The sequence below is a fragment of the Desmodus rotundus genome, chromosome 6 (assembly GCF_022682495.2).
Source record: "Desmodus rotundus isolate HL8 chromosome 6, HLdesRot8A.1, whole genome shotgun sequence".
Lineage (NCBI taxonomy): Eukaryota > Metazoa > Chordata > Mammalia > Chiroptera > Phyllostomidae > Desmodus > Desmodus rotundus.
In genome coordinates this window covers 74904715-74973750 of record NC_071392.1, presented here as the reverse complement: position 1 = coordinate 74973750, position 69036 = coordinate 74904715, and the positions used below count along the sequence as shown (strand labels likewise).

General features: G+C 53.0%; 2 protein-coding genes and 1 pseudogene across 16 annotated transcripts; all 3 read left to right on the top strand.

The window, feature by feature from the left end:
- The first annotated feature begins 17106 nt into the window (after nt 1–17106).
- On the top strand, nt 17107–19996 carry LOC123479202 (latexin pseudogene; annotated as a pseudogene).
- A 3102-nt stretch (nt 19997–23098) lies between these two features.
- Nucleotides 23099–39334, top strand: IMPDH1 (inosine monophosphate dehydrogenase 1). Of its 14 annotated transcripts, none has more exons than XM_053926694.2 (16): nt 23099–23316; nt 27704–27802; nt 30127–30175; nt 31865–32056; nt 32204–32278; nt 32568–32774; nt 32910–32997; nt 33766–33965; nt 34567–34657; nt 34905–35000; nt 36334–36477; nt 36581–36725; nt 37045–37188; nt 37319–37402; nt 37946–37962; nt 38596–39334. In XM_053926694.2, exons 1-16 carry the CDS (start codon nt 23147–23149, stop codon nt 38694–38696), a joined length of 1902 nt encoding a protein of 633 aa, XP_053782669.1. In that variant the 5' UTR covers nt 23099–23146; the 3' UTR covers nt 38697–39334. The 14 variants fall into 14 exon arrangements, with proteins under 14 accessions (XP_053782669.1, XP_053782668.1, XP_053782672.1 ...); XM_053926693.2 differs by having other exon boundaries at nt 27701–27802; XM_053926696.2 differs by having other exon boundaries at nt 23102–23316; nt 31955–32056.
- An 18560-nt stretch (nt 39335–57894) lies between these two features.
- Nucleotides 57895–67790, top strand: PRRT4 (proline rich transmembrane protein 4). 2 transcript variants are annotated; one of them, XM_024555059.4, is made up of 6 exons: nt 57895–58057; nt 59244–59963; nt 60048–60152; nt 60510–60629; nt 65448–65674; nt 66709–66901. In XM_024555059.4, exons 2-6 carry the CDS (start codon nt 59312–59314, stop codon nt 66823–66825), a joined length of 1221 nt encoding a protein of 406 aa, XP_024410827.1. In that variant the 5' UTR covers nt 57895–58057; nt 59244–59311; the 3' UTR covers nt 66826–66901. The 2 variants fall into 2 exon arrangements, with proteins under 2 accessions (XP_024410827.1, XP_053782633.1); XM_053926658.2 differs by having other exon boundaries at nt 65448–67790.
- The last annotated feature ends 1246 nt before the right edge of the window (nt 67791–69036 follow it).

Sequence of the window (69036 nt, the reverse complement as noted above, 5' to 3'; positions counted from 1 at the left end):
AAGAAAGAAAAAAAATAAAAAGAGGCAATATTCTAAGAGATAGTAGCTGAGAATTTTTTTTAAAGACTATTTATTTATTTATTTTTAAAGAGATGGGAAGGGAAGGAGAAAAACATCAATGTGAGAGAGATACATTGATTGGTTGCCTCTCACACACCCCCCAACCTGGCCTGCAGCCCAGGCATGTACCCTGACTGGGAATCAAACCAGCGACCCCACGGTTTGCAGGCTGGTGCTCAATCCACTGAGCCGCACATGCCAGGGCTAAGAATTGTTCAGAAGCAATGAATGACATGAATCCTCACCTTCTATCACTAAAGTAAGCCAGATATCAAAGGAGTAATATTTTTAAGTGTCTAAGAGCAAATTAATAACAAAGTAGAATTTGTACTCAGCCAAACTAGCATTTAAAACTTAGAGCACTCATGTAATGGGAGAAAATATTTGCAAACCATACAGCTGGTGTAGGACTTGTATGTAGAATACATAAAAAGACAAATAACCCAATTCAAAATCGGGCAAAGGAGCCCTGACCCGCAGGGCTCCGTCGGCTGAGTGGCGGCCCACAAAGTGAAAGGCACCGGTTCCACTGTGCCTGGGCTGCGGCCAAATCCCTGGTTGGGGCGTGTGCGGGAGGCAACTGATCAGTGTTTCTTTCACACAGCGTGTTTCTCTCCCTCTCTTCTTCCTCCCTTCCCTCTCTCTAAAAAAATAAGTAAATAAAGTCTTTTTAAAAATGGGCAAAGCTGTTAAACAGACATTTCTTTAAAAAGATATACAAATAAAAAAATATATACAAATAGCCAATAATGCATGAAAATATGCTCAATATCATTAGTCATTAGGAAATACAAATCAAAACCACAATGAAATATTATTTCACAACCACTAGGATAGTGGAAAAATTAGAGCCCTTCCATTGCTAGTGGGATTCGAAACTGATGGGGCCACTTTGGAAAAAGAGTTGGGCTCTTCCTTGAAATATTGAACATAGTTACTAGCCTGGCTGGGTGGCTCAGTTGGTTATAGTGGCCTGATACGCCAAGGTTGTGGGTCTGATCTCTGGGCAGGACACATAAAGCAATCAACCAATGAGTGCATCAGTAAGCGCAACAGCAAATCAGGGCTTCTCTCCCCCATCCTCTCTCTCTCCAAAATCAACCAATCAATCAAATAAACACAGTTAGCATACAACCCAGCAAGTCCACTCTTAAGTGCCTAATATGTTTGTATAAAAACCTGTGCACGAATATTTACACCTGCACTATTCGCAGTAGCCAAAGCGAGGAAACAACCCAAATGTCCATCCGCTGACGCGTGGATGAATAGAATGTAGTCTATCTATACAATGGACATAAAAAGAAATGCAATTATGATCTATGGTACAACGTGGATGAACCTTGAAAACATTATGCTGAGTGAGAGAGCCAAGCAGAGGAGGCCATATACAGGAGGGGTGAATGTAGGTTTACAGTTGTTCCTATGGAAAATAATACAATAATTAATTAATAATGTCACAAGAATTCACTGTTTTGTGTACTTACAACTGTAAACCTACTTTTGACCCATCCTGTATTGCACAGTTAATTTATGAGATGTCCAGAATGATATTCCTTTGCATGAAATTTTTAAGTTGCACAAAAGATAATAGCTATGTATGTATATACCTATAGATATGCAGCTTTTCTTCAGAAAGATGCACCAGGAACAGTTACAAGCGGAAGCTGTTGGAGATGGCTATCAGAAAGATGTTGGATAGAGCACAGAGATGGGTCGAAGACATTCTTTTTTATTTTTATTGAGATACAATTCACATACAATAAAATTCACTCTTTTAGTGTACAATTGCTGGGTCATATAGTAACTCTGTGCTTAATTCCTTGAGGAACTAGCAAACCTTTTTCCAAAGAAGAGGCATCATTTATGTTCCCACCAGCCATTTATGGAGGTTCCACTTTCTACACGTCCTTGCCAACCCTTGTTATCCTCTATTTCTGTTTTGTTTTGTTTTGTTTTCTTATTGCTCCCGGGTCTGACAGTCTATGTGAAGTGACATTAAAGCTTGCTTTTATTTTATTTGCACTGTAGGGTCCACAGGGGTAGAAAACAAAAGACCTTGTTCTCTGCTCACCCTGCTGAATTAGGGAATCAGCTTTATCCACGCTAAAAAGGTCCCCAGAGCTATTCTCAATATTTCAAAAAGCCTGATGCGTACTCTTCCTCTCAAGTACAGTTGCTAGGCCAACTGAAATGTCAAGTGATTTAACTTTGACTAGAATTATTTAAATTAAGTGTAGGCTGCTTAAGAGTAGAGAATGCAATTCCTTCAGGTCTCATCACCACCCAGTAGCACAAATTTGGCATACAGTAAATGTTGAAGTGAACGAATAAATAATTATTGGTTCTTACTTGTTAATCAGAATCTCTTCATAGGCAAAACTTTTTGGAGACAAAATCAAAAGGTGGATTCATGGATGCAGGCGAATTAATGAAGTCCTTGGTGTCAGGAGTGAGAACCTCTGCCTTTGGGGAACCCAGAAGTGTGGCCTGTCCCCAAAGTTGCTTCCTGGGCAATACTGATGGGAAAGCTTCTCTTCTAAGGCCTCTGCCTTCCCCTGGACCTCTGTTCCCAGCTCCGCCCTGGTCTGGCCCCAGATGGCGTCAACCCTTAGAATACCAGTGTCTCATAGCACTATCCCTTCCCACCAGTGCCTTGTTCCCACCCCCTTCCCCATGATCCAACAGAGCTTTCTGGGATCCTAATATCAGTTAATCTGACATACTCCTGCAAATGTGTAAATAATGTCAACTCGTGTTGGAATCCTTCTCGTTCCTATCTATACACTGCTCCACTCCATTGGTATTAGTTTCCTAGGGCTGCCATAACAAGAACCACAGACGGGGTGACTTACACAACAGAAGTTTATTCTCTCATAGTTCTGGAGGCCCAAGTCCAAAGATGTTGGCAGGGCTGTGCTCTCTCTGAGGGTCCTAGGGGAGAATCCTTCCTTGCCTCTTCCAGCTTCTGGGGGTCCATGCCTTCCTTGGCTTGTGGCAGCATACCTCCAATCTCTGCCTCTGTCTTCACATGGCCATGAGTCTTCCCACATTTGTTTGTTGCCGCCATAGATTTCCCTTTCTTTTTTTTCCTTCAAGCTGTGCTATGCATTCAAAAAATGTTTTTTGTTATGTTTTTTAAAAAGGTATTTTGTAAAAATTGGGAAGATTGTTGCATGGTCTAGTTCTTATAGCATCTGAAATAGAACTCCCAGGGGGAAAATGCACGAACAATCACACAACCGTCAGTGCTGACAGATCCACTGATGCCCTTTATGGGTCCCGGAAGGTGAGTTGAGCAGATAATGGAATTCCTACTACTGTTAGATAGCAGATCTACTCCGGGTAACCTAGCACCTTGACAATCAGAATGCATCACCCTTTACAGGCATTTGACGAAGTGAAATTGAGATAGGTAAAATAAAACAAATTGTTCCACCAGGTTAAGCCCAGCCAGAACTAAGGCAGTTATCAACAGGCAGTTATAAAACGATGGACCAGGAGTTACCTTTTAAGTTTGCTTTGCAGATCTAAAGCCAAGTCATCAATCACAGGGACCAACTCAATACCTGGTTGGGAAAGTCCCTTCCTGCATCCCGTAATAAGGGCTGCGCAGTTCCAGGATGCTTCGCTAGCATCTGAGCATACCCGGACATCGATGTTCCAAAAAAGAAAAAGCCCGCTAACCCACCCCCTGGTTGGATAACCACAGCAACTTCCGTGTCCCCAAGCCACAAAACCCATAAGCCCTGCAGCTGGGATGCACAACCTGGGAACCTATCTCAGGGATGTTGCCCTCTGCAGAACCTCAATAAATCTGCCTTTGCTTTTATCAGTGTCCCTGGTCTAAATTCTTTTACATCAGGAGACAAGAATCCAAACCTGTTCATAAGAACATCAGTGTTAAATCAGTCAAGTAGTCAAGAAGAGAGATATGAGAGACAAAGGTTGGTCTTTCTGAGACCTCTAAATCAGTCACCCTTCCTCCAATTCTCCCATAACGTGGGGCTCTAGGGGAAGGCTTGTGAAACAAGGTGCTTAGCACATAGTAAGTGCTCAGTACATATTTGCTGACTAAATGTTGACTGTACTAACTGAGTCATTGGGTCACAAGACACCTCCTTGATTTGCTGCAGTAAATGTCTGTCTCTGTTGATGTGACCCACCCCAGGCCAGTGTTGGAGGAGTTTGTTAAAACATCGATACGGAGAAATGAAGTGCATTGGGGTTGTGTGCAACAGTCATTTCAGGGTAATAAACGGAAGCTTCTTGTGGAGGGTGGACTTGGGGTTGAATGGTGGAAGAAAAAAAGCGGCTGCTCCAAAGCTTACATATGGCTTGTAAATAGAAATATCCAGGAGCATTTGAGATCTTGCTTCCCTGCAATTGTCATCAGTTTTGGTTCAAATAAACTCATATAAATTCAAAAAATATATCTAATGTTTATGGAACACTTACTATGTACCATTATTGTTCTACGATCTCGTTGTATGTCAATTTATTGAATCCTCCTAACAACTCTAGGAGGTGGGCATTTTCATGATTTTACTTTATAGATGAAGAATGGAGGCACAGAGAAATTCAGTAACTTTCTAATAAGCGATAGAGCTGGATTCAAACCCACCTAGTGTATGCCTGCCGTGGGGGCTCAGTCTTTGGACCCTAACTGCTTGTGATGGATACTGGCTTTGACTTCCTGCTTTTCCTTAGACACCAAGCTCACCGGGACCATTCACCCTGCCCCAAATGATGGACCCGCCTCTCTCCCAGGACATGTAACTGCTCAGCATCTATTCCAACACTTTTTGTTCAGTTCTGGCCTCCAAAGTGGTTTAGAAGTCTGAGGCTTCCTCTGGCAACCCAGATATGTGCGAAATTGCCTTTTTAAAAGATGTCTTTAATTTTTTGAAATTGCCTTTTAAATTAAGATTCATCTACAACAATGCTGAATTTACTTTCACTAGTTTTTTTTCTGAAATCAAGTATTTAAAAAAGCAGCAGGTTTTATGTTATTTCATAAATGTGTGTCCATTTGGCCTATAGAAAACATAGTGATTAAAGAAAAACTGCAGTATTAAAAAAATAATAATCAGGCCACATAGCCCGTGAGTTCATGTGCTAAGCTACTGTGCCATAGGGCCTCAGCTGGGACCTCGGTTCCTCCACGCAGAGCTGCAGGTCCGTCCCACAGAACGTGTCTTGTGACGCGGCTGAGCCTTGCCTGCGCTCCTCTCAGTACCTGAAATGACCGATGCTTTGTTTACCCGTGAACTTTTATTCATCGTTTCAGACTCAGCTGAGATGTTTGGTGCCTCCAGAAACTGACTCTAGTTTGGACAAAGGCATCAAGGACAAAGAGGAGGGAAAGAATCTATACTCTATGACTGAAAAAAAATCAATAGAGTTGATTACATCAAGCTGACAAGGAGACATCCAGGCTGCCTCTTGGCCTGCGGCCCTGAGGTCCGGGATCAAACCTGGAGTGTGTGTGTGTGTGTGGTGGGGGGGTGCACAGATGGGAGTGTGGAGGTGAGTCATGCTTTGGGAGTTTTAGGAAGCATTCTTCGAATCCTGATTCCAGCTTGCCTTCTAGTGGGACTGTTTTATCCAGAAGGGAAACAAATAATTGGGGGGAAGCCAGCGAGGCCTACTCAGTATGATCTGGGTGGCGATACAGACTCCGCCCACCCAGAGGTATTTTCCTTTTTGGGTGAAATTCCTAGCTTTCGGGATAAAGCGTTGTCCCCTGACATGCACATTTTACAACCAAGCACTGAGTACAAGCTGTGTGCCGATCCCGTGCTACACATGTTCCGTGTTTTGTCTTAATCTTCACGTCAATCCTAAGAAACAGGTGCAATAGTAATTATTATACATTTTACAGATGAGGAGACCGGCCTCTGACAAGCAACAGGAACACAGCTCGAAATGAAGGCATGACGAAACCCAGCAAATCGGGCCTCAAACCCGTGCTCTTACAGATTCCTCACCCTGCCTCTCACACTTGGGCCTCGCTTGTACACATCCTTCCCCAGTGCCTCTAGAGCTGGAAGGGGCCGTCAGGAGAGATGATTCCTCTCCCAGCTGCAGGAGTTACTTCCCTAGGGAAGGTGTGAGCGGGGGAGGAAGCGCTCTGTAATACACGCAAGTTCCCCGAGGATACTAACTTTGTCCCGCGAGGGAAGGGGAATCCACGCCAGGCCCCCCGACTTGCTGGGGTCAGGGAGTCACCGCGCGGGAGGCCGAGGATGGGAGCGCAGGGCTGCGCGCCCGCCGCTCCCCGCTCCTCTCCCGCCGGCGCCCCGCGGCCGGACTCCCGGCCTCCGGGCCTTCGGGCCACCCATCACGAGAGCACTGCCGCCCGGGGCTGCCCTGCGTGGGAGGAAGTGCGCGGCACCTCCCTGCGGTCGAGCCTGACCCCGCTGCCCGAGCCGCGCTCCCCCACTGGGCTGACTCAGCCGGAAATGGCCCCGGTGCCGCCGGTAACGGGCAGGGAGGGGCCTGTCCTCGCCTTGACCCTGGAACCGAGGCGAGGAGGCTGGGGCAGCCCGGCAGACCGACCGCACATACCAGCATCCCTGCTGGCCCTGAGGTGTGGAGGTGATGGGAAGCGCCAGGCCCCTTAGACCGCAGGGCCCGCCACCTCCGACACCGCCTCTGAGTGCCCCCGGGGCCTGACTTAGACTGTCCATCACGCGGAGGGGCCTCTGGAAGGCGATGGGCCCCGCACTCAGTGAGGCAGCCGCTTCCCCTCCCCGAGGATTACCACGCAGCAGCCTGAGGGGGAACCCTAGGGAGCCCCCAAAGCCTGGGCCAGAATCGTCAGAGTGCAGTCCCACTCCGGCTTCCACCACCAGAGGTGTCAGGGACGTGCAGGGAAGTGAGCGAGCAGGAAGGGGGTGAAAGGTCCCTGTCCAGCTAAGCCTCCACTCACCTGCGCCTGTGAGGTCAGCAAACCTGGGCTGGGCGGGGAGGGCCAGAGTGACTGAGTCTTTACCCAAACTGGGAGGGGCACAGGTCTTGCCCTGGTCACAAGCAGGTCAAGAGCTGAGCAGCCAGCTTGAAGCCTTCACTGGCTTCTCAGAAGCACTGTCTCCTTGGGGATACTTCTGTCCTGGCTAATGTTGCTTATGGTAGTTTTTTAAAGAGATGGTGGGGTGGTGAGGTTGGTGTTTTAGGTAACTCTGAATCCCAGGGTGGGGATGGGTGTGAGCATCAGGACTGGCCTGGACTGTCATGCTCAGGAGCCACCGCGAGAGAAGTGGTAATGGAAAAAATGCAATAAAAGAGAATGTAAAATAATAAATAATAAATAATAATACTAATAAAAGAGGCCACCGCGGGCGTATGAGAGGGCAAGCGCGTTGAGACTGGCTGCTGTGACACCACCCAGCCCAACCTCAGTCTTGCACAACCTGGGAGCTCCAAAGACTTAAACGGTAAGCTGATCATCTCCTCAACCGTGGACAGAATTCTGGTGTCCAGCCCCAGCTATGAAGTAAATACCACGTTTGCCACCTTTCTCTGTGCTGAAGTTTCTGAGAGGGAGCAATGAGTCATCTCCAGGTCTCTCGAACACATGTGGAAGTAAGCATGTCCAAAACTGTAGGGAATTTTTATAAAAATTTATTTGACACAAACAGAGAATACCCTGGAAGCACCATCTATCTCAACAGACAGAAAAATGTTTCCAAGAAATGCAGTTCGCAGATTCTGGGATGCTTTTGGCGTTGAGGAGGGAACTAAGCAAGTAGGGATCGGGTTACAGGACAGGTAAGATCGTGCGCTCTCTTGGGGGGGGGGGTCATGCTTTAGAAGGGGCCTGAAAGAGGGCATGTCAGACGTGTGTTAAACTAGATGCACAGAAAAACAATGAACAGGGCCTGCTTAAGGCAAAGGTAAACTTTTTACTAAAGAGCGCTAGGACTAGGGTGATAAAAACTTGCTCACCAGGACCTGCCCAGTTAAGAATTAATGATGGGATAAAACTCTGAGGTTATGTACTGTAGAACCCCTTTTCCGTCCACATTCAGGATGGGTGTAGCGCCACCTTGCAGTCACCTCACTTCTGACCGACTGCCCCTGGTGGCTGAGAGGTTAATACAAGTACCATGTAAGACCAGAACATTCTCATTGGGGCTGCTGAAATGCACAGCATGGGGGGTGGGGGGGTGGGGAAGAATCAAACCAGGCCTGCCACCTAGGTAGGCCCTGCCATCTAGGTGTGTGTGGTGTGCAGGCACCCACACACACAGGCAGCAACGGCTCGTTATACGTGTAGGAGTTCAGTAAGTAGTTTTTAAATGAAAAAATTTGACGAGGTTGTGGATCTAAAAGCAGTCATAAGTGTGCCCCAGCCCCTTCGCACAGTCGTGAAGTACGCCTAATTCTCAGAGATTTGGTTTTCCACGCCTGGACCTGTTCCTGTGCTGTCCTGTTTCTCACCGAGAACGCTCCCTGCCTTCTTCACTAGGCTGATTCCTTTCCATCGTCCTTTACATTTCAGCCTAGGCGTCACTTCTTCCAGGAAGTCTTCTTTGACCCTCTGAGTCTGGATGCTGTGCCCCTCTGAGGTGCTCCCATAATGCCTGTACTTCCTTCCCGCATCGGCACCTATCACATGGGACTTGTAATTGCCTGTGTCCTCCATTAGGCCAGAACCCCTGAGGGCAGCGGCTACATTTCATGCATGTCCATGCCTTTGTGCCTAGCCCACAGAGGAGGCTCACTAGATATTTATGACATGAACGTGTAAGGGACACCGTTGCTTCTTTCACTTCCTCCCCGGAAGCTGACCTTGAGTTCAATCACCTGCCAGGTGAGACATAGAGTCACCTCTTGCAGAAAGAGGTCTATTTTATAAAAGCCTTCAAGATGCCAAACTCACATCTGAAGATGAAAACTCAGGCACCTCAGCTGGTGGAGGGCCTTCCTCCTGCAGATGACACCTGGGGCAGGTAGTTATCTGTTCTGGGGCTGATGTTGCTAAGAATCAAGGGTGGGAGTGTGTGTGTGTGTGTGTGGAGAGAGGAAATGGAGGACATTTTTCAGGTCCTTTCATCCCTTTGTCCAGCAGCACTAGGTACAGTGATACAACGAGCCCCTGGAAGGGAGGGGTATGACTGTGGAGTCTGCGCAGTACCGCGGGGCCTCAATAGCAGCAATGCGAGCGGGATAGGTGGAGAGAGGAGAGTGAGTTCAAGACTTTATTTTATTTGCCTCGTCGTCGTCTCATTTTATTTTATGCTGATTTAATCAACCAAGATGCTGAAATTATAGGTAGCCAGGAAGGTATAAATAAGGTGCTTGAGGTTGAAGACTGGGCATAAACAGATGGTTGGATTGTGTGTGTATGTGTGTGTGTGTGTTTCACACCTCCGTGGACAGTTGTGTGTCCCTGCGCCTTCAGGTCTGTCATGGAAGTGAGGAGGGGAGACAGGGAAAGACAAACACTCAGTGCAGATTTTACAACTTTTATCTTGTGTAACAGCTCTGTAGTACAGACTTTACTATCCCTGTTGTACAGATGAGGAAACTGAGACTCAGGGACCATGTATAACTTGCTAAAGCACATCATAACAGTGTGTGGTCCGACAGTAAAGTCCACGCTATGTCTGCTCTATCAGTGCTGGTTGACCCCTAAGTCGATGTTTAGGGTTTAGCATTGATGACCCAGAAGAAAAGCCCCGGCTGATCCCAGTTAAGAGGGATGGTTTCAGGCTCCAGCTTAGGTCAGACTGACCAGATTCAAACCCTCCTGCTTTTGCTTTCTGTGTGACCTTGGCATTAGGGTGGTGCCCTTAGTGCTTCAGTGCCTCCCCCCCCCAAAATGCCATAAACTTCCCTTTATTAAGTAACCTGGTCCAGACAACTTAACAGGTATTTATGTCCTAGCAACACAGCCATTTGTAAAAACAACACACATAAACTGAAAGAAAAAATATTTTAATTCAATTTAAGTTACCACAGTTAAGTTACCACAATTAGATCACCACAGTAATTAATGGGATATCTGTAACCTTTGGGCACTGCATTACTTTTCTAACTCTGGAATCAGATCGAACACCACCACACGCATTTCCTCTTCCACCGGCATCGGTGGTGGAAAAACCCAGTTTTGCTAAGTCATGACATCACTGGTGGGACTGCAGCACCATCTACTGTACAAATGGGGAACTGCCTTGAGCGCGCTGCTCATAATGTCTATTGTCTGTTTCCCTGAAAACGTACAAATACACTGCGGACCCCCACGGTGGCAGCTCGGAACATCTTGGTGCACAGTTTGGGTATCAGTTGGGAAATGTACTTACCCTTCCTGCACCTTGGTTTCCTCACCTGAGACATGGGGATAATGCTACCTAGCTGATGATGGGATGGTGATGAAGTTTAAATGAGGTGTTTATAAAGCACCCACACAATAGCCCTTGATACTGTATATTAGAATCCCCTGGGAGAGTTAATAAAAACCACAAATGCCTAAAACCCTACCTACAGATTCCCATGTAATTGGTTTAGGTGGGGCTCCAGCACGGGAGTTACTTTTTTAAGTACCCCAGGGGATTTTAATGCGTTGCCAGGGCTGAAAATCACTGACCCAGGACATTACTTTTGAAAATAAAAGTAATGTTTTTGTTATGATTAGGCAGAAAGAACACAAACATAGGTGTCCAGAGGCCTAGACTATAGAACACTTTTTCCATTTCTGGCTGTTTGATCTTGGGCAAATCACTTGCTGTCTCTTAACCTGCATTCTTCCATATAAAATGAGGATAACGTCTGTCCAGTCTTAATTCACAGGGGTATCATGATGTGAAATAATGTGGGTGAAATGGCTCTTTAAATTGCATGCATTGTCGGGAAGTAAAAGATGTGTTCTCTTTCCTCAAGGAGTAATAAAAGCCCAGAACACTTCAGGGCCTCTGCCCACAGCTGGTCTGTACACGGTGGGGAGACCCTCACACTCACAACTGAAGAGGATGGGAAGAGATGGCCTGGAATCTTCTAAGGCCCCTTCTCAGCTGTGGCCACCAAACAGCCCGCCCTCTTGTGCAGTCGCTGCAGTACTGGAAAGTCCCAGAAGGGGGCAGCCTTGCCTCAGCCCCAGACCGGGGTTGCATAGAGCCACCCTAGCCAATCTGTTCTGTTCTGAAAAAGTTTACGTGAATGTTTCCAGATTTTGTGTTTTGATTAGCCACTGTATTATAGTACATAAAGTAATTACAAACTCAAGAACAACAATGTGAAACTGTAGAAGAAATGAAAGCTTATTTCACTTGCTTAAGGCTCTTTGGCTGTAGATCTTAGCAAAAAGTTTTTTTAGATTTCTTTTGTAATCATCATTTGGGTTTTTGATGATTATATCTATATTCATGCTGGGCTTTTGTTTCATCCATGCAAGTTAGGTATGCATATGTAATGAAAACAATAGCAGTGCACTAGTTTTAACCAATTAACGACAACACTTCATCTTTTCACTCTAAAATAGCCCAAGGTCAAAGGAAATTAAGGCCCAGGCCTCCAGAACTAACTCTGCAGAGTTTGATGAAAGTGAACAGGGCTTCTATTTAGCTTCAAGTATCATGATAACAGCTACCATTTAGTGAGCAACTTCTATGTGCCAGATGCTTCATTTACAAACTGCTACTCTTCATAGCACGTTAATAGAGGTCATAACCATCCTCATTTTTCAAATAAAGAAACAACCCAGAGCCCTGGCAGAGTAGCTCATTTGGTTGGAGCATCATCCTGATACACCAGGGTTGCAGGTTCGATCCCCGATCAGGGCACATACAAGAAAAAAACCAATGAATGCAGAAATATAAGTGGAACAACAAATTGATGTTTCGATGTCTTTCTCTCTTTCCCCACCCCACCCCCTTCCTCTTTGTCTCTAAATTGAAAGGAAGGAAGGAAAGAAGGAAGGATGGATGGAAGGAAGGAAGGAAGAAAATAACTCAGAGAATTTCTGTCCCTGGTCACAGCGATATAGGGGAGCTGAAGTGCCCAGCTGGGCCTTCTGTCTGCCAAGCTCATGGTAACTCACGATACCACTCAGTTGTTCTAGTCCCCAGAGCTTTGGCTTGGAGACCCTCCGAAGTCTAGTCCAAGGCCCGAGGCAGGACTGTTGAGAGGAGGTGCCCTTTCCCACAGCTCCCTGCTCTATCCTGTAGGAGCTGCCCTAGAACTTGATGACCCCGAGGCTCAGGGGGTTACCTGGCACCCACTCCCAGAATGAAGGGCCATAGTCACAAATCAAAAGGAACTGGGGCAGGGCTGGAAATGTCAATATGAATCCTAGGAATGAAGTAAGGGGCAGGGACTTGAATTTTCCATCTATTGTGAGACCTTAATGGAAATTACATTTATAAGCAGTGTAGGCTCTTCCCGAATCCAGGAAATAGGGCAGCTGGAGGGTCCGTTTACATAGTTGCACGGCCTCTGCCCCCAGCCAAGACTTTCTGTGGCTATTGGCAAGAGGGTGTTGAAAATCCTGGATGGGACTAATCTTTAGAATAATGCAATGTGCCCTGGCTGGTATGGCTCAGTGGATTGAGTGCCGGCCTGTGAAGCAAAGGGTTGCTGGTTCAATTCCTAGTCAGGGCACATGCCTGGGCTGCGGACCAGGTCCCTAGTAAGGGGCAAGCAAGATGAAACCACACGTTGATGTTTCTCTCCCTCTCTTTCTCCTTCCCTTCTGCTCTCTCTAAAAGTAAATAGACAAAAATCTTTTCTTTAAAAAAAAGAATAATGCAATGCTTTATATGAACCCCTTTTCACTTCATGTTGCCCTGCACCTTCTAAAGAATCAACAATTATCTGTAATACATATGGTAGTTATTAAAGTTGTTCTCCAAATTGTTCCTCCTCTCTGTCTTCTGGCTCATTTAGGATTACGCTGCCTGGGGGCTGCTGATTGGGTGTGACCATTGACTGGGTGTGGCCAGTGGGATGTAACTGGAAGTGATAGCACCCCTTCCAGGCTGGAGCATGTAATTGTGCTGTGGCCCTTCTGAGCCCTCTTCCTCCCTGTTGCAGCAAGTGGTCATGCCCCAGCTAGTGGCTGCTCCATCAGCCTGGGCTGGGGTGAGGAGCACACAAAGCAGGGGCCCCATCTGACCCACAGTGAATATGCAGGATAAATGAGAATGAAACTTTGGTATTTAAAGTCACTGGGAGTTGGGTTACTGTGATGTAACCTAGACTATTCTCACTGATAGAGTGTGTTTACTAAGGACGCATCTCTCTGCCACGAGTCAAGGTGAAGTAAATGAATTGTTTTCATTACTGCTCCACACTGGAAACACCCCAAATACCTTTCAACTGCTGGGTGGATAAGCAATCTGTGATACAACCACACAGTGGAATACTACTCAGCAATGAAAAAGGAACCACTGATAAAGGCAACAATAAAGATGAATCTTCAAGGCACCATTCTAAGTGAAAGAAGGCAGGCTTGAAAGCCTACGTGTTATTTGATTCCACCTATAAAACATTCTGGAAAAGGCAAAATTACAGGAAGAGAAAGCAGGTCATGGCTGCTAGGGGTGGCATGGTGGGGAACAACTGACTTCAAAGGGGTGGCATGACATGATGGGAACTGTTTGATATCTTGATTGTGTTGATGGTTACATGACTATATGTTGTCAAAACTTGGAACTGTATGTCAAATTGAATTTTCCTGGATGTAAATAAAAACTTTAAAGTAAATTAAAATCCAGATATAAAAGGCCACATATTGTATGACCCCATTTATGTGAAAAGCCCAGAATAGGTGCATCTGTGGAGACAGAAAGTAGATTAGCGGTTGCCAGGGGCTGGAAGGAAGGAGAGTGGGAGGTCTCTGCTAATGCGTGCGAGGTTCCTTTTCAGGGTGGTGGCTGTGTTTTGGAATTAGTAGTGATGATTGTATAGCCTTGTGATTATACTAAAAATCATTGAACTGTATCCTTGAAAATGGTGGGTTTTGTGAGATGTGAATTCTATCTCAGTTTTTAAAAGTCATCTAAAGATAACCTTTTTCAGTCAGTTTTCCCACGAGTGGGGTCATCAGGTGCACCTTGGTCCCTTGGAGGGAGCAAAGAGGCTGCTTCCCCCGTCTCACCCCAAGTTTGCTCTTTCTGGTCCTTTGGTGGTCTAGCCGTCCCCAGTGACTCCGGGCCAAGCCGCAGCTGCACCTAAGGGAGAGGAAGGGAGTGTTATGGATACAGCTCAGCCAGCAGGTAACCAGGTGGGGCTGGAGGCCTGCGCAGAGCCCTGGGGACCAGAGTCTCCAGCAGGAAACCTTGGGCAGCCCTCACACCCATGCTGAGGACTGAGCTAGGGTCCAAGTTGTAGTACTTGGGGAGAGGAGGTGGAAACAGGAGAACTGTTTCCTCTCACGTGTCCCCTTCAGGTGCGTCATAGCAGGGTGAGTGGGTGAGGAAGGGGGATGTGGGAACCAACTGGATCTCCAGGCCTGGGAGCAGGGTGGGGAGGGAATGCTTCCAGAAGTGTGCTTGGATGGATGGAGCAAGAGCAGAGAGAGGCTGGGGGAGTGTGGTGGACTGGGACTACGTCCCCTGTGACTGCCCTTCCCCCAACATCCAGGCTTTCTCTGTAAAGTGGAGACCCCTGTCCGCTTCTCCTTCCCGCCCTCTGCCCTGCGTGCCCACTCTGTCCTTAGGCAGAAGGCAGGGGTCTAGGCAGTCAGGGAGGGAGGGTGGGCTCTGTTCACACTCGAGAACCCTCATGGCACCCTGGGGACTATAAAGTACCCACAGGCGCTACTCCCCGGGCCAGGCAATGCAGTGACCAGGATGGGGGTCTGCCCTGGTGGCCTGGGCAAGGGCCCTGCACCCTCTGCTTTCAAGCCCTGGGCAAGAGGCCAGAGTGGCTTGGGGTGAAGCCTGGGACTTGTTATGGCCGTGATAATGTCAGGGCCTCGCAGGCAAGAGAAGAGTGAGGTTTGCATGTCGCTTACACTTTTCTCATGAGGCCAGGCCAGGGAGTGGTGGGAAATAAAAGTGGGGGAGGGTGGGTGGGCTGTCCTCTTGTGTCATGTCTGCCCCGGGGGTGAAGGGATGGGCATCTCAGGGCCGAGGATGCTGTTACCATGGTCCAAGGAGATGCTGCGGTGTTGGCCCAGATCCTTCCATGACCCCCACCTAAGGCTTCGCTCCGCCCACTCCACTGCACCAGCTCTGCATGACCCCAGACTCATCCTCACTGGAGAGGCAAAAGCCCTGGAGGCCAGGGCTGGGACGGAAGGCGTGAGGGAGAAGAGTCTTAGGGCGGTGCCCCTTACTTCTTTCTCCCACTGGCCCCATCGCTTGGACATGGTGGCTGACAAGGGTGGGAGTGAGGCCCAGGCTTGGGCTCCTTCTCCTGCAGGACCTCTGATCCCTCCTCTCCCTGGCTGTTCTTTCCCACCTGACCTCACCCCGCCCCAGTGTCTGGGGTGCAGGTGGATGAGTTCTTGCCTCTGAGGAGCCTGTGGGCAACACCTGGTATTCCAACTCAGCGCTTTCCCCGAATCCCAGGCCCCACATCATCCCCTCTGGCCTGAAACCCCATCCCACTCTTTCTCCTGCCCTTCACTCTCTTTTCCACCCCTTTCTGACCCTGCTCCTGCACACGGCCCCTGGATACTTCCCAGGGCCTGGCCCCTCCCTCCTCAGGTGCACAGCCTTTGCCCCCCTTAACCTGGCCCCTCAGAGTGTCTGAGAGGGGAACTCCCGGTTGTCCCTTTCACTCCACCCATTTCACCTGCTCTGGCCACACCGTGCCACCTGTCCCAGGCCCCTCCTTGTCCTGTTCTCCTGTGCTTGTGGCTTCTTAGCTCACGGTGATGGTGCTGGAGCTGCTTTATGTGGCTGTTTATGCTTACCAGCCACTTCTCTTCCCCAGCTCGTCTGTTAACTGGTGCTCCACGTCAGCTGTGTGCTTGTGTGCTCGGACACGTGATTCCTTTTTCTACCGACTTCTCTCTCTACTTCTTGCTTGAGAAGTCTCTGTGTGTGTGTGTGTGTGTCTAGGTTTCTGGAGGGTGTCTTTTCAAGTCAAGAGTCAGAGTAGGCCAGCTGGATTCAGGGCAGAAGGGAGCTTTTGTTTGGGTGATGTTCCAATTATTCCATTAGGCTCCTGGGGGCAGAGAGCAGGACGAGGTGGGGCCCGAGTGGACTACGGTGGGGAAAGCCCAGGGCTCCGACAATAGGAGGGCTGGCTGCTAGCCCCGGCTCAGGGACCACCTGAAGCTTTCTGTGCTTTGGTCTGCTCACATGTCACATGGAGATACCACAAGACGCTTGCTTGCCTGACCCAACCCACGGACTGTGGAGTGGACATAATGCTCTGTTGAGGGTGGCCTGTCCACTGTCCCAGAACGTCCTGGCCCAGTCACTCCACTCTGCACTTTTGCTTGTGCTACGTTCCCTCCTGGCAGTGTCCCCACTAGGTCCCTCCCTTCCTAAATCTTAACCCCACCCATTCTTTCTCCTCCCCGAAACCTTCCCCGATCACTCTGGCTGTCAGCAGTTGGTCTCTTCTGTCAACTCCCGTAGCTCTCAGAGTTAGCATTACCCGGCTGCACGGAGCTGCTCTATTTCAGGGCTTCTCCACCAAAGCAGGAGATATTCCGAGCTGCGCAGTCCTTTGTTGTGAGGGGCTATCCTGCGCATTTAGGACGTCCAGCGGTATTACTGGCCTCTACCCACTAGAGGTCAGCAGTACCCCTCCAGTTGTGCGGATCAAAAATGCCTCCAGACATGCTAAGTGGACCCCGGGGAGGGGTGTGGGGAGCAAAATTGCCCCAGCTGAGAACCATTACCTTTTTCACTATTTGGCTTTTAATATTCCGTTGTCCCGGCTGGATTCTTTTGTGTGCCCTGACGCGCCCGACACTGTTACACGTGTCACGCGCCCCACGACTCTCTGTTGAACAGATCTGCGGATGCGTTTCAAATGTTACAAGTACCAGCAGAAGCTATTATTATAACTAACTTTAGGCCTCTGTTACACTTTTACAGGGTGGAGATAATTCACATCTGTCCCTAAAGGTCCGCCTGCTCTATTCCTACAGTCAGATCTCAGGAACAATTCATCGTTAGCATGGAATTTTGCTTTATCCACTGCAGAAATTTTGTTACAACAGGCACTTGTACCGTCCAGTTAAGCTTGAGTGGACCCAGGCTCTCCCAGCTGCCGCTCACCAAGGATGGAAATCCCACCGACCCACTACCCAGCCCCGGGGCGCCCCCGGTGGTGGAGAGCCTCGTTAGCTCTCAGCAGGGGCCCCTACAAGGTGTTTCTGGTCAGACAGTCCAACCAGCCAGCACCGAGGATCTTCCAGGAGGAGGACACAAGCATTGCCTCAAGTTTTCTGCGGAAGGAATTGTCCAAAGACAAGGGACCGTGAACTGCATGGCTGAAGTACTGTGCCCGCCCATGGGACAAGATTCTGCACCAGAAGCCACCTGCACGTTTGAGGGAAAAATTGGAAAGAACCCGGAGGAAGAAGATAACACATTTTATCAAAAACTCAAGTCCATGAAGGAACCACTAGAAGCACAAAATATTCCAGGCAGCCTTGGAAATGTGTCTCCAGAAATGAAGCCAGTTTGACCTTTAGCCTGGGTTGCCTGTGGTTATATGGTATGGCAGAATTCTACTGAAAACATGTGGTATAAAATGGTAAAAATTCAAACAGTCAAGCAAATGCAAAGAAATGATGGTTTCTTGGGGTTTCACCACACCATTCTACTCCATGACTTTGCATCTCGGGAGATTACGCCTTGGCAAATGCAAGTTCTCTGGCGTCCACTACATGGTCCGAAAGTAAATCGTAATAGCCGCCTGCCAAAGGAAGCACAGCTGCAGTAACCGAGGACCCTATTGTCCCTCTTCACTGACATCTAGCGGAAGCAGCCAAACAAACCCCAAAACGTCACTTTGTGTAGGTGTCCTGATTACAGCACAGAACTGCACAGCCTCGACAATAAAGAGCGCCATGATGTAAAAGTGTCTCTGTAACGGCAGTGGTGCTGTGTGCAGACCCCATAATAAAAAGCTTCAACTCCAGTCTCAAAAAAAAAGAAAGAAATTTTGTTACAGTAAATGCAGCAAAAGAGACTGCTAAAGGAACATTTTTTTTTTGAATTTTATCTTTATTGTATTTTTTTCCCGTTACCATTTAATCCCCTTATCCATTCCTGCCCCTAGCAATACCACATTGTCCATGTCCAAGGCTAAAGGAACATTTACAATGCTTTTGGTACCTATCCTAGACTTGTCCCAATTCAACCCTGAATATCTGACTGCAGGCTTAGAGAAAGCTGAGAGCTGGGGTTCTGACCCACTATATTAAACCATGGCTCACAGGTCCGGGAGTTTCTAAAGCCCTGTGTGCCAGAAGAACAATCCCAAGACAGATCCCCATTAGAAAAAAAGAAGGGAAACGATACCAAGGGCAGCGCCTGGGTGAGGACAGGCGAAGAGACCTAACGCAGGTGCTGAAGGTCCGAGGATGGAAAATATTTGTTAGTTTTTGTAGATACCTTTTCAGGACGGGTAGAGGCCTATCCTGCTGGAACTGAGAAATCCTCGGAGGTAATGAAAACCCTACTGAAAGAAATAATTCTTTGCTTTGGTCTACCCAGAAACATCCAGAGCAATAATGGACCTGCTTTCATTTCAGAAATTACATGGAAGGTTCGTAAATTTTTAGGAATTAAGTGGAGACTCCACACGGTACAATGACCTCAGACTTCTGGGAAGGTAGAGAAGATGAATCACACACGGAAGAAAAATGTAGCCAGACTGTGTCAAGAAACGCATCTCCATTGGGATCAAGTTTTACCTATTGCCCTGCTCAGGATAAGGGTGGCGCCTCAAAAATGGGGTTCAATTGAGTCCCTTTGAAATTGTGTGCAGGCGACCTTTTCTGGCTATGATTGGAGTGGGAGATATGTATGGAGGCTGGGAAGTGAAGGTAAAGAACTATGTACAACATTTAAGTCAGACCTCAGCTGTGATTAAGACCTTGCTGTACTGGAGATCTCTCCCCTACAGGTTTGCTACATTTTCTTGAGCCTGGAGATAAGGTGGTACTCAAGACTTGGAAGACACGCCCTGACCAGTGTGGCTCAGGGGGTCAGGTGTCTCCCCACAAACTGAAAGGTCACTGGTTTGATTCCTGGTCAGGGTACATGCCTGGGTTGCAAGCCAGGGCCCTGGTCAGGGGTGTGTGAGAGGCAACTGGTTGATGTTTTTTCCCCTCTCTTTCTCTTCTTTCCCCTCATTCTAAAAATAAATAAATAAAATCTTGCCAAAGAAAGAAAAGGCTTGAAGATAGGATCCCCAGAAAGCGAACCAGAAGAAAAGAGGACTGGAACCTATGTTGAACAAATTTTAATTTCTTGTCTTGTAGGCATTTGTTTTCACTTGCTAAGGTCATTGGGGACCTATGGTAACTCTGAAGGACAGGGAAATGTTTTCTTTAAAAAAGACAAAAAACGCTAACGTGGCCCCTGCTGGAAAATGTGCAACCATTGTCACCTGCACTAAAAACTGTTTTAGATGAGCTGCAACACCACCGCTAATGTATCTTATACCGTTAGTCACATCGAGTTGCTTGCAGGGTGGTTTCTATCATGTGGAAGGACTGTTTCTTCAACAGCAAAATGATTTTTAAATAATTTATCTGCTTTTGTGTTGTTTTAATTTGTATTCCTTTAATTAAACTAAGCTTAGAGAAAGAATGTAATTGAAAACTAATGGAATGATAGCGGAACTTGAGTTAGAGCTGTCAGCTTTAGTCATAGTTGATAGGTTTACGTGATGAAGACACGTGGAAAGCTGGGATTCCAGGGACTGGAATGCATGACGTATGTGACTCCTGAGCCTTTATGTTCCAGGGAGGGAACATCTGTGACGCAGAAAAAAATTGTTGACCAACAGATAAAGAAGTACCAGGAAAATTGCCTCTGGAATGCAACTCTTATCCTATTAACCATTTTTCCAAATGCTTTACTTACCCTTTCTTCTCCTTATAAAAAGGTCGGCTGGAGATGAGGTGTTAAGACAGATTTTAGGGCACACAACCCATGGTCTTCTCAGATCGCTGTCGTCTGAGTAAAGTGCCCATAAAGATTCAGTCTCTGTCTCTGCTTATTAGCTCTGGTCGTGACAGGCAGCACAAAGCCAACTTTCCAGTTTCAGCTTTGCTTTAGTTCTGGCTTCTTCAAAGAGTTCCTCGGGATCCTGCTTCCTCAGTCTCTGCACCACTGACATTTGGGGCTGGGTGACTCTTTGTTGTGAAGGGCTGTCCTGTGCCCTGGAGGACATTTCGTGGCATTTTTGGCCTCTACCCACTAGGTACCAGTAATATGCCCCCGCTTAGTCATGACCATCAAAAATGTCCCCAGACACTGACAAATGTCCCGGTGAGAACCACTGCTCTAGACATCACTACAGGTCCAATCTTCCTGTGACATGCGAAGGCCAGCCCTCGGGTTATCCCATTGAAATGTGATTGTTTTAATGAATAGTTTGCTAGCAAATCTCATTTGTAGTCAACGAGCGCTGGAGAAAAGACAGAACCAGTCCATGGTGAGTGAGCTTCAGGTCTCGACAGGGCCTCGGGCTCACTCATTCTGTGTCGTTTATTTATCATATTCTTTCTCCTTCCAGGGGCCTTTGATGTGGAGCCTGACTCATTTCTTTCTCAGAACAATTGGCCATGTTTTGTGTGTTACCCATAAGTCCAGGCTGTATGTAGGGGTGTCCCCCGCATCAGAGCCCTCCTCATCTTGTCTTCTGAATGCTGGTTCGTCTCTCTGCCCCAGTGGACTTCCAGGCCCATGACAGCAGAGATAATGACCATCTTGTTCACTATTGGACTCAGCATCTGGGTGGGATGTGGGAGGTACCCAATAAGGATTTGCTGAATGACTATGCAATAGAAATTATAATATATTGCATTGGCTGTGAGTCGAAATGCAGAATTTAGCTACAGCTTACTGCGTTCACAGTAATCATTACTTCTGTTTGTTAAGAGCCTAGTACAAGCCAGGCGCTTTATGTGTTACCTTGCTAATGGGAAAACAACCTTATGAGATAGATATTACTAATCTCATTTGAAAGATGAGGAAACTGAGGCTCAGAGAGAGTTCATGATTTAGGTGATTATGTAGTAAGAAGCCCAGATCTGGAGGTAGGCTCACGTAATTGCCAGTCCTAGTCCTCTCTGATAGGTTCTAGAGCACTCTTGTTCAGTCCACACCTGTGTGTTGGCTCTTTTGTGCATAGAATGAGTGGTTCATGAATAGGGGCCAGAAAAGTGACTTTACCACTCTGTACAACGTAGATCTGCCCACCTTTGCCTCTTTGAGAGATCTGCAGGGACATGGAAATAATCTCGTTACACAAAACTGTCTTAGTCCATTTGGGCTGCTGTAGCAAAAATACCACAGACTGGGTGACCTCAACAGCATTTACTTCTCACACTCCCGAGGCTAGGACGCCTGTGATGAAGGCACTGGCAGATTCAGTGTCTGGTCTGAGCTCACTTCTTGGTTCACAGAATTGTGGTTGCACGACAGGAGGGGCGAGGCAGCTCCCGAGGGTCTCCTTTCTAAGGGCACCCATCCCATTCCGGAGGGCTCCATTTTCACACCCGGAGTACCTCCCAAAGGTTCCACCTCCAAATACCAACACGCAGGGCACTGGGTTTGAACATATGAATTGCAAAGGAACACAAGCATTCAGCTGATAGCAAAAACCTTGTCTAGAATGGGATTAACAGTGACGAGGTTTCTAGGGGCCCAGCGTCGGAGAAACTGCTTTAATTTGCAATCTGGGGAGTGGATGTGTACATGCATAAGAACAGGTACCAGGCAGGATAAAATTTAAGAGCTTACCATCGTACAAGTTCAATGTCCTTTGTGAAATAGTTGCTGATCCGCATCTCTGCTTTTTTGAAATGCTCCCTCAATCATCCAGTGTGGACCATTTGCTTCCTCAGATTCTCAGTTTTTTAAAAAGTATATGATGTAAAATTGTTAACTCTATTTTATCCACTGTCTTCTGAAAGAAATTGTCTGACTTACTTCCGTTTGCCACCTTTGCTAGGTGATCAATCACCAGTCGACAATGATTAACAACGATATAATAGGAAAAGGCGTGCTTTCCCGTCAGTCGGTGGCCAAGTTCGAGCCCCTGTGCGCCCCGCCCCACTCCCTGGTGGTGGGGAACCTCGAATGAGGGCAGGCAAGGCCCTGTCCTTAAGGAGTCTGTAGCCTTACCTCTTTCTGCCTCAGGGAGTGTGGCAGGTAAGAACGGAGCAAAATCTACTTTCCTCCTGTTTAAGGATGTCTGGTGGTGTTGTGTGTGTGTGTGTGTTTAAGATTTTATTTTTAGAGAGAGGGGAAGGATCTGAGAAAGAGAGGGAAAGAAACATCGACTGGACGCCCCAACCTGGGACCAGGCAGCAACCCAGGCATTTGCATCAACCGAGAATCGAACCTGAGACCTTTTGCTTTGCGGGCTACACCCAAGCAACTGAGCCACACTGGCCAGGGCTAAGGATGTGTGTTGAACAGGCAAAGGGGGCAGAGGCAAAGGGAAGTGAGTGGTCCCTGCCCATCTTGCCTTGACCAGGGAGGCCTGTGGCTAGCTGGTAGGAGGCGCTTCAAAGTAGCAAGCTTACGTTTCTAACAGGCAGAGGGACCCGCACAAAACACGAAGAAAACCCCGGGCTCTGGAGACACGTTGCCCTCCTTTCCTTTTCTGGTTCTCCTCAGAAGGGACCAGCAGAACCTGGAAGGCCTGGAAGGCGGGGAAGGGGCAGGGGTCCTCTCACTGATTCCTGTTTGGGAGAGACCCTCTGAGCCGGTACAGCCGTGCGGAGGGCCCGGGAGGAGCGCCGGCCGGGGCGGAGTCCAGAGGACTCGGGATCCTCCCTCCCCGGAGCGGCCCCGCCCTCGGCTCTCGGGCCCGGTCTCGGGTGCACAGGCCCTGCCGAGGAGGCGCGCTCACGCCCCAGAGGGGGCGGGGGGAGCCTCGGGGGGAGCCTTGGGAGGAGAGGCTTCCACCCGCTGCGAACCGTGGGCTCTGCATGGAGGGGCTGCTCGCCCTGCCCGCTGGGTTGGGGCCACTCCCGCAGCTGCTGCCGGGAGGCGGGGCCGCCGCCGTTCCGGAGCCTGGAACGCGGCAACACCCGAGACACGCGACGGTGGCGCAGCGGTGCAGCGCCCGCCCGCTCCAGGCCGGCTGCGAGCCCCAGAGGTGACGCCCAGGGCAGAGCGCGCGGGGCGCGTCAGGGGCGGGTGCGGCGGCTCGGGACCCCCGCCGCGCTGCGGGGAGGGGAGGGGCAGACCCCGCTACCCTTGCCCTCTGACCAGCTCTACCTCTAACTTCCTGAAACCGGGCCCAGAAGCCGCGCACCCGGCTTTGCCTGGGGCGTGCAGGCGGGCACTGTGCAAAGAGTTCGGTGCTGCTTTGCACCGGGGAGCAAATCGGAAAAACTCTTCCTAGAATCCTACCCCTGGATCAGACCTCGACTACACACCGGACGAAACCTGGCCCAAGTGGCTTTAACAACAGAGGTTCAAAAGGTGCTTGTTGGAGTCCCTGTCCAACTTTGCTTACTCCTTCTTAGCTGTTTCCTCCTAGAAGTATCTTCAGAGCCTTTTTACTGGCAGGTGTTAGGTGTCCAGATGGACGGCCTCCTCAGAGCCGGGTGAGGATACAGTCCCCTCCTCACCATTCACTGAGGTCTGATAAGGCTGCCAGCGCAGCTCACTTCACCGTCTCTCTTTAAGCTTCAGGACCCTCTCCTCTCCTTAGTCTGCCTGGGTGTGTAACGGTCATTGGAGGAAGAGTGGGCGTGTTGAGCTGGGTGCCAGGGGGGGGGGGGGAGTGCTGGCTGAAAAGGAGACAGTGGGTAATCTCTAGATTGTATCACAGCTTGAAATGCAATCCCACTGTCCTTCCGGTCCAGAGGATTTGGACTTCTTTCTCTGCTCCATCTGTTAGTGCTCAGCAGCCTGGGGAGGTGACCTGGAAGCTGGGTTTGCTGCAGGTGGGGGGGGGGGGGGGCGGTGCGTGGGGGGGGGCGGTGCGTGGGGGGGGGTGTCTGGTGGAATTAGCCCTGCAGCTCTGCCCAGGGGCTGATTTATTATGTAAGAACTTTTAAGGGCTTAAGGGACTGCTGAGGGAAGCCTGGCTGCTCTTGCCTCTGTAGGCTGCCTCTTTAGAACTGATTCAGATTTGGGCAACCTTATCCTTCCTCCCATCCTAGAAACCCAGCTAGTAGGGCTCAGGGTCCAGGGAGATAGGGAGAGGCCACAGGAGGTGAGGGAGTGGGCTGGAGCACCTGGAGCCTGATGGAGGTGGTGCCTTGGCTACAGCAGATATTATAGAAGTATCATTTCAGAATTGTTTCAGAATTCAGACCCAGCCCACATAGGAGCATCCCTTCTCTGCACCCAGCGGCCATCCCCACCTTACACCAGGCTCCACATAGCCTGTGTAAAACCTGAGCCCCAGGCAGGTGGTATAATGAGATTCAAAACCTGCTGGCTAGACCTCCATCTGCTGTCACTGGCTTAGAGCTGTGGCACCCTTAGAGCTGTGGAAGATGGCAGGGTTCCATGAGAAGTCCTGGGTTTGAGGTCGGAATTATTGCTCTCCGGCATGTGCTTGGGCAGCCCTGTCCCCTGTTCCAGCTCAACAATGCCAATGTTGTTATTGCCATCCCCTCTGCCACCTCCCCACCCCCAAAACTCCCCCAATCCTCCTCTTAAACATGTTTTGAAATCTTGTCCATCCAAACAGCCCAGATCAGATAAAGACCTCTGGGCTTCCCGCATGGACCTTGGTGCCCAGCTAGGACACCAGTCCCCTGCTACCCTGAGGAAGGGGCTGGAAGGGGCTTAGGCTGGCTCTCCTGTCCTGTTTCCCTCACAGCTGCTAGGTGGGGAGTCTCAAGGGACCAACAGCCCTTCCTTGGGCTGAGGAGGCCCTCTGGTTGCCTGGGTGTCTCCTCCCCATGGAGGAAGTAGCTAGGGAAGATCAGGAAGAGGGAGGAGGAAAGGGGGGAAGGGGGGGCAGAGTGGATTAACAGTCTCTGGAAAAGGACAGCCTAACCCAGGGCTGAGCCCAGCAGCTTAAGAATAATGAGGAACCTTGACATAGGTCAAAGCTGAAGGGAGTGTGGGGCAGCAGGAGAAGGGGACTAGGGCTGTGAGGTCTGTTGTCACCAGGAAGACCTTGCCCACAACTCAGCCTAGCAGCCTCCTCCCCTGGGTCTGAGTTCTAGGCTTGGGCACATGTCACTAGAGATGGCAGGACCCAGCTGCTGTCCTGGACTGCAGCTCTGGTGGAACCCTGAATGGTACCCTAGCCGTTTCTGACCCAGAGCAAGTTCCTTAGAGACCCAGGGAGACCTCATGGACAGCCTGTGCTCTGTGCCTACAATGCCTTTACCCAGAGTAACTCTCTGGCCAGGGTCCTTTCTCTGGCTGGTCTCACTACTCTGCCTCCAGGTGACCAGTTAGAGGTCCTAGAGCTGGTCCCCTCAGGATAACTTTCGTCCCGCATGTGGCGCATGCCCTCTACCTGGGTCTATAAGAGCTGAGGAATCAGAAGGGTTCCCCAGGCATCCATGGCCAGCTAGCCTCCGCAGAGAACCACAGCAGGCCGGCTCTCTTTCTGCCAATGCCAGAGGGCCTTCAGAGGCCCCCAGCAGGCCTCCTTGGGGCTCCACTCACTGGTGGGGACGGTGTGTGCTGTTGCCGGCTCCTAGCAAGAGGGAAGAGGACACTGCGGAAATCTGTGAACTACTCCAGCACTCCCGGCCTCATGGGCCTCATCACCTTGGCTCTGTGGGAAGCCTCCTGCCCCCTCTGCATGCAGCTGGAACAATCTGTGTTTCCCTGGTGGGGGGGGGGTGTCACTGGGGGAGGCTGGGCATCCCGGAGAGCCTCCCCCTGGGCCTGGCTGCCACCACACTGCTGAGAGGTAAACAAACCCAGCCTCCCAGGGCTGGGGTGGAAGAGAGGGAGCACCACAGACAGCCACCTTGCCAGGGAGAGGACTGTGTCCCTGCCCAGCCTTTCCCTCACCTTGACAAGAAGTGAGTGTGGGGACCACAGGAGGAGGAGGAGGGAGGGAGGAACAGGAGAGCTTGGGTGGGGGATCTACTCTCTAGCTTTGGTAGCATTAGCAGTTCTGGTCACCTAAGAGCACAGGTGGCAAACACAGGGCCCACGGGCGAATCCGGCCCTCTACCTTGTTTTATCTGGCCTGCACCTTGTTTCTGCCTGGCAGCGGCCAGTTCTCACTTAACTGTTAAGGAGTTGAAATTACATTCAGCCCTTAGAAGGCAACTACGAGGCTGATGTGGCCCCTGGTGAAAATGAGTTTGACAACCTTGCCTAAGAGAAAAGGGTCTGTCCCCTGCCACCCACCTCCTCCCATGTGGATCAATTTGCTGTCTAATCTTCCTGCCCCCTCGTAGGAGTCTGAGTCTTGCTGGGTCCACAGGACCACCAGACTTCTGCTTTGGCTACTTCTCAAAACTTCTCTAGGCTTTGTCCTAATTTGTGTGCATACTTACCTGCCTAGGTCAGGCCTGTGAGCCGCCTCCTTTTCCCACCACACTAGTCCCCCACAAAACACGTTTCTCCCTCTGGTATTCATACCACTTTCTGAGCTGGGGACAGGGATGTCAGACTGAAGAACTGGGCAAGAGTCAGAGGCAGTACCCCCCACCTCCTTGCTTTCTGAACTGTGTATTTTGCATCTGTAAAGTGGGGATACCTAATAATTGGCAATTGGCAATTAGATTATAGAATGAATGTGATCATTTATGAAAAACGCCTTGTAAGCTGCAGAGGACTTTCAAGGCCACCCTAAGGTCAGGGAGTGTCACTGTTAAGAATGTCCTCCCTCTAGCAATGATGTCAGGTTGGTGGAGGGCAGGCCGGCTACACTGCAGAGAGTGTGCAACCTCAAACTCCTGTGTGAGGGGCAGCTGTTGGCCCAGGCAGTTCCTCAGGGCTTCGGACTTCTGATCAGAGTCTGGGCCTTAGTCTGGCGGAAACGCAAACCTTGTTAGAGGTACCCCTGGGGGTGGGGAATAGGGCCAGGGGAGACTCAAGTTGGTGGAAGTCGGGTGGACTGGGGTGGCCCAAGCAGGAGGCAAGCCTGGGGATGCGCTGCAAAGGCCTAGGAGGCGGGACCAGGAGCGCGGAGGGGGCGTGTCCCGCCCTGGCTCAGCCCCCACCCCCACTGGACTCCTATCGCTCTTCCTCAGCCCTGGCCCACAGGGCCACTGTGCCACTGCAGGTGGCTCAAAGTGCGCGCGCGCCGGGCGGCCTCGGGCCGGGCTCTTCTGGGCCCTTTGTGCGGCGCACGGTGGAGGCGGCGGACTCCCAGGGGAGGGACTGGAGGAGAGGGCGGTGCCCAGGGCCCGCTCGGCCGCTGCCGCAGCCCCCGCCCCCGGCCCGCCCGGCCCTAGTCGCCCGCGGCCGCAGCGTGGCCGCGGCGTCAGCAGCAGCAGCAGCGCAGCAGTGGCTCAGCAGCAGCAGCAGCAGCGGCAGCGGCAGCGGCAGCGGCAGCGGGGCGGCCCGCGCGGATGTTTATGTCGCGCCGCGGTGTCTCTCAGCAGCATGGCGGATTACCTGATCAGCGGAGGCACGGGCTATGTGCCCGAGGATGGGCTCACTGCGCAGCAGCTCTTCGCCAACGCCGACGGTCTCACCTACAAGTAAGCGCAGGGGCCTTGGCCCCACTTGGGTGCGCGAACCAGCGCGGCGATCCCCCGACTCCGGCCCTGCACATGCACCGCTCCCCCTTCGGTGACAGCCGCGTTCCCGGGCCGGATACGGGCCCCTTGGGCGGGGAGGGGGAGCCGGGAGGGCTGGGCAGGGGAAGGAAGGCCACGCGTGCAGAGTGCAGACGGACGTGGCACAGCGATAGCGCGGCCCTAGGTGCCATGCCCCGTTTCTGGCTGGATTCGGTCCCCTCCCCCTCTCATGGGCATCTTGGCCCCACAGAGGGGCCTTGGGGCGCGTGGGAACACGAGATGTGGGAGTTATGGAGACTTTTACCAGACCTTGGTCCAGGACATCCTCTGTCTCTCTCACTCGCAGTGTCTCGAGGAGGGCAGGGTGGGACTGGGGCCCAGCTACGACAGCTGCTTGGGTGTAGCTCCCAGGAGAGACCCCATGGACGGTTGGGATGGTTCCTTTTTTCCACTGCCCAGTCTTCTTTCCGCTTGGCCCCTGCCGGTCCACAGATTAGCACTACTGCCCCCACGGGCATGAGTATTCTGTGACTGCCATCCCCAAGCCCACCCCACAGGGAAATTTGGAGGAGATGAAGACCTATCTATCTATTTGCCTCTGGCTTAGTTTGCTTTTCCACGGGCCCTGGGCCAGTTGTCCTGCCGGCTGCAGGCCTGGCTCTAGCTCTCCTCCTGGCTGCAGGACTGTGCCCATGCCAGGAAGGAGCATTGGAACCCGGGACTGGGGTGGAGTGGGGATGCTGGCCAGCCAAGAGCACTCGCCTCCCTGTCTCCTGCCAGTCCCCGCCCTTGCTTGTGAGCACTCCTGCTGGGCAGGCAGTTTCCCTAGACACCAAGATACCGGGTCACTCCTGAGGAGCATCTCCTCTGGCGTGCCAGTAGCTGGGGTGCGGGCCAGGTGAGGGGTGTATATGATACCTAGAAAATGCTGAGGGGCCCAGACTCTTGCATTTCTTCTCTGGCCTCTAAGTGAGCCACACAGCTTCTTCGCTGTACAGAAAGAAGGGCTCCCATGGGGCAGGGGCAGGTAGGAATTTTTTCTTTGGTAGTCTTTGATGAGGGGGGAGAGAGTTATCTCTTTGATGTGTTTTTTCACTGGAGTCTGCCAAGGAAACTCCCTGAGGAAATTTCTAGGAGTTGCTCTTGGCCCTGGGGCAGGTTAAAGACCCTGCCACTCCCATTCACCCTGTTGCTTTTCCTTCCTGTGCTGGGGTGCCTGCTGCTTTGCTTAGTCAGGTTGGGAGCATTCCTGAAATGTGGAGCATTTGCTTCACAATGTGTCTGCCAAGGCCCTGTGATTTCAGGTGTATTATGCCCAGGGCAGCCCCTGGGGCTGTGGCACCGTGCTTCTCCACACCTGTGCAGGCCTCAGCCTCTTCTGGAGCTTGCCGTGACCACGGCCCACTCTTTGGCTGGGGCCCCAGAGTTCTGGCCCTAACCATAAGGCCCCTTCCTCTCCTTTCCCACCTCAGGCCATGTCTGTCGGTGGCTCCATCCCAACGGGGCAGGCACTTACCGATGCCTGCTCTGCCAGAACATGCCCTGCGCTGGCGCGGCCTGTGCGAACTGTGCTGCCCTGACCCTCGGCTGCGTGCGTCTTCTCCTGTGCGGAGTTCCTGTCATGCTGCACTTCTAAATTGTTCTCACGTTCATTCCGTGTTCACTTATTATCCCTCCCTATCAAGAGTGAGAAGTTTTGCCCTGGCTGGTGTGGCTCAGTGGGTTGGGCATCATCCCACAAGCCAAAGGGTCACCAGTTCGATTCCCCGTCGAGAGACACACGCCTGCATTGTGGGCCAGGTCCCCCAGTTGGGGGCGTACCAGAGACAACTGATCAATGTTCCTCTTGCACATTGATGTTTCTCTCCCTCCCTTTCCCTCTCTTTATAAATAAAAAATAAATAAATAAGTAAAATCTTTTTAAAAAGATTGAGAAGTTTTCAAGGGCAGGCACTGTATCTGCCATGAGTGGCATTGTGGGAACTTCTGTGTTCCTTGAGGAACTCTAAGCCCTGGAGGCAGTGGACACCTTGGGCAAACTGCCTTGGTGGTGCTCCGGGCCCATAGGCCTTCCTTTGGCTGTAGCTCTCTGAGCTGGAGTCAGCAAGATGTTAGCGGGGGGAGCAGAACGGTGCTTCAGCCCTAAATGGGCATCGGGGCTCAGAGGGTCCCTGTCTCTGCCCCTCTCCCCAACCCCCTGCTACCTCCCATGGCATGGCAGGCCCTGCCCCTTTCTGGTACCCCTTCTCACCCAGTAACACTCACTTTTCTTTCTCTCTTCTTAGCGACTTCCTGATTCTCCCAGGATTCATAGACTTCATAGCTGATGAGGTGGTGAGTACCTCCTCTGCCGATCAGGAGGAGAGGGGCTGTGCATGGGATGGCAGAGGCTGATTTTTTGCTCGGGGAGGGGGTGGGGGATGTGGGAGAGACTTTTCTTGGGAATGTGGTGGATGTATCCTTTATCGTTGCCAGAGAAGCTGGCACAGTGCAATAAATTATGCTTAATGGGGCGGAGGCAGCTGCGGGGACTCAGGGGTATCCTGAGAGGTGGGCCTGGCCTAGGGCCAGGGGGTTCTCTTTCACTGACAGTGCCAGCTATGAGGTTCAGAAGGTGCTGGGAGGGGGTGGGCATGCACATGGCTGCCTTATTACCATAGACCAGAAGGACTGCATTTTGCCTAAAATGCTGAGTAAGGCCATGATAGAAGTCAGTAAAATTATGGAGACTTTGAACGAGGGGGACAGATTTGTTCATGGATCCAAATATATAAGAACTGGCAAGAGGGATGCACAAGTTAGATTTTCGACAATTCCAAGGAAACACAGTGCCTTGCTCGCTGGAGGGGCTCCGCTGTAAGCCACGTGAAGGAACAGTGCCCTTTATGTAATTAACCTATGACAAACTCACAGAATCCAGGGGGTAGTGCTCACGGGCGTAACTCATTTCACAGCAGTTTAGAGCGTGTGATGAGTTCATACGCTCTAAAAACATCGTTCCTCTTGTCACTGTTATCACTGATGTCCGCGTAGGTCTGGTTCTCACGAAAGGGCAGAGGGCCTGCGTGTGCCCGGGGTCACTGACACGCTGGAGAAGTGTAATCCAGCCTGTGCAACCAGTGCTGACCCAAACAGATTTTTAAAGGGAAATTTGGGCTGTTCTTGGTATTTGCCTTATGAGAGCAACCAGGAAGCCTTCTTGGCTCAGCTGTTCAGCTTAACAAAGGCTACCAAGCACCCTGGCTTTGTGCCAGACCCTGGGCAGGGCGCTAGGAAAAGAGAGATAGAAAAGATCCCTCCTGGCCATCGACGGGGTCCTGTCGTGCAGCCTCTGAATGGAAGGCTGTGCTCTTCTGTGGTGTGATGGGCGGGGGGCAGGGTGGAGGAGGAGTTTTCTAGCCTGGGGGTTCAGGGTTCTGCACCAGGGTCTGTGGATGGACTTCAGGAGCTTGTGAATCTCCAAAAATTATATACCGAAGTCTGTGTCTGAGCGTTCTGGGGTCTGGGATCCAGAGCTGTTGGCCTGGGTGGCAGGATGTGGCCCGACCTCCCATTCATAAGCAGATGTCTCCCGATTGTATACTTGTGGCCTTGACCTTTCCTTGAACCGCAGTGCCTTAGTCAGCTACTCTCCTGGACGCCCGAAGACTCCTTCTCCTGCCTCCTGCTCCCAGGCATCGGCATTTCCCGCTTGGACCCGCCTCTCTCCCTTCCCTCTACTCCACTAGCCTTTGTCTTTCTGAAACACACCGCAGGAAGACAGACTCCGAGACTGATTTCACAAACAGCTCCCACAGACTTTGATTGGCTTTTACTTGTCCTGTCCCAAGAAAGAGGCTTCCTCAGCCACCACATTCCTCTTCCAATGAGCACTTTGCCTTCTTGCTTTTCTTTGGAGCCTTCATCCCGACTGAAATCATTTCGTACATGTGTCTCGTGCTTGTCTTCTACTTCCAAGTAGAATTGAAACTCTGGGAGAGGTAGCAGGGGCCTCATCCACTGTGTTCACTGCTATATTCCCAGGCCTGTCCTGGCGCCAGGTGCACGCAGGAGCTCGGTGAACGTTCACCGAGCGAACGGCAAAGCTCACATAGACCGTGCCTTCACCCTCAGGACCTGACTTCAGCTCTGACTCGGAAGATCACGCTGAAGACGCCGCTGATCTCCTCCCCCATGGACACTGTGACAGAGGCTGACATGGCCATCGCTATGGCTGTGAGTAGAGCGCCTGGGTGGGGATCCCAGGGTTGAGGGGACTGAGGAGGGTGGGCTGGTATCAGAACGAATGGGAATCAGAGGTGGGGTTTGCAGAGTGGGGAGAGCGGTGCCCCTGGCTCTGACCCTGCTTCCCCTCCACCCCAGCTGATGGGCGGTATTGGTTTCATTCACCACAACTGCACTCCGGAGTTCCAGGCCAATGAAGTGCGGAAGGTCAAGGCAAGTACCAGACCCATCCCCAGAAAGGAGATGCCACCTGGCGGCCCCCCAACTCACAGACCCCCTCAGCCTCTCTTGCCAGCCCTGCAGGCTGGTACATTCCCTAGCTGATTGCTGTGGGGTCTTGTCTGCCCTTCTCCACATGGGGGCCCAGGGCCCAGCCCTCATTTCCCACAGGTCCCTCACCCCTTTGAGGAACTGCCAGGGCCCCCTCTGCCCATCTATGACCAGGCTGTCCACCACCTCCAGCTATCTCCCAGCCTTTTCCTCCCTCTGTCTCTGCCCACAGAAATTTGAACAGGGCTTTATCACGGACCCCGTGGTGCTGAGCCCCTCGCACACCGTGGGCGACGTGCTGGAAGCCAAGATCCGGCATGGCTTCTCTGGCATCCCCATCACGGAGACAGGCACCATGGGTAGCAAGCTGGTGGGCATCGTCACCTCCCGAGACATTGACTTTCTTGCAGAGAAGGACCACACCACCCTCCTCAGTGAGGTACCTGTAGGGCAGGGAAAGCGTGGCTGGGGCAGAGAGAGGACCCCAAGGTGTCTGTGACCAGGGACCAGAGGGAGGTCTGGCTCCCTTCTCTCTCACCTGCCAACCTGCAGGCAAATGTTCCTGGCCCCACAGGTGATGACAACGCGGAATGAGTTGGTGGTGGCTCCGGCAGGTGTGACGTTGAAAGAGGCAAATGAGATCCTGCAGCGCAGTAAGAGAGGTACCAGGAAGTAGGCAGAAAACCCAAACCCCTCAGCCTGGCTCCCTGTACTCCAGTCCCCCAGTTCCTTGACAGCCTTGCGGGTTGTCCCAGCAACCCGACTGGGCCTTGGGGAAGGTTTGAGTAATGCCAGGCTGGAGTGTGATTCCTGAGGTCCTTTTCTTGGCTTAGGAAAGCCTGCCCCTTATTCAGCATCTTCACAGTACGCCTCCCCAGACACTGGTCCTGTGAAATGTCCATCACGAGAAAAGGCCTCTTACAAGTCTGAAAAACGCCCTTGTCTACATTCCCCATCTTGCGTGAAGAATTGTCCTGCAGTTGAATGTACTTGACAATATTCTTTCGGTCCCTGTGGGAGACACTGGGACACGCTCCCCTGGCTCCTACTGGAATGTTCTCTGGGGTTGGAATTGTACAGGGCACGTGCTCCTCCCTGCAGGACGGCCTCACACTTGTGCCCTGGCTGGTTGCTTTCAACCACAGTGGCCCGTGGCCCAGCAGGTGAGAGGCTGCCGTTGCTCAGGGGTTGCCCACACCAGCCTGGCCAGGCTGCAGGGTGGGAAGAGCTCCAGGAGACCACTGTCTGCAAGGTTTCTTTGCTCCCTATTCCTTCAGAAGAGGTCCAGGTCCGGAGGAGCGCTTGCTGGGTGGGTGCTGCCACCTTGTGGCTGATTTGGGTACTCCAGCAGAATCTCTGGCGTGGGCCACCCTCTTACCCCTCAGCCCCCAGAGGCTGTTCCTTCATCTCACCTCTGCATTACCCCTCAGGGAAGCTGCCCATTGTCAACGATCGAGACGAGCTAGTGGCCATCATTGCCCGCACCGACCTGAAGAAGAACCGGGACTACCCCCTAGCCTCTAAGGATTCCCACAAGCAACTCCTGTGTGGGGCGGCTGTGGGCACACGGGAGGATGACAAATACCGCCTGGACCTGCTCACCCAGGCGGGCACCGATGTCATCGTGCTGGTATGGGCACTGCCCTGGAGCTGGAGGGGTTCAGTGGAGTAGAGGCCTCAGAAGACCCAGGTTTGCCTCTAGTTAAGCCTGGAGTCAGAATTAGGAGAGTCAGTGGTACTCTGGCGGCTCCGGCCAACTGTGGGCCCTCTGAGGGCCTCTGGGCTGCTCCCAAGTTGACCCTAATGGTTATAGCTCACATTCATGGAGAACCTCCCACTTGCCAGGCCCTGCACGAAGACCTTTTTGTCTCATTTAGTCCTCCCAGCAGCCCCCTGGGGTCCAATTACCACGCCCCTTGTCAGATGAAGAAAAGGAGGCTGGCGAGGTTAAGCCCTTGCCTGCGGCCTGTCTGTCAGCGGAGTGGAAGGGCCCCTCTGCTCTGCGTCCCTCCGTGCACTAATGGTGCTTAGCCTTTTGGGGAAGTGGGCTCTTTTGAGAATCAGCTGAGAGCTGTCAAATGCCTTCCCAGGGGAAGAACAAAAAGAGCATTCTCACAACACTTTTTATGCGATTTCAGGAGTTTGTCCACTCAAGACACTCAAGAGTCCCCTCCCCCAGGGTGGACCCTCAGCCGTCATAGCTTAAGCTGTCCTGTCCCCCCTCCTCTCAGGACTCATCCCAAGGGAACTCTGCGTATCAGATCGCCATGGTCCACTATATCAAGCAGAAGTACCCCCACCTTCAGGTGGTTGGGGGGAATGGTGAGTGTGGAGCACCCTCTCCCCGCTGGCCCTCGCCCACTCACTGTGTAACTTCCTGTGCTTCAGCATCCCAGGGTGGTGGCACCACTTCTACAGGGGAGGCAGGGGGATGAATGAATGGGCTTTGGTCACTGTAGGTCAGGGAGGGAGGGCAGACTGGGGTCCCAGGGAGCCCCGGGGCGGGGTGGGGTGGGGGCATCCTCTCCTCACACTGTTCCTCTTTCTCTGGCTCTCCCTCCCGCCCCAGTGGTGACAGCAGCTCAGGCCAAGAATCTGATCGACGCTGGTGTGGACGGGCTGCGTGTGGGCATGGGCTGCGGCTCCATCTGCATCACCCAAGAAGGTGGGTGTTGGTAGGAGAGTGACTGCTACTTGGAACACCCCACCGGCCCTCCACAGGCCCCGGGGCCTCACTCTTGTCCCATGGATGCACGCTGGGTGCTTGCTCTGCCAGGCCGCTTCCTGGGATGGTGGGTTCAAGGGTGACCCGGCCTCAGACTCTACCTATCTGGCCCACTCACTTAGGAGGAACACGGGTAAGACGAAGTTGTTGAGGGATTTAGGTGTGCACCAGCCTGCTTTGCAGATTCTGGTCACAGAGGCCCAAGCTAGAGGCCCAAGGCTAGTGTGACTACTTCTCTGAGGGGCTTGTTGGAAGCCTGCTCAGGGTTTGGATCAGCTCTGTGACAAGGCAGATACTTAAGACAGGGAGACAGAATGTCCTTGAATGCTAAGGTTATATACCTTATCACCTTGTGGTGATTGGGAGGGAGGGGTTCCACTAGTCACCAAGCCTTTTTGCAGGAAAGATTCCTGGACATGGAGAGAGGGAGAGTGGGATACTGACATGCATCCCCATGTCGTTGAGGGGTGCTCCCTGCAGCCTGGTGCCTGACTGGTGGGTCCCTGTTTGGCCTGTGGGAATGGTTCTGGCCCCTCTAGTGAAGGCCATTTGCCCAGAACCCTGGGTGACCCATTTGGGCTTCTCTGCCCGAAACATCTCCCTTTCTGGTCTTCAAAGCCTCGTCTGCCCTTCACTGTAGCGACCACTGTGGTGAGACGCAGGCCTTCTGCTCAGTCACTTAAATGCTAATTGGGGTACCTGCTGTGTGTCAGGCCCGGTTCTGAACCTTGGGATGCAAGAGGGACAGAACGAAAGACCCCTCTGGAGAAGGCCTCTGCCCTGCTTTGTCTGGCCTCGCACCCGTCCCTGGATAAGTGCTGGTTCCTTAGAATTCCCACTTAAAACCTCACACTTAAGGACCCTGGACAAGGAAACTTAAACAAATGCAAGCTGATAAAAGCCAGAGGAGAACAGGGATACCTAGCAACAGGCTTCGCAAATGAAAGCCTCAAAGGGGAGCTTGTATATGGGGAGAGGGGAGGCCAGGGCCACCGGGCCTGAGTGCGCCTGTGTGGAGGGGGCACTGCCCTGCAGGCCAGGACAGACCCCTTCCCCATCAGAACTCCCCATAACATTGTCATGAGTGGGGTGGTCTGGGTCCCTGGGATGCCAACCACCCTAGTGTTTTTTGCTGCCCCCTATCTTGTGCCTAAGAAACATCATCCAGCCCTGTCCCTTTTCCTCCCCGTGGAAGAAGGGCGCAAGGAGGAAGGGACCTGCCCGTGGCCCCTCTGTTGCTGTTGACATCTCTGTCCTGTGTCCCATCCCACAGTGATGGCCTGTGGTCGGCCTCAGGGCACTGCCGTGTATAAGGTGGCCGAGTACGCCCGGCGCTTTGGGGTGCCGGTCATAGCTGATGGGGGCATCCAGACTGTAGGGCATGTGGTCAAGGCCCTAGCCCTTGGAGCATCCACAGGTGAGGGGGTCCGCCGGGGACTGAGCAGGCCGATGGGGGGCTGGAGGGGCAGTAGGAGGGCTATGGGCTAGAGGCACTGACCCCGCCCCTCCCTCCACTGCAGTGATGATGGGCTCCCTGCTCGCTGCGACCACCGAGGCGCCCGGTGAGTACTTCTTCTCCGATGGGGTGAGGCTCAAGAAGTACCGGGGCATGGGCTCCTTGGATGCCATGGAGAAGAGCAGCAGCAGCCAGAAGCGATACTTCAGGTGCCCTGCCCCTGAGCCCTGGCCCCAGACAGATCAGCCCACAGCCCTTCAAAGGTCCATACATGCCTTTGACTTCCCAAAATGGCACCAAATCTCCATATTATCTTTCTGGAAACTGAGTCACAGGGTACAAGCGGCAGACCTGGGTCTGTACCCGGGCCTCCTGACTCAGAATCCTTGTGTTTTCATGCTTTAGCCCAGGGGGTGGATGCTTTGGGGGTCCTTCTGGGTGGTACCCCCTCTGATGGTACCCCTGAGAGGTGAGGTGGGGTCCCCCGAGCCATGGCTGCCTGGCTCAATCTCCCCGCCCTCCATGCAGTGAGGGGGATAAGGTGAAGATCGCACAGGGTGTCTCAGGCTCCGTCCAGGACAAAGGCTCCATTCACAAGTTCCTGCCCTACCTCATCGCGGGGATCCAGCATGGCTGCCAGGATATCGGTGCCCGGAGCCTGTCTGTCCTGCGGTGAGTGCTGTGACCAGGGGGGCAGCAGGTGGGGGGCACCTGGGAGGCTCCTGGCTCCCTTGTTCTCATTTCCGCCTCTCTCTCCCCTCTGCCCTTGGTGCCCTGATCCACTCCGTCGCCGTGCCTGCAGGTCCAGAATGTACTCAGGGGAGCTCAAGTTTGAGAAGAGGACCATGTCGGCTCAGATCGAGGGTGGCGTCCACGGCCTGCACTCGTAAGTGTGGTGGCCCCTTTGCCCCAGCTGGCTGGCAGTGGGTTGGGCAGGTGGGGCTGTGGTTCGGGGACCCCATGGGCCATCTGCACCAGAGATGGATGCTGCTGCAGGATGTTCCCATCACCCTCTCCTACAGGGCCCAGCCTGCCCTTGAACCCTGCCCTTTACCCCTAGGCAGGCAGGCCCCTCCCTTCCACTCAGGCATCTCCCCTGAGCAGGGCATGGGAGATGCCCTCCTAGGCTTCTTGGCCCCTCCTAGGCTCCCTGCCCCTTGCTTGCTTAGAAGCTTGGTGGCTGGTGGCAGGAGCTGGCAGTGTTGGGTTCTTGCTGGTGGCGGCCCCAGGCAGGCAGGTATCAGCAGGAGGCATGACCCCTCCAGCAGGGAGAAGGGCAGAGAGACAGATGCCAGGGCCAGCACAGGGCGACCATGGGTGGGGGCAGTGCTGGTAGCAGGCATGTGGCCCCGCCTGGTAGAGAGGGCCTGTCCCCCGAGGCATAGGCGGGCATCTAACCTGTGTCTCTTTCTGCCCCATCCTCCCATAGATATACCTTTCTGCCGTGTAAGTAACTGCGCTGCCCGGGCCAAGCGTAGAGTAGAGCAGGGGCACTTTGGGTGGGGGACTGGGCTGGGGCAGGGGGAGGGGCACTGCATTGGGGGTGACACTGGGGTGTAATCGTGGGACATGGACCCTAGGACTAGCCCCGTGGTGGGGGCAGCCAGCAGTGGCCCCTCCTCTGGTAGATACATCCCCTTCTGGAGTACAGAGACATGTCCCTGACCATGGGCCGAGGCTGCCCTGTCTTGGACTGGACCCGGTGACCACGAGGGGCCTAGGCCACGGTGTGTGCAGGGGTGGGGTGGAGGCTTGGGCAGCAGAGGTTCAGCTTTGTCTGAGCTTGCTCTGTGAGGATGGGCCATGCCTTCCTGCACGGTCTCTCCACCCCAGTACTGAGGACAGTCCACTCAGCTGCGGCTGTGGCCAGAAGGAACGTGGCTGTCTCAGGACATGGGGAGGACAGAGGCACAGGGCCTGCTGTCTCCTCCCTCTACCCCCCATGGCTGCGCTTCTGCAGTTCACTGCCTCTCCTGCATCCACGGGTCCCTGGCACCTCTGGGTCTGGGTGGGAGGATCTGGGAAGGGAGCAGGGTCCACATGCCCACTTTCAGTTCCCTTCTTGCCTTGTCCCCACAGTTACGAGAAGCGGCTGTACTGAGGACGGTGGTGGAGGCCGAGGTGGTGGAGGGGGTGTGCCCCAGGGCCCCCCTTTAGGCACAGCCTCCCTCCCTAACTGAGGAGTCCACAGATTTGCACTACCGGTTCCCCAGCTCCTTTCAGAGGAGCAAGGAGGGGAGGCCCCGAGGGTCCGTGGCCTCTCGCTGGGCATCCCCCACGGAGTCGGGACTGCTCCTGGGGCCTGGCTGCCCTGGGAGCCTCCGGGTTCTCCCTTCTTCAGTCCCACTGAGCCCACCAACCGGGGCTCCCAGGCCATGTGCCTGCCTCAGGTCTTTCTCGCTGCAGCCTGCTCCGTCCAGCTCCCTCCCTAGGGCAGGTGGCCCCTCCTGGCTTCTCCTGTAGGGTACCTCCCTCCCCACCCCTACCCCAGAAATGGTGCTCTCCTGGCCCTGCCTCTGGCCTCTTCCTGGGCTGCTGCCCCCTCAGCCATGGGGCACTTTTGGGCTCCTTACCTAGGCCAGAGGGAGGTCTCTGCCCCCTTCCCCTGGCCCTAGGCTATCTGCTCCTCAGGCCACTCCCCCGTTCCCTGCCCTGGGGAGGAGGCAGCCAGTCATTCCTGACTTACCACCATCCCCAGGTGTACCATGCCTGCCCTCTCCTCTCAGCTGCAGTCGAAGGCTTTAACTTTGCACACTTTGGGTCACAGTTCCGTCATTGTATATTAAATAATCTGAATAAATCAAGTGGTTGCAACTCCTCTGCCATCCCGTTTTTGTCCCTTGTCCACTGGGCAGCTGGGCCCCGTCCTGGTGGGGAGCTGGAGCCCAGAGCCCCATCAGAGTTGGGCCGTGGCAGGGTAGGGGGAAGGCCCAGCCCCCCCCAGAAGGTGATGAGGGCATTTTGGTACTCCCCACGCTACTGGTACAGGTGGGCCACATGGCAGGAGGTCTCCCAGACCTGTTGCCGGCGGGCCAGCAGCTTGTGCAGGCAGGCAATGCTGGAGAGGGGTCATCGAGGCTGTGGAACACAGGCATTGGGGGCCTCACCTCGGCTTCCAGAAAGTACTCAGCTCCGCCTTGTAATGGTGAACGGTCCAGCCCAGCACAGGTGGGATTAGAGCATGCCTGTGGCCTTGACTGCCAGGCCTAAGGCCTCAGTCTCGTCCCCTGAGACACCTCTGTGGGTACCAGTCAGCGGGAGTGAGTTCCCACTGTTCCTGTGCAGCTCAGAACCCACCTCCAGGTGGGGCGGCCCTAACACATGGGCTGCTGAACGTCCCTGGAGTTGGGGGTCCTGGGACTTCCACATTGTCTTCCTCTGCCTCTGTTGTTATAGTTGGGCAGTGGTCACGTGGCTGCTCCACCAAGGTACAGACACCACTTGGGGCAGAAGCAAGGAAGACTGCCCGGGGTGCTGTTGGGAATGTGCAGAGGGTGCAGACGGCCCTTGTTCATAGTGAGGAGCTGGACACATTCCCATGGCTGCGGAGGGGGGCGGGGGCTGCTGCTGTGCACACTTGGTCTGCTTGTCAGTACCGCCCCCCACCAGAAAGATCCCCTTGGTCCGGGGCCAGCCTTTCACTGTGGTACTTTCCAGCTTGGTGGCGTCATCAGGGGTGAGAAGGAAAGAGCCGGAGGGCAGGACTGTTGGGTGGGTTCAGATCTGGTTCCAAAACTTCTCCAGGAGTGGTGGCAAAGTAGCAGATCACTGAGTCCCAGCAGGCCTGGTGCCCCGGAGTCTGTGGCCTCCGTGAGCTCCTGGAGTACAATGTGACCCAGCTGGGCGGGAGGAGGGTGCCCGGAGACCAGGGGATGGTAAAGATGAGGGGGTTGGATCAAGTGAGGCCATGCTTCATGGTTTGCCTTGTACACACGGTTCACCAGAACCATCCAGGAAGTAGCTGGACCAACCACTGAGGTGGGAAAGACCTGAGGGCTTTTAGAGAAATGCCATGTCTCTCTGCATCAAGGGTGTGAGTGGTTCAAAGGGAGAGGTTTCCTTCTGAACGAGACCTGCTTGGCCCATTAGAGCCAGCCGGCAGGATGGTTCACCTTGTACCAGGACCCTCTGGTAACTCAAGGGATGTTAGCGTTGGCTTGGCCCTTCCAGAGGAAGTTGAAACATAGTGATTCTCAGACCTCAGTGCGTGTCAGATTTGCCTGGAACCCAGAGGCCCGGGCTCACTGAAGTAGGATGGGGTCTGGGCCCCTGGACTCCCCCTCAGCCTCAGGTGATCCTGATACACACCAAAGCTTGGGAATCGCTTTTAGAGGAGCTTCGTGCATCCACCTCCATGACTGCTGAGACTCTTCGCAAGGCACACGCCCTACCGCACGGCTCACTGGAGGGATTATGTGAGGACGTATGAAAGCTCATAGGTGCTCAGTGAACACGTCCTGTTTGGCCTCCCCTTCCCCAGAGAATGGATGCCAGGCTGGGCCCAGACAACACGCTCGCTCTGGGTTGTCCATTCAGCCACAGTGGTGGAGGTCCAGGTGGGACAAAGTGTAGGAAGGCCACATCGGGTGGACATTCAGAGGCAGTCCAGAGCCACATTTGGGACCAAGATCATGGACTGCAGGATCAGCAGGACGTGTCCACCTGGAGTTCAGCCTGGTTCGTGTGGCCCACGTGCCCTCTTACCCTCCCCCAGCACACTCCCCCAGCCCCTAGCAGCTCAGCCTGCCCACCACTGGGCTGTTGAAGATGTGGCCCCATAGGTGTTGGACCATGCCTAGGTCTGGCTCCTGAGCAACAGCATCTGCGCTAAAGTGTAGCCACCCAGGGAGTGGGGCGTTCAGCAGCAGCAGGCACTGGCCAGGGCCCCAGGCCCAGGCACTGCCAGCGCCCATCAGCCTGCCCCAGAAGTGGCTCAGCTCACTCTCGGTGCCGGCTCTCCATGCCAGCGCATCAGAGTCTCCGGCCAGGTACCACTGCAGGTACTGGGCTTGCAGGAGCAGGAGGAGCAGTGGCTGGGGCCCAGAGGACCCTGGGAGGCTGGGCTCGCAGTACAGGTGGGTGGAGTGGGAGAGGGCCGTGGCTGTCACACTCTGGAGGACAGATGTAGGAAAAGCAGTGGATGGCCTTCCACAATAGACCCAATTTTTCCTTCCACATCCCCAGGCCGAGAACAGGGGCTCTCAGCACAACCAGGCAGCTCAGGAGGCACTGGACTAGCCCTCTGAGGACACTTTCAGCTTCTCCTTCCACCCTCACCCTGAGCTTTTTGTCGCTTGAGGATTCCTCCTGCCTGTAAGGGCCAGCCTCTCTGGGTCCCCTCCTGTTTCACATACAGGCTCCCCTTATTAGGGGGCTGGGGGGCCAGTTCTGTCCACCTTGCCCTACCCCACCTCCAGCAGCCCTTCTGCCTTTAGCTGAGGAGACTTTGTAGGCAGGCTACCCTCTGGTCAGAGGGTAGCGCCAGGGTCAAAGCACACAGCTCTCTGGAACCTCTCTCAGGCTCCAACCCCACAACCCTGCTCCTCCCGCCCTCTGGCTTCTGGACAGGGCCCGGCACCTGCAGGATGTGGGAGTTACCTCCACCAGGCTCCTTTACCTTCCAGCTCAGCTGAGGAGGGAGACCCTTTGGAGACCCTCAGGAGCCTTTGGTACCTGGCCTCCACTCTACTCCTCTTAAACCCATTGGATACGACAGCCTCTAGGTACCTGGCTCCCAAGTCAGCTGTGCCTCCAGCCCAGCAAGAGTCAGGGGAGGTAACACCGCACAGTGCAGTCAGCCTGAGACAGATAGAGGCCAGCCTTCCCCTCTCTGTGTGCCTCAGTTTCTCTGCCTGTGATCCTAACAGAGGGAAGAGGAGCAACGCCCACCGCCCTGTCCCAGGCATCCCTCCCAACAGCTTCCTGTCTTTTGACCCCTGGCAGCAGCTGCTCCGCTTCACCCTTCCCCTTTCAGGGCTGGCTGAGCTCTGAGTGCACCAGCCTGCGTCCCAGAGGAGGTCGGTCTCCCACGTCACAGCGGCCTTCTGCTTCTCCCCAGCGCTCCCTTTGAGGCGGGATGATCTGACAAGCTGTCAAAGGGGGTGGGAAGGTGCTCCCCAGGGAAGAAAAGGGAGGTCAGGAGTAGGGACACCACGGAGCAGAGCTGCTGGGAGGCAGGAGGGAACCAGCAGGGTGTGTGGACCTCGCTGAGACCCCGCACGTCACTCCCACCCCCAACTTTAACCTCTTCCCGCCCACCGCTCCCTCCCTGTGCAAAGCGGGCTGGTGGGGAACACAATGTGTGTCTGCATTGCGGACTCGACTTCGGGAAGTCGGTCCAGGGAAAGGGACTTCCCTCAGACCCCGCGAGTCCAGCTCCTCTGTCCTCAGTCCTTCTGTGAGGAAGAACGTAGCTCCCACCCCTCCCTGTGGTCTGTGGTGCTTCCAATTCCTTTCCCTGCCTCTGGTCTCTGGCAATATCTAGGGACGAAAAGGAGGAAGGATCTTTTATGATGGAGATGTTGCGGGGAGAACAGGAGCTGGGGCAGAGGGTGCTCCCAGCTCCCAGGCGCGGACTCCCAGGTCTGGGTGCTGTAGGAGCAGTGTGGCACTGGATCCAGCAGGTGGCGCCAGGACCCAGCGACCTGTGGGACCCCAGGGAATGGGAGTGGGGCAGTTTCCTAGGCAACAGACAGCCTTTCTAAGAGCCCTGCCCTTGGCAACCATTCCCTGGTTGCCCACTTCCAGAGTAAAATATGGCTTCTGAAGAACAGGGGAGGCATGGGGGTAAAGTAATCTAACCTCTCAGAAAAGAGAGAGGCTGGCGGGGCGGGGGTGGGAGTGGGGGGTGGGGAGCGGAGTCTGAAAGACCTGCTTTCCGCTGTCATGGATCGCTGAGCCCCCGTCAGTGATAGGTGCGGCTCAGCACAGGTGAGGCGGTAGCTCGTATTCCTTTATTGTGGATGGGAAAAGGAGGCTCAGACAGTCAGAGTGACTTCCCAAGTGACAGCTGGTAGGAGGTGGACCTGGTAAGGAAGCTGGGCCTGCCTCCATGTCCTCCCGTCTGTCCATTCCCCCTACCTCCTGGTGGGTGTGAAGTGTCCCAGCCCTCACCAGGCAGAGGGCGAGGCCCTCTGTTGGGAGACTGGGAGCAGCAGCTGTGGATCAGAAGAGACAAACTCAAATCCTCTCCTTCCAGCCCAGCTCCCCTTGCCCGGCCTGGGTGGTGGTGGTGGGGGGCGCCCCTCTGTCAGAGGACCACTGAGTTGGAGGGGAGGGGACTTCTGGAGGTTATGTGAACCCTCTAGAGAAACCAAGGACAGGAGAGCTCCCCAAGAAGGACACGAGGCTGGAGCGCTATCCTGGGGAGAAGAAGCAGGAAAGGATTACATTTCAGCAGTTGTGTGAGGAGAAAGTCGGCTTCAACTGGGTCAAGGGACAGAGCTTTGGAGGATTCAAATTCAGTGCAGGATCTAACCTGCTCTCACTCCCTTGTGACCACATTGCCTTGCTTACTCCACCTCTCCGCCAGGATTTCACGCTGAGTGCAACCAACACCGAACTTCTGACTCCCTGTATTAGGCTGGTTCTCCAGAGAAGCAAAACCAATGGGAGATATGTTATAATTGTACATGTGTGTGTGTATATACATATATATAATATGAATATATGAAGTGGGGATTATTATCATCTTCATTTCCAGAGGAGAAAACGGGCTCAGAGATACAAAGTGATTTGCCCAAGGTTGTCCAGCCACTCAGCCACTGGGACGAGGTTGTGACCCCATCACTCACTCTCTAGCCCCAGAGTACCTGCTCTGCCTACTCTCCCAGGGGCGAGCCCAGGGTTGGAGAGGGAGAAAGAAGAGAGGAAGGGAGTGCTTCTTGCCCAGCAGGAGAGAGGTAGGGCAGGACTGAGCTGGCAGGGGCCCTGAGTGACTGGTACCTTGCCAGCCGCTGCTGGCCTCCTCCCTCCACTCCTGTGGCCTCTGCAGCTCCAGGGCTGATTGGGCTCCCTCCCCTAGCACCAGCCTTCTTTGCCACACCCCACCTTTGCCTGGGGCCTGTCTACACTGGGATCCCTTTCTGGCCCAGTGAGGCATGTAACCCCGAGCTGACAGGCGTCCGGATGCCAGGGCAGTTGTGGCTGGCCAAGGCTGAGGTCACGGGCTGAGCACCCCGTGCTGGCCTCTGTTCACAGGCCCGCTCCTTGCCTTGCCTGGCTGCAGAAATTCCCCTCTCACTTCCCTCCTGCTCCACAGCTTCACCCTGGCAGGCTCTGCCTCTTCCAGCAAGGCCTAGTGTATTAGTTTCCTGTTGCTGCTGTAACAAATTACCACAAATTTGGAAGCTTAACAACACAAATTTGTCCTGACCAGTTTGACTCAGTGGATTGGGTGCTGGTCATTCTGCAAAGTGAAAGGCTGCTGGTTGGATTCCCGGTCAGAGCACACGCCTGGGTTGTGGGTTGGGTCCCCACTTGGGGTACATATGAGAGGCAACTGATCGATGTTTCTCTTCCTCTCTCTTTCCCTCCCTTGCCCTCTCTCTAAAAAATAAATGAATAAACAAAATCTTTAAAAAACACACTCTAATCATTAAACACACACACACAGATTTACTATCTTACAGTTCTGAAGGTCGGAAGGCTGAAATAGGCCCTCTAGGCTGTGCTCCTGGAGGCTCTAGAGGAGCAACCTTTCTCTTGCCCTTTCCAGCTTGAGATGCCCCTTGAATTCTTTGGCTTGTGGCCCCTCCCTCCATCTTCACACCTCCCTGTCTTTCTGACCTCTGCTTCCATTGTCACACCTACTGTGACTCGGACCCCCCTGTCTCCCTTTACAAGGGCTCTTGTGATTACACTGGGCCCACCCAGATAACACGCAATGCTCTCCTGCCCCCCAAACCCTGAACGAGTCACATCTGCAAAGTCCTGTTTGCCACAGGGGGTAACTGCACAGGTTCTGGAGATAAGGACGGGGACTTTTCTGGAGAGCCATCCTTCAACTTCCCGCACATAGCTAGGATGCTCACTTCCTCCATAGTTAGAGGGAGTATTTGTGGCACCTTTACCACCATTGGCATTACCTCACACCATCCTGAGCAGCTGGGCATGGCTCCCCACTGTGAGAGCCTGGCCAACTCCAGAGCCTGTGGGCTTGCCGTGACCCCAAGGCCACTCCCCAGACTGGGAATGAAGTTCTCCCTCCTGAGAACTCTGCACAGCCCCCTCAACTTTGGCTTTGAGTCCTTCGGGTTTGCCTCTTGGTCTGGCCTGCAAGCTCCCTGCAGCAAGGCTTGCGCCTTAGCCCCCGGGGCCCTGGCCCAGAGCACAGAGGAGCAGGTACTTGGGTGGTATTTGGACAGAAAGAGAGAGAGGATTTTGTGGGCTGGGGTTCATGGTTGGGCTCCGGAGGACCCATGAGCCCCTGCCGTGAGCATACAAGCGTGTGTGTCTGTCCATTTGTCTGGGCAGAGGGAGTGGAACTTCCACCGGATTCTCAGGAGGGGGTTCCAGATCCCAGGATCAAGAACCCTGTTCTAGGGTCTGCCCTCACCCCTTTTCCGGGCTCCCTTCTCTGAAGCGGCCTTTTACCAAGGTTCACTCAGCCCCGGGACAAGGCCAGGGGAGGCTGGGAGGAGGTGTTCGAGGAGGGGCTGGTCCACAGAGCTCACTGGGAATAGTAGGGATGGAGGGGATCCATCACTGCCCCCTTCTCCCCTGCATTCATTCAGGGAGTCAATATTTTTTTGAGCTCTCACAATATGTCGCTCCTCCCCACCCCAGACAAGGCTGTGAAGGCTTGGGCAGGAAGAGCCCACCCACTTTTCTTCACTTGTCAGAGTCCGGCCCCTCAGGGAAGTACACAGCCTTGCCCAGGGTGCCCAGATGAAGCAGTTCCCTTCACTTCAGCTTCTCAATGTCGGCCTCTGGGCCCCCTTAGTGCCTCCCAAGCTCCCGCCTGCCCCAAGTCTCTGGTGGTCCCCACCCTCCAATCTCTTCCTGTCCCTGCCCTGGCAGACATGACTTCACCCTCCTATCAGGGGTCGCCCAGCCCTGGGAGAAGGGGTGGGACCTTCTTCACAGCTCTACCCAAGGTGGGACCAGCGGAACACAGGCCTCCCAAGTAAGGCTGATTCACCTCATTGTTAGGATTTCAGAATTTGGGTTAGAGTTCGATGAGTGGCTTATCTCACCTTGTAAAACAGGAAGTGGGTTTTAAGCAATCTGCTCCAATAGCCAGAGGCACTAGCATTTCTACTTAGGCCCTGGACCTGAGCCCTTCTTCCTGGAAAGGTTTTACAGAGGGGTTCCTCTGGCTCCCCTCCTACAGGTAACCCCATCAGGGGCCACACCTGTGGTGAGAGTAAGAAACATGTAGGACACAAACTTCTTGCACCCACAACCTGCTCTCCAGATATCAAACTTCCCACTCCCTGCCCAGGAGAGAGGGCAGGAGGGGTGGGGGTGCTGAGGGAGAGAGAAAGGACTGAAGGTACCCAGAAGGGTGCCTCTCTCTCACCAGCAGCCCCAGGCACAGAGTGAGTCCCCTCCCTCGTTTCCTGCCCAGCCCAGGCCCTCTGGTAGGGGAGGTCCTCCAGTGTCCTCAGCATCAACTTTGCCATTTACGTCCTGGAGGCCTCAGGTATCAGGAAACAGGGAGCAGGGCTGAGATGAGGACCAAAGATTGCTGTGAGGCTTCTCCCAGCCCATGGCTACAGGGAGGAGGGAGGCCTGCACAGGTGGGCTGGGGGAGCCCCACCTGTGTTGGGGCTGCTGGGGTCTCCCTTGGCGGTAAGGGGAGAGGGGCATGCATCCCACCACTCCTGACGGGGCCACATGCATGATGCCTGATACCACGGTAGCTCTGTTGTTGTCCTCCTCCCAAACTGACAGGCCCTTCACCTGCTCTTCTCTGTTCTCCGAAAACCTGAAGGATGAGGACAATTACCAGGGAGGGAAGGGTCACAGGCCAAAGCATCTCAGGGCAATAGGTCTCCAGTCCCCTGCTATGGAAACAGCTGAGTTCCTTAGGTACGTGTGGGAAGCCTTCAGGCTGTCAAAAGGCAAAACCCAGCTGGGGTGTGCTTGTACTGGAGTTTGTGTGGGAGGAGGGGCTTGGAGCAGCACCCCCCAGCTTAGCCACTGACCTATCACCCACCCCGCCCCAATCCTTATCTTGGGTGGTCCATGGGTTTGCAGCTGGGTGGGAAGGGCAGATCAGGGGACCTCTGCTCTAAGCAGGGACTGTGCTTTTTCACAGGGATGTGAGAACCAGGACACTTTTCCCTGGGGCTTCCTCTGCCCTATAAAACTTAAACAGATCAACTTTGCAGATGGCATCACAGCTCTTACCAACCTCAACCTCCTTCCCTCTACCCTCTGGCTGGAGCGTGTCTCCTAGGCCAATCCAGGTAGGAATCCTTCTCTCCTAGCCACTTTCATCCCTTCCTTGTCCCCACTCCCCTCCTGGTTCCCCACCCCCCACCAACCTCTTCTGTCTACTGCTTCCAAACTTCTCCACCTCCTTCAGTACCCTCAGTGGCTTGGTTTGTCACTGCTGGGACCATGACACCAGAGTAATGTAATAGCAAACACGTGGAGGGTGGTTACGTGCCAGTGCTGTGTGTTCAAAGCTTTGGATACACTAACATTTAGTGTTCCTGATACCTCAGGGAAGGGAAGACTGTTTTATCCCCGCTTTGCAAACGAGGAACCTGACACAATGGGAAGCAATAAGGCTGAGTTAAATCTAAGGGCTGCAGAAGCAAGGAGACCCAGACCCACAAAACAGACACTTGGCACAGCTGTCCTTGTCAAAAGAGTAAAGCATCGTTTTGTGCTGTTTTTTAAATTACAAAGGAAAGTGCGCAGCAGGCCTCTCTGACCCTTGCCCTATCTACCCGTCATCCCCCAGGACTAAAGACACGAAGAGATGAAACGCTGGGACTGGCTGGAGGGACCCTCTGCCAGCCTGCCCCTTCTCCCTCCCTCCGCCCCTCCCACCAAGGAGCCAGTCACAGGAGGGAACCAGGGTGGAGACCAGAGCAGGGTAGGGACTGGGGTTCCCATCTCTCTTCCTCAAGCCTCCTTCCTCTCACCACTCGGCTTCTCATTCACCCCCATTTTTCTGCATCTCTCTTGCAGAGAACAGGCAGTCACCTGCAGGCCCTGCTTTCTGGGTGCTGGGAAGGTCTCCTGACCTCTGGGGGTGGGGACAGCCCCACAGAGCTGGGTTGAGCAGCCCCCACCCCAGACCTGTCTCTTTTTTGCTAATTCCTTCACTCTGTCACTCCCTCCCTCTGCCTCTCAGGACCAAACCAAATTTCACTCTCATGTGGCTAATGTCTGAGCCCCATGCTATTCCTGGTCCACTCTGCCCTCCTAGGAGTATCCGTGGGAGGTACACCCTCTGTCCTGGAAGAAGGGACAGAAAGTCTCTCAGCATGGGTGAGAGGGAATGAGAGAGAACAGTCGAGCTCAGGGAGGTGGGACAGGGAAGTGGCTGCAGGGAAGATGTTCTCCAGGCCACTGGGAGGAGGTGAGGGGGATCCTAGCATGGGATCCAGGAAGAGACAGGATTCTTGGATGACGGAAGGGTTCAAGGTGTTGAGACACCCACCTGGGTGATGTGTGTTGTATTGATTAAAAAGCAATCTATGGACAAATCACAGACTGGGAGAATACTTTTGCAAAAGACATATCTAATAAAGGACTGTTATCCAAAATGTACGAGGGAGATGCCCCCAAACGAAATTCATTTATAAAAAATTGTGCATTTATTCTTACATGTTTAAACTTCAGTTGCCTTCAAAGTACTTTCCATCTGATACAATACACCTATCAAGACCTTTTTTTTCCACTGCTTGAAATAGTTTTTGAACTCATTGATTTTGATGCCTTTTAGTGCTGCTGACATTTTTTGTTTCACCTCTTCCAGTGAAATGGGCAAACATTTCACTTTGAGGACTTTTTTCATCCAGGGAAACAAACAAACAAAAAGTCGCTCAGAGTGAGTTTGGGCGAATAGGGAGGATAGGGCATGGGGGTCGTGCTGTTTTTGGTCAAAAACTGCTGAACACTCAGTGCAGTGTGGGCAGGTGTGCTTGTAAATCACCCATCTTGAAATAGGCAAATGCACTGAAAGAATCTTTTTAAAAAATTGCTGAAACCAAACGCAGCCTCTCACAACAACACCAGTTGGTACCCTGATACAGATGGGTTCCCAGAACACTCACCTAGTGGGGGAAGCCTGTACTACAAGGGCCTGCCCTCCAGAAGATAATTCCGTTTTTTGGGGGGTGTCCCCTCATACCTTAAGTGAAAGAAACCAATCTAAAAAGGTGATGTACTTACAATTTCAAAAAACTCAGAATTCAACAGTAAGAAAATGAATAACTCAGTTTAGAAAGTGGGCAAAAGATTTGAATGACAGCTCACCGAAGAAGATATACAGATAATAAATAAGCAGATGAAATGGGCCTCAATATCATATGTTATTATGGAATTGCAAATTAGAACAATGAGGCATCACTACGCATTCATTATTTTGGCTAAGATCCAAAACACTGACACCACCAAGTGCTGGTGAGGATGTGGAGCAACAGGAACTCTCTGTGGGAATGCAAAATTGTGCAGTCACTTTGGCAGACAGTTTGGCAGTTTCTTACGCACTAAACATACTCTTACCCTGCAATGCAGCAATCATGCTCCTTGGTATTTACCCAAAGCAGTTGAAAAATTATGCCCACAAAAAACCTGCTTACGGATGTTTATAGCAGCTTTATTCATCACTGCCCAAACTTGGGAAGCAACCAAGACATTCTTCAGTAGGTGAATGGGTAAACAGCGGTTCATCCAGACAATGGAATATTATTTAGCACTAAAAAGAAATGAGCTGTCAAACTGTGAAAAGACGTGGAGGAACCGTAGACCTTAAGTGAAAGAAACCAATCTGAAAAGGGACGTACTTACAATTTCAACCAAAGGACATTCTGGAAAAGGTAAAACTATGGGGACAGTAGAAGGATTGATTGGCAGTTACCAGGGCGTGGGGAGAAAAAGCAGCAATGTAGGTGAGATGGTGATGATGAGGAAGAGAGGTGAGGGGCAGTGATGTGAGAACGTTTTTGGAGAGAAAGCTGCCTGGATTTGCTGGTGAATTAGATGTGAGAGCAAGAGAAGAATCAGGCACGACATCTATATTTTGGTTAGTCAACTGAGTAGGAAAAGGTAGTACTATTAAATAAAATAGGAAATAATGGGGAGGCCGAAAGAAAAATTCTTTTGGTGACATTTTGTGTGTGTGTGTGCGGGAAGAATGGTTGGGAAAAGAATTCTATTTTGGAGAAAAAGTTCGAAGCATCTCTTAGTAGAGATGGTAGGTAGGTTGATGAACAATATGAGTCTGGAGCTTGGAGGTCAGAGCTGGTATCTAAAGCCGTATTAGCAGAGGAGATTGCCTGGGTGAGACTGCGCACAGAGGAGACAGAAGGACAAAGGGGGGGAACCAGGCAGGTGCAGTGTCTCCAGAATCACTAGGAGTGAGTGTGCAAGGAAGAGAAGTAACGGATGGGTCCACTGTTTCTGGAAGGTCAAGGAAGAAGGTTCAGGCCCTTTGGACTGGGCAATCTAAAGGCCACGGCGACTTGACAGGAGTTGTTTTGGTAGAGCCGGGCAGGACGAGCGGACAGGAGTGCGGGGTAAGAAAGTAGCCAGGATGGTGCGGACAACGCGGAGACTGTCTGCTGTGAGGAGCAAAGAAACGGGGAGCAGTTTGGTCGGTGCTTCTTCCCACTGCCTTGCCTTTGCTGTTGATTCTTGGGCCAGAATCACAGTTTTGTAAAAAGCCATCGTAGCTATGTAACATTGCTTAATATTTATCTAAGTTATTTTTAATTATTGTAGCTACGTAACCTAGTGTAATGTTTATGTAAATGAATACGTACTACCCAAAAGAAGCAAGTTTTTGCCATACATTCTATTTGCCACTTTTTTTTCCCAATGGTTCTTTCTTTTTGAAGATTTTATTTATTTACATTTTTAGAGAGAAAGAGAGGGAGAGAAACAAATGTGTGAGAGATACATGGTTGCCTCTCACACACGCCCCCTACTGGGGACCTGGCCTGCAACCCAGGCATGTGCCCTGACCGGGGATTGAACTGGGAACCCTTTGGTTTGAAGGCCCACACTTAGTCCACTGAGCCACACCAGCCAGGTCTTTCCAAAGGTTCTTAAGAATTTTTGCCTGTTAGTCTTACAGATGTGCTTTGGAATATTTAATTCAAATTTTACAAATCTCATTGATATTTTATATTACTTGGAGTAGTACTTAAGGTATAAATCAAGAATTTGATGCCCTTATAAAATATCGAGTGGTTGATTCAGAAACAAGACTTGTTTCTCCATTTATCAAGGTCTTTTCCTTTTTTTCAGCTTTATGGAGGTATAACTGACAAACAAAATTGTAATATATTTAAACTGTATGACATGAGGGTCTGGTATATATATATACATGGTGAGAGGATTTATTGAGGCCTCTTTTATATCTCTCAGTAAAGTTTTCTTCACATAGATTCTTTTATTTTATAGAAAGTTTCTTTCTTTCTTTCATGTATTTTGCCTATGTAAAATATGATTTTTTCTTCCAATCCTTGTATAGAAAAGCTATTGATGGGAATACTTAGCCTTAATCTAATTACATTTTTTCTAATGTTTACCAAACGTTTCACAATATAACCGATATATTCGCTTCTCCTTCACTCCTTTCCAATATTTTATACTTGTTATTACTTCTCCTCCTTTTCTTCTCATCTTTTTGCTTTGGCAACAGCTCACAAATTGAAGCTGAATGTCAGCATTGATAGCAGAATTTCCGTTTTTAATTGTAAGGGAAATTTTTTATTTCACTGTTAAGTATAGGATTAGATATTCTTTTGAAATACATTTTTTTGTCATTTTAGGAGATATCCTTTCATTATTAATTTTTAATATATAACTAAAATATCTATTAAAATGATTATGGTTTTCTTAGTTGGCCTATTGACATATTATTTAATACATTTAAATTGATAGTGAAAAAATGTATCACCATTCAGAAGAGTACATAACTGTATATATGTATATATATATAATGTATATATATTTTTCTTTTGTTACTGATTTGAGAGAGATAGACAGCCAGACATGCATTCATTGGTTGATTTTTTTAAGCATTTTGTTTATTTATTTTTAGAGAGGGGAAGGGAGGAAGAGAGGAAGAGAAATATCAATGTATGGTTGCCTCTCATGTACCCCAACTGGGGACCCAGGAACGTGCCGTGACTGGGAATCGAACCAATGCCCCTTTAGTTCTCAGGCTGGCACCGGCACTCAATCCACTGAGCCACACCAGCCAGAGCTCATTGGTTGATTCTTGTATGTGCCCTGACTGGGGACTGAACCCACAACCTTGGTGTATCAGGATGATGCTCTAACCAACTGAACTACCCTGCCAGGGCAAAACTATATATATATTCTTTTAAAAAATAAAATAAAATGAACACCCATGTATCCACCACATAGGGTGAGAAATATGATAGAACAGGACCGCTATCACAGAAACCCCTCCCCCAGCCATAACCACGTGCTTGTTTGTTGCCTCCCCCACCACTGGGAAGGAGTCTCTTGACTTGTCGGTTAGTCCTCCACTTGCTTTTGTTTATGGTTTCAGCACATGTGTGTATATTCCCAAATGATGCTGGGCATAGTCCCAACTGTGAAAGGAAAGGACAATCTTGTGCTAGATGAAGACTTAGGGGAGAAGAGATGCCACAGAACCTCTTCTTGGTGTGGCTGCATCTTCTCTGAGAGCTTACAGGGACCTTTTCCAGGACTGTCAGAGGGCAAGGTCATCAGTGAACCCCGGGAAACTGAGCTCACTGAAGCGAGTGCTGTGGTGTAACCAGACCTTGGATGTCTGGATGGAATCCTGTCAGGGGCAGTGGGCTGCTCTGTGATCTCTGCTTCTGAGCTCACTCCCATGTCCCTCTCACAGGAGCGGGTCAAAGTGGGACATTTCCTGGGCAGGCAGCGGGGCACGGAGTGGGGAGAACAGTAGCTCATGGTACTTGGTCAAGACAAGGCAGGTACCAGTAAGAATCGGAGCAGCCTCTTCCAAACGTTCTGACCTGAGGTTCCAAAGATGGTACACTGGCATCAAGGATCCTGACTATGACAGTCATCGGTGTCTCCTGAGTTAGTCCCACTGCTCCCATCTGAACCGGTGTGCTCGTGGTGGACAGCTGGCATCCTGGTGTCCTCCCCACATCCTCTGAGGCGCTCTCTGCCTCCCGCTGTGGTGATCTCCTGGGACTGCATCCCATGCTTTCTGCTTGCTTGGTTTGCTTTCTGGTTTCGGTGGAGCACTTTCTCTAGTAGCTTTTCCAGAAACTGTGCATGGAAGGTAAACTTTTTGAACTCTTCTGTGAGTGCAAATGTATATATCCTATCATTTTACTTGATTGGTAGCTTGAATGGATATAAATTCTAGGTTGAAAGTCAGTTTTCGTCAGTATTTTGAAAGCATTGTTTTTAAATTCTAATGTTGCTGTTGAGAAATCTAAAGGCTTTCTCATATCTAATCCTTTGTACATTACTTTTTTTTCTGGGGGTTTCTAGATTTTTCTCTTGAATTTGCATTGGTGTGTGTTTGTTTTATCTACAGTTCTAGGTGTTAGTGGACCCACCCTTGTATCTGGCAACTTCGGTCCTCATGTTCTGGAAAATTCCCTCAAATTAGTTCATTGGCGATTTCCTCCCTTCCATTTTCCTCTGTTTTTTTCTTTTTGGTACTTCTATTTGATGTTGAACTCCTAGAATTGTCCTCTAATGTTTACATCTTTTCTCTCCTGTATGTGTTACCTCTTAGCACGTTTGCTGTACTTTCTAGGGAGATTTAATCAACATTATCTTTGTATCTTTCTATTGGTGTTTCTGTTTCTGCTGTTCTGATTTTATTTTCCAGACACAATCGTTGCTGTTGCCATTCTCTGGATGTTCCTTTCTGTCGCATCTTTGTTTCATGGACGCTGTATCGTGTGTTGTCTGTCTAAGGCTATTAACGATGGCCTTTTCGACACTTTCTCTTCCCTGTAGAACTTGTTCACTCCAAGTTACTTTCTCTGGTTGTTTGTTTTGTCTCTCTCTTCTGCGTTAGAACATTTCCCGGATGACTGGTCATCGTTGGCCATGATTAAGGTTGCAGGGGTGCTAGGCAAAGACTGAGCTCAAAGGTTGGGTTTGCCACCTTGGGAGAAACGCCTATGTCAGCAGCTTCAGGTCTTTCCTCTTGGGCGAGTGGCATACCCCCGAGGAGAGTCTTCAGTTTCACGGAGGTCCTGCCCCCAGTGCTTCGAGAGCCTGGTGGTGGGAGAAGGCTCAGGGTCTCTGCACTCAGCATTTCACCTGACATGATCATGTAATCCCCTTGCTTTCACAATTTGCAGTGTGGTACCTCCACTCCTAACTGTACATGAAGCTTCTCCAACCCAGATACCCTCTATCTTACCCTCGTCAGAGGGAAATCCTCCCGTGTCTGGCTGGGATAGGGGACTGGCTGTTCCCCAGTGGCTTGGAGTTGGGGAAGAGATCTAGAAATCTAACTCTTTCTCTTCCTGGTTCCTTTTGTTGGTGGTGGCGGTGGTGACACTATTACAGATGTCCCCCACTCCCCACCTTTTGCCCCCCTCCACCCAGCCCCCGCCCCTTTCTGGCCTTCACCACGTTGTGTCTGGGTCCATGGGCTTTGCACACATGCATATATATGTTCTTTGGTTAATCTCTTCCATTCCTCCCCTTCCCCGCCTCCTGGCTCTTATAGTAGCAACCTTTCACACAGTTCCCGAGGTACGTTGGGTTGCCAATTTCTGTGTCTTCTGAGAAGCTCGCAATGCACATCAGGCTGGTTCTCAATTTCTCCCACTGCCAGCTGACATCTTTTTCTTCAGGACCGATAAGTCTGTAATTACATGGGTGTTTGCCATCCCGCTTCAAAAATTTTGTGGCTGTTGTCTCTTTTTCTGTTCTCCCCATCCTTGTAAGTTTATCTCTTGATTTAAGAGCCTCTTTATTAACATTTTAGTGGAGTTTTGGGAGGGAGTGAAATCAGAAGTATGCATTCAATCACGATCTTAACCCAGAGCCCTAACTTCCCTTTTCCATATATTTTTAAAAAATATATAATTCTTGGGAATAACTCTATATGGCTATAGAGGATTGCTATTTTAATATACTGGAGTTTGTTTATTTCTGTCTTTCCATTTAGAAGTCTTTAAGTGTACATGACTAGCAGGAAATGAGCCATTTTATAAGGAGGATTTAAGGAAAACGTCTCTAGTGGGATAAATTTTATTCAGTATATAAGAGAAAATGGATCCCAGGATGCAGGCTCCAGGCAGCCCCTGAGGGGCCAGACCCTATAGTGAATGCTGAGGCGAAATCCTCTGAATGTCTTGTCCAGGTTCCCAGAGTAAGTCTCAGACTTCGCCACTGGAATTCCTGGAGAGGGGTTCAGTGGGTGGTCTGATTTTATCTATTATCAGTTGGGGGAATTCTGTGAAAAGAAACTGAGTTCTGGGCACCCTTTTTAATTGAAAAATTCTATTAAATGTATCGGGGTAACATTGGTTAATAAAATTATACAGGCTTCAAGTATACAACTCTATAATACATCATCTGTATTTTTCACCCAAAGTCAAATTGGATACCTTTCTAAAATGCAACCCTTGCCCATTTGGGCCCCAGAATCACTCATTCGTTTGTTATTCGCTTATTTAATATTCACTGAGCATGCGCTATGGGCAAAGTGCTGGGCTAGCTCTCTATAGTTGAGAAAGAACCTGTCCCCTAACTGTTTAAGCACCGCCTCCCCCAAGCACCTTGAAGAGCAGCTAGGGAGGGGTAAATGGAAAGGGGGGTGCTCGGGGTGACATCCAAAGCTGTAGCGTGGTGACAATAATTTTTCTCTTTCTGTGGCTTGTGACAAGCAATAAGTGAGGGGACTCCTAAAGCACCCAGCGTGGTGTTTGGCACACAGTAGCATGTCTGGATTTGGGGGGCAGCTTTACGTCATGCAGGGAGTCCCCGTGTTTTATGTCCCCATAGGAGCATTTTTTGGAGGAACATTTTAAGAGATTTAGAGACTCAAGACAACATAAATGAGGCCGTCCGACTTAAATCAGTCAGGTGGCAGCCTAACGAGGGCCACGAAGTAGTCAGTGGGCACCCGGCCCTCTGGTCGTCTTCGGCCCGGTGGCAGCCTTGGCTCTCATGGGCGCGAGGCTGCACACTCTGTTTGACTCCAGGGTTCCCCTCCTGCCCGTGATTGCAAACAGGTTGTAAGCCTCCTCTCACCAGCAGCTTAGCTCACCATTCTCTCTGGCAGACATTTCTGAAAATCTAAGTATTTCTGAGAAATCAGTTTTAGCAAAAAAAAAAAAAAAAAAAAAAAAAAAAAAAGTTACACACATGAACGACAGCGGCCAGTCCACCTGTGCCTGTCGGGGGCACCCCTGTAGCAGGGCGGCCATTGAAAGCCTCCGGGTGGTGGAGAGGGCAGCAGAGGGGCTGGGTTCAAGACTCCTCCAGCTGTGTAACCTTGGGCAACCTCGTTACTTTTCTGAGCCTTAATTCTGTGAAATGGGGACACCCACAGGGTTGTGGTGAGGACTCCCGAGGAAAAAGGTGTAGAAGTGCCTATTACACTTTTACTCACGGCTTAATAAACGCAGTGTGGCTTCCTGCTTGGGGTGCCATTCTGGGGCCAGCTGCGTGTGTGTGTGTGTGTGTGTGTGTGAGAGAGAGAGACAGAGAGAGAGAGGGAGTCTGTGAGTCTGTGTACACGAGTGCGCGCGCGCGGTGCTGTGGCCCGCGGGTGTGTTTCCCGGGGGAGGCGTGCGTGTGGATGGATGTGTGTGATGGGCCGCCCTGCGCGAGTGTGGCTGCCGGCGCCAGGCTGAGAACGAGGCGCCCGCGCCCGGCGCGGCTGATCGGCAGCCCTGGGTGAATGAGCGCGCGTGGGGGAGACGGGCACAGACGTGCGCGCCCGCCTGCTGGCCGGGGTCGGGGGCGCACCGCGGACCGCGGACCGCAGACCGCGGTGAGGTGGGAGGCGGAGCGGGGAGGGAGGGGAGGGCGGGAGCAAGGGGAAGAGGGTGGGAGGGCAGTCGGAGCGCGGTTGCCGCCGATCCCCGGCGCGGGTTGCTCAGCCGGGGAGCAGGGCTCACAGCCAGGAGGCGGCGCCGCGGGGACGAAGCGCGGCGCGGGGCCGGGCCGGAGCGCACGCCTCGGGACAGCGCTGAGGGCCGCGGGTCGGGCTCGGCCAGACCCCGGGGTTGGCGAAGCCGCGGTTGCCTGGACGAGCCGAGGGGCGTCGGGAGCGACCGAGAGAACCGGCGAGACCCTGCGGATCATCGCCCAGCTGGGCGCCGGGGCCGCCGCGACCGCCCCTTCTCTGGGGACTTGGCAGAGGAGACCCGCCTCCGGGAGGGGGCGAGAGGAGCAGGTCGGCCAGTCGTGCAGGATGTGTGTGCGCGCGTGTGTGTGCGTGTGTGTGCGCGCCTGCAGGGTGTGTATGCATGGGGGTGTGTGTGGGGTGGGGGGAGATGTTGTGGGTAATGTGTCTCTGTAAGGGGTGTGTGAATGTGTGTAGGGGCGTGTACCTCTCAGTGTGACTTGTAAATACTGTGTGGCTGTGAGGTGTGTGTGTGGGGGGGGGGTGAGTGAGACAGACGGGAGGCTCGGAAGCTCACAGAGCTTGGTCCGAACATATACAGGAGGTAGGGGCCTCAGCAGGACTGAGTGTGTGCGAGCACTTGTGAACAGGGCTGTGTGAAGGGTGAGTGGGTGAGTGTGTCATGGGTGTTAGGTGTGGCTGTGCGTATGATGTAAGGGGCCAGGTGCACGTGCGTCCCTGGCTCACCCTCACCTACCCCCACCAGATGTTTGTGAAGGGAGGGGGCTCTGGCCATGGGGTAGGAGTCTCCTATAGCAGCCCTTTGCCCAGCTTTTTTGCCTTGCCATCTTCCCAGGAAGCCAGAGATGGCCAAGCTGCCCCTCCCCCAAATACTCCTAGGGTTAAAGGGAAGGGAGCAGGCCAAGCCCCAGGAAAGAGGGGAAAGGCTGAAGGGACAGAGCTTCTGCCAGACCAGAAAGCGGGACTGCGTTCTCCATCCCTGCTGGTCACTCAGCCCTGTGCTCCTGGGTAGGAGTGAAGAGAGGGCCAACATCTAAGGCTGGGGCCCAAGGTGGGGTGGGGTTAGGTTGAGTCTCATCCCTGAGGGTTAGCTTGTTCTCAGTTGTATTACCAGAAGGGTGCTGGGCACACAGTGGCCTCAATACACATTTGAGGGTGGAAGGGAATGATAGAGAAGGGAGGGAAGGGACCTGAATCTGGGAGTCAAGTCCATCCCATCTACTATCAGTCAAGGATGAGAGCAGCTGGTTGCTGCCATACCCCAGCCCCCAAGTTGAGCAGGAGGGGGAGGCAGGGGCTTAGGGAGAGGGAGCCTTAGGGAAACTGCAGGGAGAGATTTGTACTGGGGCCTGAATGGAGGAAGGAGCTGGCAGCTCTTCCCAGGCAGAACCCTTTGCATCCCGCCCCCACTACCTGCTTCTCTGCTATCAGAAGCCTCTCTCTGAGGCATTCCATCCCAGGTAACCAGGGCTCAAGGTGCCTCTCCTCTCTCCAGGACTTTCGTGCTGAAAAGGTGCTGAAGAGTCCCCTGCCTGCTGAGGCCACCTGAGACCAAGTAGGGCCATGGCAGGGCACGGCTGTCTGGGGCTGGGGCTGTTCTTTGCGGTCCTGCTTGCTGCTCCTGTAGGCCCCCAGCCTGCCTCCTCCGTCCCAGGTGCCCCTCTCACCACTCTGACCCCACCACCTCAGAGTGAGACCTCGATGCTCTCTCTCAACCTGGGACTTAACTTCAAATTTCACCTTCGGGGACCTGCTGCTGCCTGGGGGAGCCCTGTCACGGAGACCCAGCCACTCTCTCCTGGGCTGAGCCAGGACCTGGAGGAAGAGGTGGTCAGAGGACTGAGGACTGACCCCTTTTGGGAACTGCTGGTGAGCTCCCTCGGGAACTCCCCCCCAGAGTGGGGCTCTGCTGAAGGCAGCCCTAGTCCCTGGGCCTCCTCCCTGCCTCTGGAATCCACATCTCCCCTCTCTGAGCCCACCGACCCGCCTACTGCTCCCTATCAGCCCAGGATGGGCACTGTGACCTGGGATACTGCTCTGACAGCTACAGCACCTTCATCCAGTGCCCCCAGGCCCCACCAGACTGAGCTGGAACTGAAGTTTGACATGGCGCTGAGAGCAGGCGCAGCCCCCACACTAGGGCATCGAACGTTGCCCCTGCTGCCCAGTCTGCGGGCCAGCCTGGCAGAGATCGCTGGGCGCCTGGGGCCCTTTGGTGAGTACCCACTCTATCCTGAGGAGAGCCCCTGCTGGGCTGCCTGGCAGGTAGAGAAAACTTCAGCCAGGGCTCCTTTTGCAGGGTTCTTTGGCACTACTCTGTCCCCACTCCGGAACTTCTCAGGTGCGAGCCCCCCAGGCCCCACTACATCCCCAAGCTCTGCCTCCAGAGTCTCGGATTCTCCAGGTGAGTGTTTATTTCATTGCAATGAACACTTACAGAATATCTCTACACTTCAGGCACTGTACTAGGGGCCTAACCAGCACTTGCCTTTTCCTTTTGTCCTTCACTCAAGGGAAGGTCTGCATTGCTTCCTCCAGGCCCTGGGGCCTGGGCCACTGCTCCCAGGAGGAAATTCCCTCTTTGCCATACTGAGTCTGGTTTGGCCCTTGGAGCTTAACTCCTGGCGGACATGTGGCTATAATTCCTGGGACAATGGCTCTCTTAGGGCAAGGTCTGGGGAAGGACAGACTTTTCACCAAAAGCCCAGAGACCAAGGCTGGCTGGTAAGATGGCACTCAAACCCCGTGTGCTCCTTTGCAGGGTTATTTGGTACCACTCTGTCCCTGCCCTCATCCTTCCCGGAGACAAAGCTCCCAAGCCCAGGCCCACTAGACCCAACTGCTTCCCTAAGTTCTGCCTCTGTTGCAACAGCATCACTAGGTAAGTGTCCCATTCATTTGAACTTGACAGTTACTTATTGAGCACTTACTACATGCTGGCCACTAATTGGCATTCTGGGACCCTTTTGTTTCATTGTCCTCATAATTATAATCACCATTCCCTTCATCATCACCATGGAGATACATATTAATCACACGAGAACAAGTGTTGCTGGGGATAGTCCCACGCAGAGTTGAGTAATGGTCCTCTGGGAGCTCTGCAGCCACACGCAGAGCAGGATGTAGACAAACGTATCAGGGGCAAACAGACACACAAACTACTCCAGGATTTCCACAGCCTCAGCTCCAGCCCCACCCCCACCCCCACCCCAGCCTTGGGGCTCTCTCCTTTGCTGTCTGATTGGACATGACGTGCTGTCAGATATGGGCAGAGCTGGACTCCTCATTGGGAAGACGTTGAAGATCTCAAACAGACAGGTGCCATCCTTGTTCATGAAAGCACAAAGACGGGCTGGGGGTGCCGAGGAAAGCCCAGGGGCTCCAGAATCTTGAGGCTTGGCTTTAAATTCCAATTCACTTACTAACCAGCTTGGTGACCCTGGGGCAGGTTATTTACTGTCTCTGCACCTTAATTTTGCTCATATATCTAGGGTTTAATAATAGTACCTATTTTGTTATTGTGAAGCTTCCAGATAATGTAAGCTCCTGCCATGGGGCTGGGCACAAAGTAGAAGCTCACTAAATAATAGCTGTTAACCTTGTTTCTTCCTCCCCTGCATCTCAAATACACCTCCAGACCCTGCCTCTCAGTCACCGCAACCCCAAGATGAGAAGGGATAGCATTTAAGTCACAGGACAGAAGGCACACTGCTCAGGGAGAGGTTCTGGTAGGTGAGACCAAGGGAGCCACGGAGAGGGACCTCCGGGCCCAGCTTTGCTCTGCAAAAGGTTGACTGTGCCTTGTGAATCCTCTCAGCCACCCCACGCTAGGAACCACTGGTCTCCCACTTCTTGCAGCTCCAGACCTGACACAGCACCTGCCTCTGGCTCACTCCTGCATGGTCACTGCACTCCCGGGCACATGGGTCAGGAGGCTGCCATCTCCTCCCCTGCAGCCCAGTGTGTGGCAGTGGCAGAATCTGCTGTGGGCCTGGGGGCAGGCTCTGTGGCCTCAGGGGAAGGATGCTGGCTTGCAGTCTGTCAGCCTGGTGACAAACAGCACTGGCCAGGCAGGTTTAATGAGTCTGGACAGTATCAGAGGCAGCCCAGCTCACTGGCCCTGCCCTCCTTCCCCCTCCTCACTGGTGGCTGCAGGAAACCAGCCTCTCCCTGATTGTTCCTCTTGGATAAACCCAAGTGAGCCACAGTCCTCTTGGGGAGCAGGCCAAGGGGCCTTGCTCAAGCCAGCAGCCTGTGTGGGGAGTAGTGTCAGTTAGGGGACAAAGGGAGTCTCTCTGAGTCTCCTCTAGGATCTTTCTAACCTATGAGTAGTTAACCTCTGACCCCAGGGCTTCTGTTCTCTTTCATTAGGCCCCTTCACCTTGGTCAGAGGTGGTATTCAGCTAGTCCACCCAGAAACAGTTGTATAGGTTGTAAACACATTGAAAGGCTTTTATACCATTTGATACGTGCCCATTGCCCTTTGCCCCCTGAGCACTCCCCTCCACTCTCTGACCACCCTGGCTGGCACCTGTGCTGTTTCCAGTTGTTAAATATTTCAAATGTCATCCTCACAATAGGATCCATCCTCCATAATCCTGGAGGTGGGGGTGGGGAGAGAGATGGGGCCAGGACACTGAACAGGCTGCCGCTTCCGGCATCCAGAGTGGAGCCTGTGATCCCCCAGCCCTTTGATCTGGGCAGCTGGTGGATAACCAGGCCTGACTTTTCCGTATATCCAGCCAGCCCCTCTCTCTAACTCCTCCCCAGCTAGCTCCGACCCCTCAATTCTCACATTGACATACCATCTCCTCCCTTGACCCTGAGGTCAAGAGGGGCCACAGGGCCCGAGTGTGACCATCTTGTCAGGGAGGCCTGCTCAGGAGAGGGACCCTAGGAAGTCACTGTCTTCTTGGGCTCTTTGGGGGGAAACTGAGGGCTCCTTCTGGGGAAGCCTCGAAAGGGGAGGCAGGGCCTAAGGTCAAGTGGAGCCTTTTAAAGGCAGAAGCTGGGTCTTCTTCACCGGTCCCCACCCACATGTGGCCCAGTTCTGGACACACCGAGCATGCCCTGCCCCTTGGGAGCAGTGTACCTAGTTAGAACTCCCCCTTCTGACACCTGAGCTGTGCCTATACTTTGCCTACTTTCTGGTTTTTATTCTTTTTCTGCCTCCTTCTGAATATTGAAACTTGCTCTAGCTGCCATAGTGCTTTGGGACAGAGGTGAGAGATGGGGCTTCCTGTGGCCCCTGGGTAAGAAGTAGAGCAGACTCCGAGAGCTGCTCTTGTCTGCACAGTGAGTGGGTGAAGGCCTGCCGGGTGGCAGTCTGGCTCAGGCTGTGGGGCTCCTGGGCACCGTCTTCCTCCCTCTCTGCAGAGCCCACCAAGGCCAAGGAAAGACCAGGCAAATTCACCCACTTTGCAGAAGAAATGGGTTGGGCAAGGGCATCTGAGGGGACCAAAGAATGAGGATGAGGGAGGGAGTATGTGTATTTGGTCCTGCCAATGTCATACTGATACCCGCCATCTGCAAGCGGTCCCTTCCCAGCTGTGTCTTTAACTTATGGCTGTGTCTTCATTAGGTGTTCAGGGATGATCAGTCCATCTAAATAGTGTTCTTCCAACAGGGTTTATACAGTGAGAATGTGTTGCTGTTCACTCATTTGACTAATTGTCGATTTTCTAAGTAAGTTTAGAGTGTGCTAAGGGACAACAGTCTTTTGTTAGTTAAATCAAAAACTAGTGTGAGGCCAGATATGGTCACAGTCTCACCAACACCAACTGATGATTGGTGCTAGACATTAGCCGGTAATGATGACACCAATGGCAGTCATATTTTGCATGCTTCTTATGCTCCAGGCACAAACGCCTTTGCATACTTCGCCCATTTATCCTGAAACGCCCTGTGCAGTAGGCATCTCCCCATGGCAGACCTGAATGCGATGGAAGGGGAGCCAGGGCGCCTGCTGCCATTCGCAGCAGGCCATGAGCTGTGGATATTTAAAGTTCGGGCTGCTCCCTCTCCGCCCTCCGCAGTTGTCTGCTTCTGTCTTCCCCTCCTCTCTCTCCAGAGCCCCTTTCTGCCCTCCTCACTCCTTTTCCTTGTTCTCAGGACTGCTCCGTCCTGCGTGTCCCAGCATGAGCGGGCACTGCCTGGGGTGGCCGTGCTCCTGGGGTCTTCCTGTATGGCCCAATGAGGCATGGTTAGACATGGCCAGGCAGTTGGCGCACAAGAGTCTGGGTGTCAGGAGACAACCCACCCCCTCATTCTACATCTGCCTCCTGTGCACTTCCCTGTTCCCACCAGGCTGTCCCCATCCTTCACCACCATCTTTCTACCTCCATCCTTGCCTGCAGCTACAGTTCTGCTGAGACTCCTAGGTGGTGTAGGGAGAGGTATCCTCCCTTGCTCCTCGGCCATGGGGAGAATCCTTGGGTCTAACTCCTAACTCCTCTTGCTCCAGGAGAGTAGAATTAGAGATCTTACTCCTCACCCTCTCTTACTTGACTTCTCTGTCCTTCAGGAAGTGGGGAAGATGTTGGAGCACAGGATGAGGCTGGGGAGTCTGAGTGAGCAAAGCCCAGAGCAACCCCTGAGGGGATCACTCACTCAGGGCACTTTAATCCACTGTGATCTCTGCAGTTGGTCTTTCCTAGGAGTTCAAGGGTAGTCTCGAGACCCAGGGCAGTTCATCTCAATGTCACCTTCTATAAAATGGGGCTAGAAGCAAAGGGACATCTATATTAAGAGCCTTAGACCAATGGCTTTGTGACTGAGTCAGAATGAGCCCACAGCCATGGGTAGGCCGAGGTGGGAGTCCAGGCAAGCAGGAGGGCCAGTGAATAGGAAAGGTGTTCTCCTCAGGGTGCTGGTTGGGGACAGGACGTCGCACCTCTCCTCCTGCTGCATGTGTGTGTTCGCATGCACAAGAGTGTGTCCGTGTGTGGATGTGTGTGAAGGGGCTTTTCCTGAAGAGACAAGGAGAAGGGGGAAGCAGCTGAAAAGTGCAGGGGGAGCTTCTCCTGGCACCAAGGTGGGAGCTGGGAGTTAGCGCTGCAGGACGAGATGAGCAAACTAGTATTAGTGACAGGCTCCGGAATCGTGGATGGGGGCTCAGACTCTGGCTCAGACATGGATTCTAGTGACAGCTCTGCCATTTGTGACCTTGGACAAGTCATTTTGCCTCTCAGCAGATCCTTAATACCTTCATCTGGCAAATAAGAAGATTCACTTATTCACCTGCTCAGGGCCAACTCTGGGCCAGGCACCATTTCAGGCACAGGGATTCACATGTGAGCAAAGCAAACCAAGTTTTTTCTTTTGAAGCTTCCTTTCTGGTGAAAGATTTGAACTAGAGGCTTCCACCGTCCCTTCCAGTTCTAAAATTCTGGGACTTCTTCAGGAAAACCTTTTGCTGTAGAATCACAGAGTGAGGAAGGGAAATGAACGAAGTAGGGATCTGGGGGTGGAGCAGGATGGGGGGAGCAATGAGAGCCGAAACTACTGCATGAGGAGCTTGATGGGGGAGGGGAAGGTAGGTTGCCAAGAGGTGAGAGGTCAGAGAGCCCCTTAATTAAGACAAGGGTGTCCTGGATGCTGTGAGGACTCTGACTGGCATACAGCTACTGGCTGCAGGGAGAACAGGAGTGGCAGGGGGAGGGCTGTGCAATTGTCTCAGACAAATGTTCTTTGACCACAGACGCCACCATCCCCACTTCTGGCCCAGATGACCCGTCTCCTGCCAGCCTTGGGAACCCTTCTGTGCAGCCAGAATGTGGGCCTGGGTCCTGCAGCGCCGGAGAATTGCCTGAACGAGAGGGGCAGCCTCCTGAGGGCCCCCTGCCCCTCTTTTTCCTCACCTTGGAGGCCGACTGGGCAGAGGCCAGGGCTCGCTGGGGATTGGCCTGGGAGGCCCATGTGTACGGGGTAGGCGCCCTCTTCGGCCTGGTGGCCCTGCTGGCGCTGCTGGCTCTGGCCCTCTTGCCTTGGCGCTGCCCGCCTGGCGCCCCCTGCCTGGCGCTGCTGGACGTGCTTCTGCTCTCCGCCGGGACCACGCGGGCTTTCCCGCTTTTCTACGACGCCTATGGGCATCGCGACCGGCTGCCCGCGCTCGCCTGGCTGCTACTGCAGGACCTGCCGCTGCCCTGCCTGGCCGCCGGCCTGGGCCTGGCCTGCCTGCTGCTGGCCCGGCCGCGCCCGCCGCGGTGTCCCGCAGGCCTGGCCGCGCTGCTGCTCCTGGGTCTGGCGCTGGCGGCTGTCGCCGCCCTCGGGAGCGCCGCCCACCGCCGGCTGAGGCCCCTGCGGCTTGCCTCCCGCGGGCTGCACGCGTTCCTCGCTGCCCTCCTGTCCGGGCTCCTCCTGGCTCTCTCCTGCTGGAGGGGTCGGCGGCGGCGAGCCGGAGCGCCCCTGGGAGGGTCCGGCTTTAAGGGGGCCACCCCTCTCCCGCAGGCGCGCAGCCCCTTCACCCCACGCGATTCCTGGCGGCGCGCGGCGCGCACGGCCCCGGTGGCGGGAACCTTCGGGCTCCTGAGCGGAGCTCTGCAGGGCTACGAGGTGCTGCACGCCCTGGGTTACGGCGGCCAGCCTGGCCTGGAGGGGCCCTGGCCCTGGTGGGCCTTCCAACTAGGCCTGCGGCTGGGCGAGGTGGGCGTCGCGCTCCCGTTGGCGCTGCTGGGCCTCTACCCCGCGCTCTGCAGCCGCCGTGTGCCGCCCCGCTGCTGGGCCAAACTCTTCCGCTTGTCTCCCGGCCACGCGGCTCCGCTGCTGCCCGGGCGCTGGGTCGCCGGGCCCCCGGACAGGGAGCCTCTGGGGAGCGCCATCGCGCCTGGCGACGCAGAGCTGCTGCAGCTGTGCGCCTTGGCAGGGCCGGGCCCCGACCTCCTACTCCAGGGAGGCGCCTGCCGGGGCCTGGAGGGTGCAGCGGCCAACCCAGCTCCTTCCCCGGCCTCCTCCCCCTGCAGCGATTACACAGTGGACTTCCGCCCGCCCTCCCCAATCAATCTGAGGCGCAGCATCGAGGAGGCCCTGTGCAGCGAGGCCCTGCTCACGCCCGGCCTCTTTCAGGGCCCTGCCTTTGAAGGAGCCCTGCCTGGGCTCGGTCTCTACAGCACCGCCTCGCTGGGAACAAAGACCGAGGCTGTGCTCAGTGGGAGGTCTGAGGAGGCCCCAGGCACCCCTGCGCCCTTGGAGCTTCCCTCTCCCGGGGCCTGGCCCACGGGCAGTAGCGCATCGTCAAGCTCCCTCTGCGGACTCTCCCGGGACAGTTCGTCCATGCTGCTTTGCTCCAGCCCAGACAGGCCCCCGCGCTGCCCGCTGGTCTGCGTCCTCAGCCCCCCGCGTCCCTCAGGAAGTAGCCCTAGCTTCCCAGCCTCAGGATCCTACCAGGCCCTGTCCCCTCCCTCTCGCGACTCCCCAGAGCCTGCTTCTGAGCTGCAGGGCGAAGAGGCCTTGCTGCGGGAGCAATTCCTGGACGCCTGCCGACAGATCGACGAGCTGAGCACGGGCAGCGACACCATAGACCTGTGAAGAGGCAGCCCCTCTGCGCCTGCTCTGCCCGAGACCTGCACACTGTAACCCTTCCCCAGTCTTGCCTGGTTCAGATACCTCTCCCTGTCTCCTTCCCCATCCGGGGGCTCCTGGGTGGGTGTTTTAGCAGCCAGGCTCTGTTGATTGGGAATTAGTGCCACCTTCTCTGGAGCCCTGGGTGCTGATGCCCTCAGCTACAATTCTAGGCTGGCAGGGGTCCCTCTTTCCTTGGCATTCACCAGCAATAAAGCTCCAAGGTGCTCCACTCCTGACCACCACTCCCCACTCTGGTGCTGAGTGAGAGGAGCTATCCTCAGAAGACCTCGTGATGGCCCTCAGTCCCCATACCCACCTCCGCCATGCCCAGGAATCCCATCCCTGAGTGCCTGAGTCTTCCTGTTCTCCACATGACCCTTCCCTATAGAAGGGCCCGTGACAGATCTAGGAGACTCTACAGCTGTTGGGTGGGAGGTGAGTGCTATTAGAGTTAATTTATCAATAAAATATTTTCAGAGGAGAAAGTCTGACCTTCTTGGAAAAGCTTAGGTGAGGCAACGGCAGCTTTGGTTCTGCCAGAAGTAGAAGAGAAGCAGCATTTGTGTGGGGTGGGTCCATTTCAGACCCCAGAGACCTTCACTCAAGTGCAAGGAGTCATGTCCTGAGGCTGGTTGAAGTGAGGGTCCTGGGCGCAGCCCCTTGATGACCTGTTGACTCCTTGGAAGTGGCTTTTGCAGAGATAGAACATGGTCCCGAGAGGTGACGCAGAAACTCTCCAGTTTTTGGCGGAAATGTCTGCGGTCCTAAGAGCCAGGCTTCAGGTCCAGGTGGGCAGGGGCTAGGGACTATTTAGTGGTAAAGAGCTTCATGGAAATGTTGACACACATATCGAGGGTTTGATCACCTTGAGCGGGGAGCCCCAGCAATCTCTCCGCCACATTCCCAGAGGGATTCACACCAGTTCCACCTACCAACGGGGCCCCTTTAAGGTCAGACTTGCAACCCTCCTTCCCCTGCAGAACACTTATCTTCCATAGGTGCAGATCCTCCCTGAAGAAAGTCTGTCTTCCCCAAACTCCAGCCCCGTCCTACCTACTGAAGCATAACTCACCATGCAGAGACCCATGAACACGTCCAAACCACCAGCACTCTGTAATCCCTCCCTTGTCCAGAGCATTTGGCTCTGAGCTCTGTAGTGTGCATTTATTATTTGGCTAAAATGCAGAAAGTTCAGGGTGGCACTAAAAGAGGGTCATAGATTAGGTTTGAAAATGAAAATCTGACAGTGGTTTGGCAGATGTTCTGCACATTACAGAGAGACCTACAAGGGAACACATACTAGACTTGAAGAGGAAAAAGAGAAATGGGAGTGGTTTTTCTTCCAACTCTGTCCATCAGCTGGTGGGGATTTGAGAAGGGAAGGGAGGGAGCCAAGAGGAAAGCAGGCAGAGAGATCGGGCCCCGTGCACTAGTGGAAGGATTGAAACACCGTTCTCCCTGCACATGAAGATCTGTTCTGGCTGAGAGGAGGGTTCAGGGCCTGGGACCTCAGAAGGCAGAGAGGAGTCACTGATGTTTGGGGGCTGGGCAGTGAGGAGTCATATTAGGGGAGAAAATGAGAGGAGGGTGGGGCAGGCATGGCTGAGGGATGGGACCGGAGTGGCTCTGACTGCGTCTCCTCCATCACCTGGCTCAGCTTGGCTCAGAAATTCTTGCTGCATTGCCACTCTGGGCTGAGGCCCAAAGAACTGCCAGCCTCCTAATTA

Excerpts from the sequence above, each read along its gene's own strand:
- IMPDH1 (XM_053926693.2), top strand. The coding sequence starts at position 23,147 with ATGGAGGGGCTGCTCGCCCTGCCCGCTGGGTTGGGGCCACTCCCGCAG. Across the intron at positions 27,803-30,126 it reads GCCGACGGTCTCACCTACAA|CGACTTCCTGATTCTCCCAG; the intron begins GTAAGCGCAGGG and ends CTCTCTTCTTAG. Across the intron at positions 30,176-31,864 it reads ACTTCATAGCTGATGAGGTG|GCCTGTCCTGGCGCCAGGTG; the intron begins GTGAGTACCTCC and ends CTATATTCCCAG.
- PRRT4 (XM_053926658.2), top strand. The coding sequence starts at position 59,312 with ATGGCAGGGCACGGCTGTCTGGGGCTGGGGCTGTTCTTTGCGGTCCTG. Across the intron at positions 59,964-60,047 it reads TGGGCGCCTGGGGCCCTTTG|GGTTCTTTGGCACTACTCTG; the intron begins GTGAGTACCCAC and ends CTCCTTTTGCAG. Across the intron at positions 60,630-65,447 it reads TGTTGCAACAGCATCACTAG|ACGCCACCATCCCCACTTCT; the intron begins GTAAGTGTCCCA and ends CTTTGACCACAG.